The 72,089-nt window shown below is 38.0% G+C and overlaps 4 protein-coding genes across 5 annotated transcripts; 3 read left to right on the plus strand and 1 right to left on the minus strand.

Moving 5' to 3' along the window:
• Positions 1–6,173: 6,173 nt before the first annotated feature.
• On the plus strand, positions 6,174–9,695 carry LOC136210023 (transcription factor KUA1). Its single transcript, XM_066001702.1, has 3 exons — positions 6,174–6,649; positions 7,626–7,834; positions 8,949–9,695. The coding sequence occupies exons 1-3, from the start codon at positions 6,352–6,354 to the stop codon at positions 9,465–9,467; spliced, it is 1,026 nt and encodes a 341-aa protein (XP_065857774.1). The 5' UTR covers positions 6,174–6,351; the 3' UTR covers positions 9,468–9,695.
• A 10,671-nt stretch (positions 9,696–20,366) lies between these two features.
• LOC136210032 (O-fucosyltransferase 30) lies at positions 20,367–23,135 on the plus strand. 2 transcript variants are annotated; one of them, XM_066001716.1, is made up of 3 exons: positions 20,739–20,878; positions 21,645–21,698; positions 21,828–23,135. In XM_066001716.1, exons 2-3 carry the CDS (start codon positions 21,673–21,675, stop codon positions 22,759–22,761), a joined length of 960 nt encoding a protein of 319 aa, XP_065857788.1. In that variant the 5' UTR covers positions 20,739–20,878; positions 21,645–21,672; the 3' UTR covers positions 22,762–23,135. The 2 variants fall into 2 exon arrangements, with proteins under 2 accessions (XP_065857782.1, XP_065857788.1); XM_066001710.1 differs by lacking the exon at positions 21,645–21,698 and having other exon boundaries at positions 20,367–20,878; positions 21,699–23,135.
• Positions 23,136–31,798: 8,663 nt separating this feature from the next.
• Positions 31,799–39,660, plus strand: LOC136210049 (peroxisomal acyl-coenzyme A oxidase 1-like). The gene is made up of 14 exons (XM_066001721.1): positions 31,799–32,184; positions 34,018–34,126; positions 34,211–34,272; positions 34,355–34,564; positions 34,774–34,861; positions 34,944–35,106; positions 35,290–35,488; positions 35,635–35,832; positions 35,985–36,116; positions 36,808–36,928; positions 37,191–37,301; positions 37,675–37,744; positions 38,878–39,061; positions 39,150–39,660. The coding sequence occupies exons 1-14, from the start codon at positions 32,047–32,049 to the stop codon at positions 39,357–39,359; spliced, it is 1,995 nt and encodes a 664-aa protein (XP_065857793.1). The 5' UTR covers positions 31,799–32,046; the 3' UTR covers positions 39,360–39,660.
• A 1,165-nt stretch (positions 39,661–40,825) lies between these two features.
• On the minus strand, positions 40,826–43,184 carry LOC136210065 (alcohol dehydrogenase-like). The gene is made up of 9 exons (XM_066001722.1): positions 42,882–43,184; positions 42,634–42,770; positions 42,496–42,542; positions 42,083–42,408; positions 41,923–42,005; positions 41,754–41,829; positions 41,496–41,653; positions 41,244–41,405; positions 40,826–41,163 (listed from the first exon to the last, which is right to left on the minus strand). The coding sequence occupies exons 1-9, from the start codon at positions 42,916–42,918 to the stop codon at positions 41,047–41,049; spliced, it is 1,143 nt and encodes a 380-aa protein (XP_065857794.1). The 5' UTR covers positions 42,919–43,184; the 3' UTR covers positions 40,826–41,046.
• Between the last annotated feature and the right edge of the window lie 28,905 nt (positions 43,185–72,089).

Genomic DNA, 72,089 nt, shown 5'->3' on the forward strand with positions numbered 1-72,089 from the left:
GTTCACCATTAGTTTAGAATCGCTGTAGATCACGATCTGCTCCGGGGTGATTTCTTGAAGTAGACGTAAGCCCAATATCAGAGCTTCGTACTCAGCAGCGTTATTAGTAGCATGGAAATTTAACTTTGCTGCGTATCGCAGTCTTATGTAGTGGGGACCTTTGATCACAACTCCCACACCAGCTCCATCTGCGGCGGAAGCTCCATCTGTATACATTGACCATTCTTCTAATGGAGGCTTGGGATGAGATATCCCCTCGTCAGTGAATTCATTCACGAAGTCCGCCAGGACCTGACTTTTTAAAGATGACCTGCTCTCGTATCTTACATCAAATTCACCCAAGCGAATCGCCCATTCCATCAACCTTCCCGAAGTGTCCGGCTTCTGCAATACCTTTCTCATTGGTATATGGGTTCGAACTATCACGGTATGTGCCTGAAAGTATGGCCTAAGGCGGATTGCCGTGGTCACGACAGCCAGTGCCATTTTGTCCAACTTCGAATATCTGGTTTCAGCATCTTTCAAAACTTTGCTCACGTAATAAATGGGGAATTGTTGGCCATTTTCTTCTCGCACCATGACTGTGCATACGGCTTTATCCGTAACTGATACATACAGGTATAGATCCTCCCCCTTCATAGGTCGACTCATCATGGGTGGCTCTGTAAGGAACCGCTTGATTCCTTCGAATGCATTTTGGCAATCTTCATTCCACTCAAACGCCTTTTGTCCCTTGATAACTTCGAAAAAAGGCTGACATCTACGAGCTGAGCAAGAGATAAACCTGCCCAAGGCTATGATACGCCCATTGAGGCGTTGTACTTCTCTGATATTCCGAGGAGGTTTTATTTCTAGGACTGCTTTGACTTTGTCAGGATTTGGGCTAATTCCTCTTTCACTAATCATGAATCCTAGAAATTTGCCATATGTTGCCCCGAAAGTACATTTCTCTGGATTTAGCTTGATGTTGTGATGGCGAAGTATTTCCAGTACCTCCTTTACATCTTCTGCATGCTTTTCCGCAGTTGCGCTTTTAATGATCATATCATCTACATAGACAGAATAATTGTCATTCTTACTGTTCGAGAATATCTTGTTCATCATCCTCTGATAGGTAGCACCTGCGTTCTTGAGCCCGAAGGGCATAACTTTAAAACAATAAGTAGCTTGATGTGTCACGAACGAGGTCTTGATTCTATCTGAGGGCTCTATAGGGATTTGATGATAACTTGATTTTACGTCAGTAAAGGAATACATTGCATGACCGGCAGTTCCATCTACAAGCATGTCTATGCATGGCAAAGGATAGTTATCCTTGGGGCAAGCTTTATTAAGATCTGTGAAGTCAATGCACATGCGGTAGGATCCGCCAGCTTTCTTGACTAGCATGACGTTCGCCAACCACTGAGTATAAAGTACTTCCTCAATGGCATCCGCCTTCTGGAGCTTGGCAATTTCCTCCTCTATCACTTTTTGTCTTTCTGGACCATGATTCCTCCGCTTCTGGGCCACAGGAACCGCATCTTTATCAATGTTGAGTTTGTGGGTGATTATGTCCGGACTGATTCCAGGCAGAATTTCATCCTTCCATGCGAAGACATCTTCGGCCTCACATAGTACCTTGGAGATTGCATCTCTGATATTGCCCTGTAGTCCTTTAGCTATCCGTACCTGCTTTTCTTCTGCCATCAGGTACATTTCGGTTTCACCTAAGGCCATTGTGACACGTTCTTCTTCATCTTCCTCCTTAGATTGAGGGCGAATCATTAAGGAAGCCGAATATGTCTCTTGGGCTACTTTTTGACAACCCCTAACCATCACGCCCCCCTTGACCGTGGGGATGTAAAGCGTTAAATGGCGAATAGAGATAAGAGCTGCAGCTTCGGAGATGAAAGGTCGCCCGAGGATAATATTGTAGGCTAATTGTCCATCCAAGACCGAAAACTCCAAATCTCCTCGCCAAACTTGATCATCATCAGTAAGCTCGCAATTCAGAGTAACTTGGCCTTTCGTCTGGATGGTATGACCTGTCACTCCCAAAATGTCCACCACAGTTGGTTCTACCTGGACAGGATCAATCTTGAGTTTGGAGAATGCTCCTCGGGTAATGACATTACATGAACTTCCTGTATCAATCATTACCCTCTTCATCTCCCAACCCTCAACCATCATAGTGACGACCAATGCGTCCGCATGGGGTGGAATTTCAGGACCTGCGTCTGAGAAAGGGCGATTTAGTGATGTCCTGTCAAGGGTGGTCATCTTCGCCTTTTTCAATGTTGGCTGATAGCTAGGCCCACCTGCTATGACGTTGATGGTACCCTTTCCTTTCTTCTTCGGGTCCTCTTTGGATTTGTCATCTTCCTTTCCTTCCGTTTGGATGAACCGATCCAACTTTCCTCTCTCAATCAGTCGCTCAATTTCTCGAGCCAACTCCCAGCAAGCATCCGTATCATGACCATTCTTCCTGTGATACTTGCAATAATTTTTAGGATTCTTTCCTTTGTTGGTGTACTCTCCCCCTTTTGGCTCAGGGTATGAAATGCTCCGTTTGTGCTGGCTGTTCTCGATCCACATAAGAACTTCACTTTTAGAAGCATTGAGAGGTGTGAAGGAGGTGACAAACGTTGATTTGTTCCTAGAATCCCTTCGTTTGTTTCGAGAAGAAGAATCTTGACGTTTGTCTCTGTCCCGGTCCCGAGGGCGGGATTCGCCTCTATCCTTCTTTGGCGATGATGGGGTACCTCGGCGAATATCATCAACCTCTATAAAGTCTTTACAGCGCTCCATCAACTCTGCCATGCTGGTGGGCTTTTTACGAATGAGGTCCTCTTGCAGACTTTTACAAGTAGTGTTTCTTACAAAGCACTCCACAGCTACGGAGATATCTACATCAACGATTTGTATACACAACTGGTTGAAAGTGTCTACATAATCTCGAAGTGGTTCATTCGCCTTCTGTTTTAGCTCAAAAAGCTTTCCAGATTTCACCACTGCAGGGATGCAGCCAGCAAATTTTGCACAAAATTCCATGCTTAATTGATCGAAGCTATTTATAGAGCCTGGAGGTAGAGATTGGAACCATAAATAGGCTGGACCTCCCAAAGTGGTGACAAACATCTTGCAAAGTATAGGTTCGGTGGCTCGATTAAGTCTGGCCAATATTCTATATTTTCGAACATGAGCCTCCAGATTGTCTTTGCCTGTGTAAATTGCAAGATTAGGGATTTTAAACGCCCTTTCAGTTTCCTCTGCTTCGATCCAGGCCGCAAAAGGCGAATCTCTATTGGCGAATGGATTATGCCTAGCATTTTCCTCATTCATTTAGAGCACTAGGGCCCTTACTCTATCATCAAAATTCTCCGGATCTGCCCTGGGATGATCTCTTCGTGGCGATCTGCTTGGAGAGGAAGAAGAACTTGATTCTGACGATGAATCCGATGGCGAATGTCTACCTCGTCCGCCTCCCCTTCTTCCTCCGCCGCCTCCCCCTCCACTTCCTCTATTTGGAGGAATTGGACCGTTTCCTCCTTGCTGGCCTTCTGGCAGAGTGTGTCCAACAGTTCCTGAAGATGGATGGGGTGGTGGTCCACCTATATGAGACGTTTTTTCCGGTCTTTTGCTCCTTTTATGGCCAGTAGATGGAGCCGATCTGCCACGGCGTGGAGATTTCGTTCGCCTTGGCGAAGGAGATCTTGCCTGCTTATCTTTGTTCTTTTTACGCTTTTTACGAATGGGCTCTTTAAATCCGCCATGGGACGAATTCGTCCGCGGGCGCCTGGGTACATTCGGCCCATCACGATTAAACCTTGGAACTTCTGATCCGCCAGGAGGGACCGTATTGTTCCCGTGGCTTCCTTCACCAGGAAACAGCTCCTTGATAACCGGTCGCGCTCCACCCGGTGCCGTGGTAGTTACCGTAGAGTCAACGTTGTGAGCTTGAAGGAATGAAGAGTTACGAGCCCCAGGTCCCAGTCCGAAGTTTAACGGAGGTAGAGATGAGACAACTGATGTAGGTACCGTACTCCTATGAGGAGGAATAGTCATGAATGCCCGAAGGCGGTTTCCAATTTCAAGCCCATATCGCGCCTCGATATCCTGAGCACACATATCAAGGAAGGATGCTGTGGGCATATTTCCATCAATATTCATCGTAGGGGCGACTGTGCTTGTGCATCCAACGCTAGATGGTGTAATTATTGGCGATTCGATCCCTGAGGAGGGATTTTGTATTTCATCATTCATGATGTTTCAACGTGAACGAAAAATCCTTTATTTGGTCAAGGATTCCACCTTCACCGCACCAATTGATAACACTGGAGAAACTTCTTGATCGGATCCCGTCCCTGTGAGGCGCCGTTGGGATCGGCCGGGGACACTCCGATGCCAAAGTCAGTAGAATATATGAAGAGTAAATCGTATTGACAAAGCTTAGAGAATGTAAAAGTAAGTGTACCTTGATAGCCTAGAAAGGTAGGCTATATATAGTTGAGGAATTCGTAACCCCTAGGTAACTGGAAAGCCCCCATTAATGCTCATTTAATGGCGGTTACAAGTTACTCTTAATTTGGCGGTTTGAGACTATTAATGATTCATTTAATAATCATTTATGGCCGGGACGGCGGCCAGCCGTTATCTAGGTAAATGGAGAGGTTCGCCTAAGAGATCCGCCAGCGGATCTCTTAGAGCTGATCTAGGGTGATCCGCCAGGCGGCTTCCTTTGCTACGTGTCATATCTTAAGGTAATTATCTCTTTTGGTCCTTATGATAATATCCTAATGTTATTATACATGCATAGGGGCGGGGGTCAAAGGGGGCATTTGCCCCCCCCCCCACCCCCCTCATCCCATTAATTTTTTTTTAAAATTCAAAATTAAGGGTTAAAGTGCAAAAATACCCCTAATGTTTTGGGTCAGGAGCAATTTCATCCCTAACGTCTAAAATGGTATAATTTTATATCTAATGTTGGAAGTCAAGAACAATTTTACCCCTAACCTTGATAAATTGTGTCAATTTGAAAAATAATTCATCAAACTGTTTTCTCGGTCATGAATAATAGTGTCTGAAATTGATCCAATTTATCAACGTTAGAGGTAAAATTGGTGCAAAATTACAAAATTGATATGCAATTGGTGCAAAATAAAGAAAAAAATTACTGTATTTTATAATAGTGTCTGAAATTGATCCAATTTATCAACGTTAGGGATAAAATTGCTATTGGCTATAAACATTAGGGGTAAAATTGCACCATTTTAGATGTTAGGGATAAAATTGCACCTGACCCAAAATGTTAGAGATATTTGATGCGTAACAACCCGAGAATCCCGGAAATGGATGATTACGAGTCGGAAACATTATAATTTACTTTTTTTTATAAAAAAAATCATGAAAATAATGCATGACAATTGAACGATTTTCCATTTTTCGTCACAAAAAATTGTACAATTTTGCATTTTTTTGTCATAAATAATTGAACAATTTTACATTTTTTTTGTGTAAAATTTTTTTACATAGAATTTTGCCCCCCGCTCATTCAAATCCTGGATTCGCCACTGTACATGCATAATGTGTTTGTACGCATCTTCAAAAAATCAAACGACCAAGATCAGAGTATATGATTCTATTATCAGAAAGAACATATTTTACCGTTTGTTAATATTTTTTAATCTATTTTATGAATTATGTAATAACATTTTAAAACACGTGCAATATATTTTTTTTGCATATAATTTATTTCTTTACAACTGAATTTAACTATTTTTTAAGAAAGTTGAAGGCTTATTATAATATTTTAAACAAATTGGGGAACAAAGTGAGACACTTTAATAATTCCACACTATTTAGAATCTATAATAAATTTGATATCAGTGAAAAAATCTGTGATGAAATTATTTATCCACAACTTACACATGTAAATTTAGGGCTAACAATAATTCATCCGAAAACCTAGAAAAGTAGAAGTGCAAGTGCTTTATTATTTGGATAATACGCGTGTTTTTTTTAATTTCAATTAATGAGCTGTTCATTTATCCAATAACATTGGGTCAACCGCGGTCTTGTTATCATTGACTAGATCAGCGGCCAAAAACATAGGAACACGCTTCCGCGAAGCACCGAATAATACCCTTTTTATCCAAATATCATAACCTAAATGACGTACATTTGGATATAAGGATATTGTTTTTCATTTTTCTCCTGTCTATCTTTCTCTTCTCTCTCTAAAAGACCAGCTGAAGCCAGAGGTCTAGCAGGAAAAAAACGTAGCTAGCTTATCGGGCCATGTAATTCGGGTCCTATTAGATCCGGATCATATCATATTTCCCATCTGTTCGATCCGAACCCGAATCAGCCATGACTAGGAGGTGCTCTCATTGCAGCCACAACGGCCACAACTCGCGGACTTGCCCGAACCGCGGTGTGAAGCTCTTCGGGGTCCGATTGACCGACGGGTCGATCCGGAAAAGTGCTAGTATGGGCAATTTGAGCCATTACACTGGTTCTTCTAATCTTGCCGGGGCAATTACACCCGGTTCCAACAACCCGGGATCTCCTGGTGGTGGAGACACTCCTGATCACGGCAACGCAGCTGACGGCTACGCTTCTGAGGATTTCGTTGCCGGATCTTCTTCTAGCCGTGAACGAAAGAAAGGTTAGATAATTGTGTATTCTAGTTCTACTTTTTGTTGCTGAATTGATTTTTTACTTTGGATTGGATCATTGTCCTTTTCTGATTTTTTTATGCACAAGTGGACAATCCGGATTTTTTTGCTGTTCTTCAATGTTTTAAGTTTGGATTTGCACTAATAACTTAATTTCAATGGTGATGAATTAGAGCCAGTGATTGAGATTTCAGATAGATAATTAAATTATGTACTTCGAAATGGGTGTAATAAAACGTATATTTGAACTCGTTTTGGATTTAAATGTACTGTGATATGTATTTCAATGAGAAAACGAGAGGATATGTGTATGGACTATGAATCTTGTAAGTTTGTTGATCTATGCTTGTCCGACAATTGTCCTAGAAATTACCAACTGGTTAAAGTAATTGGAAAGATTTAAGCTTTACATTAAGTTGAGATGTAATTGTTAGGTGATTTAAGCAATCATAACATGTGCAAGTACCAGCAACCAATTTTTAAAGGCTTCTTTATGGACTCTATCAGAAAACCTTCCTAGTATAAGTAGATGAGTATGCAAGGTATTGAAACTCGAATTTGTTCCGCAAGTGATGTTTGTATGAGTGATTCAATTTCTACTTAGTCTTGGTAAAAAGTAGGGAAACAAAGAATGTTGAAATCTTGACAAATTGAATTCAATCATGGTTTTAAGAGAATATAATTTTGAGGCAAGAAGGAGATTTATCTTGATTAGATTTTAAAAATGGTAAATCTGGCTTTTCAAACAAGCCGTCAATATGACATTCTGCTTTTGTGGTAAAAGTGGTAACCCGATTCTAATATTTGGGTGATCCCTCATGGTTTGGGTTTATTGGGAATTGGTTTGTCCTGGCCTTATTTACGCATCAATCAATCTCAAATTACATCTTGGACTGTAGCCAGAGATTTTCTCTTAGCTTGTGCTGCATATGCTCCTACAATTGAATGATTTAAATTATTTTGCAGGTGTTCCATGGACTGAAGAGGAACACAGGATGTTTTTACTTGGTCTCCAGAAGCTTGGTAAAGGTGATTGGCGTGGAATTGCGCGCAACTATGTTATATCAAGGACACCTACTCAGGTAGCCAGTCATGCACAAAAATATTTCATCAGGCAAAGCAATGTCTCGAGGAGGAAAAGGCGATCTAGCTTGTTTGATATAATTGCTGATGAGGTAAGTACCATGCCTTCGCCTACCCTCAGGCTTCTTCTTACTTGAATCAGCTTATAATGCAAGTGCTAACATACTCATTCTGCACTCAACTTAAAAGCTACAGAATAAGCACACTTGAATCAACTTATAATGCAAGTGCTAACATACTCATACTGCACTCAACTTAAAAGCTACTGAATAAGCACATTAGCATGCGTCTGCACACATATATTAGAGTCTAATGAAAAGAAGAATCAATTGTTTTATGTGGTATAAGCAACTGACAAATCTGCCTATGTGCACGGACAGTGTGCTGCTCATTCACTGCATTAATAAAGAGAAAATCACTTCCTGATTTACAGAAGCACTTGATATTATTCCTTGCACTAACTGGATCCAGAAAAAACCGAATTACAGAATTGTTCCTTACTATTCCAAATTGTGTGTACCTCCTAGTGGAACCCATACACAGCTTTTAGTGAACATTATAAATTCTTCAATAATTACAGCCACAACTCAATATTTGTCTGAACCAGCATATATGAAATTGTTAGATACGTCCTTTTAATCTTCTTACAGAGTGATTTTCGAAGGTTTTCCTGATATTTGCCTATGATCAACCAAACTGTTTCGCTGCAGATAGACTGGAAACTTAGGCAATCCTTTCTTCGTTTGGTTCTTAATTTCTTATTCTTATGGAAGTTCTTTCTTGTGGAGATAATTAAACTTCCTGGCCTAAGCATTCATTGACAATTGAACTAACCTCTTCACTTAGGAACCTTAGATGCCTCTGAAAGTGTCATTACTTAGCTCTGTAATAATATGACCATATATGAAACAGTTGTATGTCTCCTTTTGATCTTAGAAAGGAGTTCTTTTGAAGAATTTGATAATGTTATAAATGGTCGACCATTCTATTTCCTTGGACACAGACCTGGAGACTTGAACAGTCCTATCTTGATTTGGTTAATTTTACTCTTCTGCGAATCATTCGGTCATTGTTGTGGGTAGATAATTTGAATTTCCCGTCATGTGGAAGCATTTATCATTCTTTGCTTGGGAACCTTTAGAACTTTGGTTGTCATAACGCTGTTTCGTTGTTGAAAAAAGCCACGTCATCTTGTTGTATTTGCAGGCAGGTGACACTCAAATGGAACAAGACTTCTTGTCTGGTGACCATCCACAGACTGATGCGCTAAACGATGATCCTAATCAATTGCCCACTCCTCCTCCTTTGGATGAAGAATGCGAATCAATGGATTCTACCAACTCCAACGAGGCAGCAGAGGCTGCTGCGCCTTCAAAGCCAGATAGTTCACAACCCTTTTACCCAGTCATGTATCCAGCTTATTACCCACAATTTTTCCCATTTTCTGTTCCAATGTGGCCGGGATACAGTGCAGAGCCAAGTAAAAAGGAGGAGACGCACGAGGTGCTGAAGCCAACGGCAGTACATTCAAAAAGCCCCATCAATGTGGACGAGCTAGTTGGCATGTCAAAACTGAGTTTAGGAGAAAGTATAGGTGGTGCTGGACCATCATCACTTTCTCTAAAATTGCTTGAAGGTTCATCAAGGCAATCTGCATTTCATGCTAATCCGGGCTCGGGTGGTTCTGGCATGAACCCAAACAGTAGCCCAATCCATGCTGTTTAAGGGCAGCTTTTGCAGACAGTAGATTATAGGGTCCATGGCAGGTTAATGTTTATACAAAGACAATAATGTGCAATCTGCTTTGGTTTCGATTATATATTAGTTTGTGGGGTTTTTTAAATATATTTTTTTAATGCTTTTTTTATAGTATTATTAGTTAGCTTGTTTTAGTTAGCTAGTAGCTTCTTATAGGGTGTAGCATCTTATTAGAAATTATTTGAATCTTTAGCATTTGTGTTGTTTTAACTTTATTTTCTGCTTTTCATACTTAATTAATTGAAGCTTTTAGGAAAGAAATACCCAACACTATAATTTCCCCTTCATTAAGAAACTTACTCTTTTCACAAAATTATGTTTTGCGTAATGTTTACTTTGTCAAAAACTAACAAAGTAACCATAATGCCTTCCTTGGTTTAATACTATTTTTTAAATATTATTATCATTTTTATTGCATTTATATATCATACATCATAATATAAAAATATATAAATCATATTAATACTGGATAACAAATCATCAAAAAGAATTTTGAAACTGAAGTTAATTATTAATATCAAATGGATATAAACTTGCCAAATAGTATTTTTGAAATCCGAACCATCACTCGAGAAAAGAGTATACATAGTTTTATTATTGCAAAACTGGTCTACGATTCAATAATTTATCATTGCAAAACTGGCCTACGATTCAATATTGAAGGTCTTGGCTTGAGAAGTCTCAAATGACAATGTTAAAGATTCACCTGTTACAACAATCACGTCTGATCCCATGAATGACGGACCTAGTGGATTTACATCTTAGTTTTGATTTACTGTTGTGTTCATCATCAAGTCTTATCTCAAACTGGCTTAGGCATAAGAGCGGGTTAGCCGGAAAACAACACCATTTTGATCATGTTTTTGTCCAATTGCAGGTTTACAAGTGGACTTACTATTCAACAATATCAAATTGGTGCGGTGAGCGTGGAATAAACAAAACAATGACTCGCTTAAGCAGTTCCATCCAACTCCCATCCTCCAGTCCACTCCTTGCGTCCGGAGTCCATATTGCGGCGGAAGAAGAAGCACAACGACAGTTTCAGGCTGACCACAACCTAACTCTGAAAATGGTGGAGGATAATGAAGCCTTAGACGTCTGATAGCAAAGGCTCTTAAGTGCAATCTCCTGATGACTACTAAAAAACATTGAATCTATCTATGACGTCGTCAGCGTTATGCGACATTAACACGCCATCCAAATGGCAAAAATTAAAGAGAAGTTGGAGATAGCAGAAAAAACTATCAAGTACATGAATAAACCTGAGAATACCAACTACTCAACGTGACACCACACAGTCCGAAAAATGTCATCGTCAGCGGGACGGATCACTAAGAGACCGGCTAAGTGATTTTGGCTCCCAGTCAAGCGGAAGTGAAGACTCCCTAATAAGACGCCACATATCTAGAACTCCCCTGACATGAAACACAAGGAAGCCAACAAGCAATCCCCCGAAAGATTGACCCATGTAAGAGAAGAAAAACGACCCTCCCCGAAGAGGAAAACTTTAGACTCAAATTGTAGGACTTGACACAGATCCGATTCCCGATCTGTTAGTCAGGAATAAGCACCCGAACCCAAAACTTGGGATCGATGAGTGCCCAAGGAAAAGAACCTCCCGTAAAAGGCGAGGATTCCGATGCCAAGTTTGATGCAATCCAAAAAGAATTAGATAAGCTCAAAAGCACAATCGTTGAAGCGGGGATAGACTCGAAGCATCCCGAACCAAGCCCATGCTGAGAGGGTTCAAATATCCGTTGATGAAAGAGTACAACAGGATGGGGGACCCTACTATTGGTCCATTGTGTTATAAGAATAAGTTCCTAAGAGGGGGGGGGGGGGATTAAAGGAACTATTTAAAATTTTAAGTATTTATCCTGACTTGTTCTAACTTGTGAAATATATTTTCTCACACAGTTTAATAGCACAAAGATACTATGTGCGGTCAGAGGCAACTTTAGTTGGTCAGCAACTAAAGTTGTTTCTGATGTTGATTCAGGAGATAGCACTTAGAAGTTTATTCTTGAACACAACACTTAATCTAGCAACTCAGCAGGCTTAAGTTAAACGATTACACAACAAAGATAAAAACAATCAAATACAGGAGATAAGGGATAGAAGATACTACTCAGCAATTTTATCTTGGTTCGGCCTCCTGCCTACATCCAGTCCTTGGAATTCCTCTTCCGAACTTTAATCCACCACTGAGCTCTTCCAGGTAGAGCACAAACCCTTTACAATAATCAGTGAGCAGTTACAGAGTACTGTTCTCTATATACCTACACTTAGCACTATCTGTCACGTCCGTGTCTAAAGTTCTAAAATTTATATTTTGATATTAGTATATATTATAATTATTAGGTGTGTGAAGTTAATTTGGTGCTATGGAAAAAGTTTGGAGTTAATTTGATGTTTTTATGTGTAAACTAAAAGTTAGGATCATTTTTAAAAGATTATATAAAGATGGAGGATCAAACGTGATATTTACCAAAATTTTCTCAAATCTTCCGGATGATATCGAAATGCTCCATCATCATTATCTCTTTGATTTTCAATTCTTTTTCTTTTTCTTTCATTCTTATAATCAGTTTTCTCTCAACCGTTTCTCCACCGTTTCTTTGATTTACGGAGATTCGACCATCCGAATCACTCGAAATTGTAATGTAATGGAGTTGATAAATATGTTGAGGTTCTTGAATGACTAATATAGTAAGGATATTGATTTATTTAGAATATATATCTAAGAGGAATACTTGAAAAGTTTGAAATTTATGATATTTGGATAATTTGGAGACTCCTAAGTATTGATTGTGATCTTTCTATTTCACGCTCAATGCCGATTGAGGCCGTCTAGGATCGGGTGTGACACTATCCAACTCTGATTGCTGAATACCGAGCAACTCAAAGTCTCCTAACTAACTTTAGTGATTGATAATGTTTTCTTCTAAACTAAGAACACTTTGATTGAACTATTCTATTGTTTACACAGAAAATAGGAGTTTGTGTAAGATTGCTTTTCTTTGCTTTTGGCTGGAACTTCAAAAATGAATTTGCTCAGAGCTTTCGCATATGTGAAGATCAAGTTGCAATGAAGCAAATGATATGCCTTTTATAGTGACACTTCAAGGCATCAATCATTTCGTATTTCGAAATAATTGTTGGAGGGAAACGGCTCTGCTGTCCCTTTCATCCTCAGCAGCCAGTGCTGCGGCCAATCACAACGAAGTCTTCTCTGTCGTTCTATTTCTTGTTCAGCAGTGCTTCAGTGCTTTACTCAGAACGCTTCAGATTGTCTCTCCATTTTTGGCAAAGACAATGCAGCGACAACTCGTTTGTTGCTTATGAATCTTTCATCAAATGGTTAAGCTTTGTCTACAAGTTAACGAGTCAACCTGTGCTTTGTCCGCTTCCTTCTTTGGTCTTCGAAGTCAGCAGCTTCGTGAAGAAGGCAAGAGTCTGTTCTTGATCCTTCCTCTTGCTGAGCTGAGTCAATTCACAAGCTTTGGATCCATTTGACTTTAACTCTTAGGCTTGGGTTTCATTTTACTTTCTTTATACTTATGATTTAATTCATCCAAACACTCAATAAACACATTGGTATAAAACAAATGAAAGTTTTAAATTTAATGTATTGGGAATTTTATTTAGGGATATAAATTCTAATTTATATATATTTGTCAAATCAAAATTAATATGAAAATTGTGTTTCAACACCTACTACTCATATCAAAAACTTCAGGTGGGGTATATATATTACCATGACAACTAACGATGTGATGTGCTACCTATTCTCCACTAGCTTAAAAGCTGATGCCTCCTATTAGTATGAGCAGCTCGGCACATAAATGATCACTAGGTTCGAGCAGATGTCAGGTCTCTTCACCGATCATTTCGTTACATCTATCCTCGAGAGAAAAACCATGCATGATTCCAACTATCTGGTCTAACATGAAAATGAAATTTTTAAGGATTATGTGGAAAAATTCCAGAAGCCATTCAGGATAAGGTACTGAATGTGGAAGGAACGGTTGGCATCATGGCTTCAACTTTCTCAATAAAGAGCTATCCCAAGAGCTAACCACCAACAGGCTCTGAATCTTCAAGGACCTAAATGGGAGGCCCACAAACTCAACCCTCTACTGAAAGATAAGGCTTTTTTTTTAAAGTCTTTTTCAGTTTGATTTTGATTAAAAAATTTAAATACTTTTAACTAGTTAATTGGATTAATCTAGAAAGGAATTACAAGATCACTATTTTTTAAATAGATAAGGGATTTTTACCTAAATGCTAGTAAAATAATAAAAAGAAAATCTATCCAAAATATTAAATACGACTAAGAGCATTTTCAAGAGACTCTTAGTGAGCTCTCTAAAAATAATATAAATAATTGGCTCTTAGTGATTTAAGAGTTGCTAAGATATATCATCTCCAACAATGCTCCTTATATTCACTCCTTATTTATTATTTTATTATTAAGATTATTCTTTATTGTTACATTACCAATAGTGTGAGGAGAGAGACACATCCATAATAAATTATTAATAAAAAATGAAGTTAGGAGTCACTAAGAGGTGGAGAGAGGCTCTCTATTAATAGAAATGATGGAGAGGCTCTTAGTGATTTGAGGAGCCACTAAGAGGCTGTTGGAGATGAATTTCCATTCTCACTCCTCAAATTTTAACTTAAGAGTCAACTTAAGAGGCTGTTGGAGATGCTCTAAAACAATTAAATACTAAAAAGTAAAATATATTCCTAAAAAAAGTCAGAATTTTCACATTTTTTACTAATATTATATAATAAAAAACAAACATTCCAAAAATATCAAAAACAAGAAAAACGTGTGTTTCCTTTCCTTTGCCACTTGTATTTCAGATTTTTCTTTTTTTAGTATTTTTGGAACTGCGCATGAAACGCATTTAAATTTTTTTTTTTACGGAAATTATGGTGTCTTCTATGCTTATTTTGTTTTTGATAAATTAAACTTTATTTTGTTTTTTCTACCATTAGATGAGCTTACTTTGTTAGAGTTCATCACCATCCAGTGATTAAAAAAACAAAGTAAGCATAACCTAACCCTGAAATTATATATGTTTCTTTTTTAAACTTTAATTTGTTTGTTAATGTTTTTTTTTAATCCATTTTCTTATTTTGTTGGATGATTTATCCACTTCTTCTTTTATTCTTATCAAGGCTAACGGTAGTGACTATTTCCGAGATGGCTTGCAATCTTCCGGTTACAAAATCTTTATAAGTTACAAACATTGCAATATTTATTTTAATACATAATAAAACTCATAAAAACGATATTTGAAAATTTATTTATTTTCGATGGATCAAATTTAAGAGTTTGGATGGTGTGGAGCGATGTTAGTGATAGAGCATATTCATCAAGTATAATTTAGTTTTTCTTATGGTTCAACTATAGACGATTATAAAAGTCTTATTTATAGTATTAATGACAATTCTGTCATGTTTTAGCTAGGTCTTCTCATTCCTTGTAATAACTTGTGGAGTGAGGTATTGTCCCTCCAGATTTTATTTTACATACTCCGTTTAATGAAACTTATAATTCTTCTTAAAAAAAGAGTAAACCAATATAATTCGGTACTAACAAAATTTAGAGAACAATAAAAAAAATGCTTGATCTAAAAAAACTCTTTCATCTCAGCCTAAATTCAATTGTCATTTTCAGGGTAAATTTCATCAATGGTGTACTCTGTCTCTTTTCACATTTTGGTGTACAACTTTCAATTTGTCTTACTAATACGTATGAACTTATAGGTGACCTCTCACTTTAGTGTACAACTGGTAAAAATGACCGGTCAACGCGCCATGTCAACAGTTTGAGTCTCTTTTCACATTTTGATGTACAACTTTCAATTTGTCTTACTAATACGTATGAACTTATATGTGACCTCTCACTTTAGTGTACAACTGGTAAAAATGACCGGTCAACGCGCCATGTCAACAGTTTGATCGGTCAAAAAATCAAAATTTTGACCAATTATTTTATATCCCTTCTTCCTCCTTTCCCATTTTCAATCTCGTTCTCTTTCTCTCTATCTCCTCTCTCTACCTTATTTCTCTTGTTTAAAATTCAATTTTTTTACAATATAAATAATTATCAAACAAGAAGTATCCTGAACAACCTCTAAAAAGCTAATTAAGAACATCGAGTAATCTATGTACTGAGAAAGATATCTCCATTTTCACATACTCTTGTTCTTTCAAGATATCTTCCCTCTGTTGTTTATCAAAAGCTCCAAATGAAAAGCTTAATAATAATTCACTAATTCGGATTTTTTGAACTCTTTTTCCACCATTATTCAAGTCAACTTGGCGAAATCCACCTTGTCAAAGTTCCCTTCTTTAATCATGTTGATGAGTGTCGAATTCACCAAAAATAAAATACTTACTCTTAGAACTAGAAAACTGTAGTAAATGTGGAGTAGGGTCGAATCCACAGAGACTGGTCGAATTATAACTTTTTGAAACTAACAATTAAAAGTAAAAGGGGGGGGGGGGGGTTTGGTTTGTGGAATGAATTGAATAAAATTAACTAGAAGTAATTAAGCAGTAAAAACAATTAAACAACAAGCAATGATTGAATTAATATGAGGCGATTCCAGCTAGAGGTTAAATTCAAGTCTTGAATTTAACTAATTGATCATCAATCACAGAAATTATAAGTTCCAACCCTTCAAATAAATTAGCTATGGTTATTAAAAAGCATTAACAACCTATCTCTTCTTACCGTTTAGATAATCAGGAAACGTTCACTAATTACCTCTAATCAATCAAACAGTTCTAAACAAGCTTTAGAATTTAATTTGATTGAAAGCATTAAATATAAAAGAGATGCTAAATCTACTCAACAATCACACAAGCGGGATTATTTAAAGCATATCAATCTCAATTCACAACATAGGTTAAAAGTTTGTCCACAATCAACTATGTTATTTGCTACTTGTATCAGATGGTTTAAACGATTACGTATTTAAACATCTAATTAGCAAAACGATTGCAAGTAAATAATTAAATCAATGATTCAATTAAATCATGCAATATGAATAAAAACAGAATAGAAATCAATTACTTGAAATAGATGAAAAAGATGAAGTACAGAATGATCTCACAATTCCATTGTTCAAGACCTAAATCCTCTAGCTAGAAATTGGAGTTTAGTTCCTCATGGAAGAGAGAATAAAACGCCAAAGATGAAGAAGCTTGAAGAAGAATGATGTTGCTGGAAGAAAAAGATGTCGATGATGAAAGATGATGATCCCCGATTCTCTGTTTGTCTTTTAAAACGTAAAATCCCCACTCTTCCCACTTTCCACGTTTTTCTAGCTGGAGAGAAACTAAATAACTCCCTCTAAAAATCTAATAATAAAATCCTATATAGAATTAAACTCCTACTAGGATTCTATATTATAAAATCCTAATAGAATTAAATCCTATAATAATGTCTTAACATATTTAAAACTAATAATAAAAGTTACAAAGAGTAAAAATCTTAAAATATAAGTCTTCTAAGAAAAACCCAACTTCCAAATTCGTACTGGTCCTTACCCATGGGCACGGGTTAGGACGAATCAGCTTTTTAGTGCATAATTTCATTCTTCAGCATGGCCTAAGCCATGGGCATGTCTTAGGACTTGACTGCTTTCTCTGGTTTCACTTTAGGCTCTATAGAATCAGCATTTTAATCTCCAATTTGAATTGAATCTCCAAAAACACCTATAAAATACAAAACAAGATAAATAAGCACTAATAAAGTAAAACTAACATTAAACTAAAGAGAATTAAGATATAAAGATGTACATAAATATGGACACATCACATGTTCATAGCAATGTTTATATCATCATGCAGCAACCATGGATCTTCTTCATGTAACAATAGGAAAGTTAATTGCAGAATAAGATCACAATGGAGTTTAAAATCGAAATCAAAGTGCGCAAAGTCCTATAATCCAAGAATTTCGAGCTTTTGCTGAGATTTTTTCTCCTGGGCAAAGTTTCACTTAATGCGTCTTCCATCTTTATTATTTATCTTTTTTTTTCTTTTCGGTTAACTTGTCTGAAATAGAGGACACAATTAAATAAAAATATCTAAAAATAATAAACATAATTTACCTAAAACTATGTGACAATGTTCAAAATGAATTATAATAAACAAAAATGTGTTTTTTTTTGTTTTGACTACCACACATGTGGTGTCTAGGCAGACCTTAGGCACCTATAGAGGGTCTCCAAGCAGCCCAAACATTAGGGATGTTCAACATTTTAACCAATCTATGGATTTAATCTAATCCAAAACCAAAATAATTAGTTTGTTGGTTTATTTATTCTATTGGATTGGTTATAATCAAAACAATACAATTTTAATACATGTTAAAATTATTTATCTGGTTAATTAATCAATCCACTAAAAAAACTTAATATTTGTGAAATATAAAACTAGACCACAATTAGTTTATAGAGTGAGAATTAGTTCGCATTCATAGCTATGGAAGAATATGATCAATGTTCCAAAATTCTAGAAATTTTGGAAAATCTAGGAATTTCAAAAACCCAAAATTTCAAAATTTTATAGAATTTTTAATTTTTTTTGGAATTTTAGAAAATTCTAGAATTTCAGAACTCTTTCTAGAATTCATTCGAGAATTCTTGAAATTCCATAAGTTCTGGCATTTCAGAAAATTCTCAAATTTCAGAAATCTTTTCAGAATTCGTTCGAAAATTCTCGAATTTCATAAATCTAGAATTTTAGAATTCTCGAATTTCAGAAATCTGGAATTTTAGAAATTTGGAAATTTTATAATTCCTGATTCCAGAGTTCGTTTCAGAATTCTTGAAATTCCAGAAAATTCTAGAATTTCAAAAATCTGGAATTCCTGAATTTTTTGGAATTTCAAAAATATGAAATTCCAGAAATTTCAGAATTTTGAATAAATCTTGGGTTCGAGATTCATTATAGAATTCTGGAATTTCCAAAAATTAGGAATTCCAGCAAAAAAAGAAGAAAAAGAAGAAAAAGAAGAAGAGGAGTAAAAAAACGTAAAAAAAAGAAATCAAATTTCCAAAAAATACCACTGCAGTTTAATGATGTTAAAGACTTTGCTTTTGATTATACTAACGACGCAAACCATAAGATTTGTCTCGCGGCAAAAAAGTAAAAAAGTAAAAAAAGAAAGAAAATAGAACAAGAAAAGTCAAAATGTAAAAAAAAATCCATTTTTTCCGAAAATACCACTGCAGCTTAATGGTGTTAAACACTTTGTCTTGATTATGCTAACGGCGCAAACCATTAGATTTGTTTCGGGGCAAAAAAAACTATAGATACCGATCTGTAAAAATGTGAAACCACGTGATTTTTTTAAAAAAATTAACTCTAAAATAAATTTAATTATTAGTTTAATCAAAATAATAATAGATATAAGTTTATGTGAAATTAATTAATGGATTGATTTTAATAACCAATCCAATCCAATTTTATGGAGTATTCATGGATTGTATAGGTTATTTACAACCAATCCATGAATCCCTTGATTGGTTGGATTGGATTGGTTTTTACATTTAATAACCATTGGATTGACCCATGAACACCTTCACTCGACACTATCTAAATGGGCAAAAAATGGCATGTGACCCAAAAAGGGCCCAAGGGGTCTAGGTCGGAAATATCATAATGAATTCTCGATTTTGAGCGTCTAGCCTAGACGTCCTTGGTTTTGGATACTGTTACATCATGATTCATGGCTCCCTGAAACTTCGCTTAAAAAACCAATTGATCACTTGAATTTACAGTGAGTGTTATCAGCTCCTTATACTTGTTTAAAGTGACATATTGATTACTTAAATTAATTTAAAATGACTTATCGAGTCCTAAAAATGGATCTAGAGAGGTGCAGGTAGAAGCTCGAGCAATCATTGGTTGCGGAAAAATATCGGAAAACTCCATGGAACTATGTACGAGTTTTATTTTTCTGCAATTGTTTTAAAAAAGATCAATCGAGCATCTATAAATAAGCAGAGAGCATCCCAAACATCCACTATCAATGATTTATAGATCTGTGACCGATCTCTCAACTTGTTTAAAATGATATATATTTTAATTTATCTAAATCTCTTTCTTGCTTCACCATATAGACTTATGGAGCTAATCATATCATTTCAAGTAAGTTTAAATTTCAGGCGCTAATCATATCATTTTAAATAAGTTTATTTCAAAAGCTAACGAGACACTCTTGAATTCATACTGTTTTTTCAGATGGGTTTTCAGACCAAGCCTTAGAAAAATAGTAATAAAGTACTATATAAAGGTGGCAAAAGTATACATGATCTGATTACACGATACGAAATCGACACGAAATTTCAGTGTTTGGGTTTAAGTTAGTAGGTAATGTGTCATTTTTGGATTGGTACGAAACTGACACGCAAATTTTTGAATTGGGTTAGGTTGATATACTAATCCGAAAACGACACGTATATTTAAAATTATTGTTATATTTTCTTATATTTTTATGTCACTTTATTAACATAGATAATAAAATTATAATTATTACTTGCAAATATGATTGGAACCTCTTAAAATTTTATAAACATATTATATGATCCCATAATATGATATTAACATACTGATATAAAAATGATATAAAATATTTAAAATTGTACCATATTTTTTTATATTTTTAAAAATTATTATAAAAATTACATGTAATCTAAAAACACAACATGAAATCGATAGTAACTAACATGTTAACACGATTGTAACACGAAAGTTTTGTGTTTGGATTTATTCTTTTCAACATCATAATTGGGTACTACATGGCAGTTTTGGTAATTAGTCGTCGGACAATGATTGAGGAGCAAATAGAACACAGAACATAGATCAGTTTTGCCCGAACCTGGGAAAGCGATGAATAGCATTCTGAATTTCCACAAAAACTCTACCAAATCCTGGGGCAAAAGGAAGTCATCCATTTTTTCCAGATCTCCACGCTTAATTTTACTCGTCTCTGTTTCCACCGTCTTCATTCTTCTACTCCTTTTCACGTCCTACACTAAAACCTCCAATTCTTTTTTGCACAAAGCCCTAAATCTCCAATTCTCACAATGCACCACCTTCCAGATCCTTACTGGAGGAGAGAAATTCCTTTTTTATGCACCACACAGTGGGTTCAGCAACCAGCTATCGGAGTTCAAGAATGCGATTCTACTCGCTGGGATTTTGAACAGAACGTTAATTGTGCCTCCGATTCTTGATCATCATGCTGTTGCTCTCGGTAGTTGCCCCAAATTTAGGGTTTTGGGACCCCAAGATATCAGGATTGCCGTTTTCAATCATTCAATTGAGCTTCTTCAGTCTAGAAGGTTGGTGGATTTTATCTCTATCTAGCATAAACACAGATGCAGGCATTGTTGTTTGTATCTATTCGCAATACTCGTTTATTTTATTCATTTTACAAGAAAGAAAAAAGGATTTGATTTTATGTTTTTGTGTTTGATAGGCTTCCTTCACTTTTAATGCTTCTGCCTAATATTCTGGGTAGAAGTGTGAGATCATAAATATTGAGGTCAATTTGGATTAGAATTGTTATTTGGTTTTCAGTTGAGTGGCAACCTATGTTGCACCGAAATGGAAACGGACACAGGGAAATGTTATTTCTAAGAAAATTTAGCTAGAAAACTATAATGGAAACTGAAAAGAAACGGACACGAAACAGAAACGCTAATGAAGCAGAGTTTTCATGCAACATAGGTGGCAACTGTTGTTTTGTAGAATCCAAATAAGGGTCTTGGTTTAAAACTAAGATCATTTTGTTTCTAGGTGAAGTAGGGATGTCAAAATGGGTTGTCTGTTATAATCGTTTTATGTGATCTATATATATATTCCACATGATTATATATCATATAAATGCAACAAAAACGAAAATCATGTCAAACGGCTGTGTCAAGCGGGTTGTGGTTGTAAATCATGTTGTTGTGTCAAAAGATGACAGTCCTAATGTAAGTCCATTTATAGTGGTTAGAGGTCTTTATAATGCTGCATTGGTAGGTTTTGGAGTATGTGTTCGTGTGCTTTTGCTTTCTTTCCCAATATTTGGATAATTGCTGAATGATGTTTTTCTTATTTCAGATGAATACTTGTATTATGCGTTTCTCACATGGCGTGTATGCCATGTCATTGCAGGTATGTTTCCATGGCTGACATCATTGATATTTCCTCACTGGTGCCTTCTTCCATTAGAGCCATAGATTTCAGGATTTTCGCTTCCTTATGGTGTAATGTGAATGAGGATTTCACTTGTATGAATGATAGGAATGCGGATGCCTCTTTGTTTAGTAGCCTTAGGCATTGCGGCTCTATGTTGTCTGGGCTTAACGGTAACATAGACAAGTGCTTATATGCTGTGGATGAAGATTGCAGAACCACAGTTTGGACTTACAAGAATGGTGAAGCAGATGGAATGTTAGATTCATTCCAACCTGATGAGCAACTTAAAAAGAAAAAGAACATTTCTTACATTAGGAGACACCGTGATGTATATAGTACCCTCGGACCTGGTTCTGAAGCTGAGTCAGCAACTGTTCTAGCATTCGGAAGCCTTTTTACATCCCCATACAAAGGTTCGGAGCTCTATATAAATATCCATGAAGCAAAGCGAGATCAGAGGATACAGTCTTTGATTGAGAAAAGTGAATTTCTTCCTTTTGCACCCGAAATCTTAAATGCAGGGAAGACTTTTGCTTTAGAGACAATAAAGACGCCTTTTCTTTGTGCGCAGCTGAGACTGTTAGATGGTCAGTTCAAGAACCACCGGAAAGCTACCTTTCTCAGCTTAAAACAAAAGTTAGAATCTTTACAGCAGACTACTCCTCAGCCTATTAATATTTTCGTAATGACTGATTTGCCTCGAGGTAATTGGACAGGAAGTTGTTTGGGAGACTTGGCTAGTGACTCTAAACATTTTAAGTTGTTCTTTCTAAGAGAAGAAGATGACTTGGTGATGCAAACAGCCAAGGAACTTGCAGCTGCAGGACATGGCTTGAGGCTCGGATCACTTCCAAGAAATCGTAACAGTATGAACAAGATGAAGATGCATTGTTCGTCTCAGCGATTGCTAGATATACTTCTATACATAGAGGAGAGTGTTTGTGCTTGTGCTTCACTCGGTTTTGTTGGGACGGCTGGATCAACTATTGCTGAAAGCATAGAGCTGATGAGGAAATTTGATGTATGTACGAAGTTATAGTCTTACTCCAACATGAAATTTGGCTATGGTCAATTCAACCGTTGGACTAGCTCGAAACAGTGTGGCTAAATGTTCCGATGATTCAGTTGTCAGTTTGTCCTGCAAGAATTGAACCTTTTGTGAAGAATTGAACGGTGAAACATCGATCCCAATGTTATTGATGTGTATAGAGGAAAATGTGATGGATCTTGAGATCACTTTACTGAAGAGAGATTTTTGGCTGATGAGATATTGACATACTTTTTTATGGTAATATTGCCTGACAGTTTTTATCTGATATAACATTGCAGTGCAATATTTAAAAGTTCTGCAGTGTAGGTTGATTTTTGTACATCTCATTTGCAACATTTTAATAGAAAAACTGATTTAAGAAAGGATGCTTTATTGATTATGGAATTCATACTCATGTAGTAGGGCTGGATATACATATTTAACTATCTTTTCTCTCCTTATTTTCCATATTCTGATACTAGTAACGTGGAACCTGATGGGGATTAGCTTAAGAGTTAGGTACTCTTCGAGGAAGAAGGCGTGTTGGATCAAACGGAGTCATACATCATCTAAGTGAGCATTGCAAGGGAGAGGCAGTTGGCTTGTAGATTAACTGGTCGGTCCAATCATCCAAGTATTGGCACAGCTCCGAGGAGGCATTAGTAAGGAGTAGTACAGGAAAGATATCTGGATCATTCGACGTAGAATCTCGGCGGCTAGTAAACATGTACTAGGCTTATGTGATTTATTAGCGTCCATTGGGAACTAGGAGGCGCACATCCGACATTAGAAAAGAACAGATGTCTCCATAGTGGACGCTTTTATTAGGGTCATTTGTCCATACTCTCAAAAGTATGACTTGACGGTACTGCACTTTACAGGGGAGAAATCCATTAATATTGATTAGCTCGCTAGAGATTTGGGTTCTCTCACGTAATCCAAGTCTTTCTCCCATAACACCCAGCTATCCAAATTTGCACTCCTACTTATAAAGAATTTTTTTGCAATGGTCTCGGACTACGTTGACATGAGACAATTAAGACTGATATATCAACATAATTATTAACGTGGTACAATTTTAACGGTCCTGGTCCTAGGCTAGTGTGGTCTGAGACCACAGTAACTGTCTCAATAAAAGTACTTCGGTTATAAATATTCATAGCTACATCTCTATTTTTTTTTTGGTATTTTAGGTGCTTTGCAAAACGCAAAGCAGGGAAAAAAGAAAAAAAAAAAAAACAACAACACAGGCCCTGGGAAAACAAACGAACCAGGACCAGCTACAAACTACTATATTGGGGCATTCACCCTTCTATTTTGAATAAATCCACGAAAGTCTTCCTCAATCAGCTGCATCAGATGCGAAGGAGGATCTATCAGTGTGTGCTTTCCCCAAGGAGCTTTCATAGCCTCTCTAGCCATCCAATCCGCACATCGATTCGCCTCTCTATAAATATGTTGGAATTTTATGTTCAAGTTTTTGTGGAAACTTGAAATGTTACTCAGGATGGCCTTCAAGGGGTGGATATCCAGTTTCTCGGACGTGCCGTTTAGCAGGGTAATCAACTCCGCGCAGTCCGACTCCACACAAATGAACTGAATTCCGAGATCCATAACCAGTTCCAAACCGGTCAATACCCCCCAACATTCAGCAAGGAAGCTATCCCCTTTGCCAATGTTATGGACGAAACCTTTTATCCATCTACCATTGGTGTCTCTTATTAATCCACCTACTCCGATGTTGTTCGTTCTCGAGCAGCTCGACCCATCTGTATTCAACGTAGACCAGGGGGGGTTAGGTTTAATCCAATTAATCATGATGTCGATTTGGGGCCTATCCTTGTTTTCTGGATCCGCTTCCTCAACTAGATTGGTGAAAGCTTGGATGCAACGGATTTTATCATCTGGTATGTCTCTTTTATTGTCAAAAATGAAGCAGTTCCGCCATTTCCAAAGAAACCATATACCTACAGCGAATATGGTGTTCCATTTGACCCCCCAAAACCCCCTGCTATCATCTTTTAAGTTTTCCAACATCCAGCTTCCAAAATCAAGGGAGAAAAAATTACCTAGCTCCAGGGATGGGTCAAGGTTCTTCCATGCACGGCTGCTTATTGTACAATCTCTAAGGACGTGGAGGGTTGATTCTTCCCCCAGATTACAGACTGGACACGAACCAGAATCCACCAGGTGACGTCTTTTCCGTTCGACATTGGTGAGAAGACGGTCATGTAAGGCTGTCCACATGAAGAATTTGATTCGGTGTGGAACTTTGAGCTTCTAGATAAAATGCCAATTCCAATTGCCAATATCCCAGCCTTCCTTGAGCACTATCTGATAGGCCGACTTGGGTGTGAAACGCCCGCTACTGGTTCCTTTCCAAATCAATTCATCTCTGTTTAAACCGGAGGTATCCATTCGGACAGCCGCCATCCGAAGGCGCAGCTCCAGGGGGATCCATCTTTCAACCATTGGCCAATTCCAAATGCCTTCCGAATTTGTATAGTCACTAACTCTGTAGTTGAGATGTGTTTCCGGAATAAGGTTCACACGGTCACACAACCGGAAATCCCCAAGCCACTTGTCATGCCAAAAATTGATGGTAGTCCCATCCCCGTCACTCCAAATCAACCCATTCTTGAAATCACCTATAATAGAAAGAATGCTTCTCCAAGTATGCGAACATTTGGACGTGCGATTGCTGGTATTAAAAAGATCCGAACTGGGAAAGTACTTTGCTTTTAGAACTTTGACCCAGAGTGTTTCAGGTTCTCGAATGATACGCCATGCCAGTTTCATCAATAAGGCTTTATTTTGGTCCTCTGTAGTCCTTAAGCCTATTCCCCCTTTCTCTTTTGGTTTACACACTTCCCCCCATGGAATTAGAGGAATTTTCCTTTTGTTATCTTTACTACCCCATAGGAAATTCCTATTTAGACTGTCAATTCTCCTAGCTGTGGACTTCGGGATGCGATTCGTGCACATTGTGTGCGTCGGGATGGCATTCAATACTGCTTGGATCAATGTCGCTCTCCCTGCTAGGGAGAGGGAGTCGGCTTTCCACCCTGCCAGACGCCCGTTTACATTATTGACCATAGTTTGGAAGTCGGAGATTGTAGTGCGTTTTTGAAGCAGGTTAACCCCAAGGTATTTACCAAGACAGGCCGTGAGGGGAAATTCGCTTTGCTGGCTGAGATTGCGAGCAATGGTGTAGGAGACATTTTTGGAAAAGCAGATTCTAGATTTTGCCAGGCTAATTTTTTGGCCAGACATCCTACAGAAATCATCCAGACAGCTGTTGATAAGATTCATTTGTGTAGAAGAGGATTCCGCAAACAAGAGGAGATCATCTGCAAAAAAAGATGGGTGAGTTTAGGACAATTTCTAGTAAACGAAAGCCCTTTCCAGCTGCCTTCGTTAACTTTGGCTTGTATCGTTTGGCTCAGTCGTTCCATACACAGTACAAAGAGGAAAGGGGATCACCCTGGCGGATACCCCGGGAAGGTTTAAAGCTGTCAGTGAGCTCTCCATTGAAAGCTACACGGATGGTTGAAGAGGAGACACATTGCATCACTAATGAGACCCAGTTCGGGGGCATTCCTGTGCTTTTTAGGGTGTCTGAGATGAAATCCCAACTCAACCTGTCATACACCTTTTCCAGGTCAATTTTAATTGCCATAAAGCCTTTCTTCCCCGATTTTATACGCATCGAGTGCACCGCTTCCTGGGCCAAGATAATGTTATCATGAAGTTGTCTCCCCTGTATGAAACTTGTCTGGCATTCATTAGTCAACGTGTGCATAATACATTTTAGGCGGTTTGTGATCAATTTGGTAACAGTTTTGTATATCACAGAGCAGAGGCTAATAGGTCGAAATTGGTGTAAATAATTAGGAGAATTAACTTTCGGAATGAGAACTAGCACGGTCTCATTAACAGAAGCAATGGAGGTCTCCCTTGAGAAGCATCCGAAGACAAATCTATATACACTTTCTGATACCACTTTCCAATGTCTTTGAAAGAAACCGGCAGTGAGGCCGTCGACTCCGGGGGCTTTATTGGCATCCATCTCAAACACAGCTTGTTTAATTTCTTCCTTGGTGATATGCTTGAAGGTACTTTGCAGCTTTTCTGTGGGGATTGCAGGAAATTTCGCTTGGGGAAGCCCAGTTGAGATGCAAACAGTTTCCTCAGTAAAAAGGTGACTGAAGAACTCCCGAGCCATAGCTTTCAGGGTGTTTTGGTCTTCTATATTTGTCCCTGACTCATCCTTTAGTGACACAATTCGGTTGCGATGACGCCTGATCATAGTCGCGATATGAAAATATCTCGTGTTTCGGTCTCCATCTTTAATCCATTGTTTGCGGGATTTCTGAAACCACAACAATTCCTCTTGTTTCATGATGCCCAATAGATCCATTTGTAGCGTTCTCTCCAGTTCATATAGATGTTGATTCCAGCCGTGGGATAGGATCTTTTGGATACCTTCTAATCTTCGAAGAGTACGTCTTTTCTTATGGAATATGTTCCCAAAGATCTCGCGGTTCCATGACTGAACATTGGTTTTGAAATTGGCTGCCGCGAGTTGGATGTTGTGTTTGGGGCTCCAGCTTTGTCTAACGAGTTCTGGGAAGGATTCGTGCATCTCCCAAGCGAGTTCATATCTGAAAGGTTTATTAAATCTGCCAGGGAGATTGAAACCCTTCAGGTTGCAAATAATAGGCGCATGATCGGAGCTCCTGAAGGCGAGAGTTTTAGTCCCAGCTTCGGGAAAAGCTAACCGCCCTGCAGCATTCATGTAAACTCTGTCTAGTCTTACCTGAAGGTTTTTTCTACGCCAAGAGAAGCTCATGCCTGTATTGCCCAGATCAATCAGACCGACCCTATCGATTTGTTTTTTTATGGATTTCACACCGTTTCAGATACATTTGAGAGCCCCCTTCTGATCTTCTATGTTGGCTATGTCATTGAAATCCCCAATTGTCACCCATGGGTCAGTAGGTTATTCTACATCTCTATCTCATTGCGTGTATAGCTTATTCTACATAAGTCGATGATATGTTATTGCACTTACATTTTACAAACCTTAAAACCTCCAAATAAAATATAAATTTCAAAATTAGGTGGAAGTGAGAAATTAAATTTTGAGTCAATTCTACAATATTGTGAAGTTTTGAGCCGCCTCTTTGTTGGTTGGACTAAATAAATGAAAATCGACAGATTGCTGTGAACAAGTATATGTTGACAGCTGACCCATAATAAAATGCTTTTATATATGTAAATTTTAAGAAAAAAAAAAAACTACTAAGTGAATATTAGGAAGCCATAATTTTTTTTTCTTGATCAAATATAGAAAAGGGTTCTCGTGAAGCCATCTAAGATACCAATCAGTTTTAATCTAATACTAGAATATGGTTCACTAGATAAAATGGATTTTACTATTAAAAATGAAATGTATTATAAAATGATTGGTTTAAAAAAGAAAAAAAAAATTATATAATTATTATCTTTTCATCTATAAAATTTAGGTAAAGGCTATGTAAGCCTTACTTTGTGTGTTTTTACCATTGGATTAATTTTATACTCCATCATCTAATGGTGAAAACACACCAAGTAATGGTACTTTGTCAAAAACAAAGTAACTATAGAAGGCACCTAAAATTTATTGTACTGGACTCAGACCATAGTAAAATTTCTTTCTAATCTATTTTTTTTCTTATAAAGTATAAAATTTATTTCAATTAAATAATTATTGGAAACTCAATTGTTAGAAATTATCCATATATATGATTATTATCCTGTATTTGAATTTAATAATAATCATATATAAAAAAAATACAGGTTTATAAAATAAAATTGAAAGTCGACAACAATAACACACATTGTATCTTTTCGTTAATTATTGTTTCTCAACAACAATATAACACAAAATGGCCTCCAAATTTATTTCACAACTTCTATATTAACAATAATCGATAACTTATAAATTTAGCTCTATAATTATTTGGGGAGAGCAAATTTAACATTCACGTACAAAACAATATATACCAAATAATGCAATTTCATGTCTCATTAGCGGAAGAAGACATTTTTTTTCTTTATTAACATAAGATGTGGTAGAGGTCGAAGGGTGATTAGAACATAAAATTACATGTGAAAAACTCCATCTTTTGTTAATGAGTTTAAACATTAGCTTAAGATTGCAGTGTCTTTTTACGTAGAGGCAAAATCTCTTCTTCTGCAATAACTATACGCTAAATCTGTATCTTATCCCATAATAATATCTAGTTATTAATTGTCGTGTTCTATGCATAGGGCATCTAAAGTACTGGAGCTACCCTTATTTATATATATATATATATATATATATATATATATATATATATATATATTTGTGTATTAAAGTCTTATATTATCCTTGCTCTTCGTTGTGTTTGGAATGGGATCAAAGAGGTCAGCTCCTTTAAGAAAATTTTAATTCAGGGAATTCTCAAGCTGTCTATTCGCACCATTTTTTTCCGTTGGTAGCCCCCACCTCGAACATGGTATAAGGCAAACACGGATATAAGGCTTTAGCTGGCAACGTTTTAGGGGGCCAGAGGTATTTTTCGTAATAGGCAGGAGAAGGCTTGCTCCAAGTACATCTTTGTGGTGGGATCCCTTCCTGAACCCTCGCTTAAGCGGAGACGCGTAGTGCACCAGACCGTCCTTTTTTTATAGGGGCTCCTATTTAGCTGTTTTTCGAGATGCATACTTTGCGAGATTCAATATGTGATTTTTTCTATTCAAAAAGCAGTTGAGAATAATTGGTTCCCTCTTTAGATGTAAAGAGACTCAATGTATGTGATGAGGGCATCTCCAACACGAGTCTGAAAGAATGAGCCAATTCTGCCAAAGTTAGCGGCACGTCCCAAAACATGCACAAGAGCTGTTGAATTTTAGCTCCACACGTTGTGTGACTTGGGGACACGTCGTGTGGAGCTCACCAAAATCGTCTGCCCCAGGCTTCGACTTTTACATGTCATGCAGCTGCAGCCTCCTCTCGCCACGCACCGTGTGGCTTCCCCACATGTCATGTGGCGAGCTGAACAGGAATTCGATCATTGAGGGACAAATCTTCTCTTTTCTATCCAAGACTGATAATTACTGTTCTATCACTGTTTTATTACCGTTTTCCATTCGGGGGTTAATAACCCAAATGCCATTTGATAACAGAATATCCTCAAAGTACTTGAATGTAGTTTCTAAAGACTTGTAAGACAAAACAGTTAGACAGGGGGCTGATAACCGACAAACCATCTTTGATGCTTAAATCAGTATGATAATACAGAGCTTGGAGAGAGTCAAATAGTATTGTAGTCTTAAGAATTGTGTCTCTTCCTTCTTGAACTTGGCTCCTATTTATAGATATTTGAACTTGAGCTCGGATACACTTATCACCACCATATTGGTTTGGAATCTAAATTCCTGCACCAAATGGCTTTGGCGCGTGTTTGAGGTCCAAGGCCTTTATCCATGCTGTTTCTGTCAAAAGCCTTTGGGACACTGAGTGAGCCGACCAAAAGTATGGACTAATGGGCTTTTGAGAACCATCCCTCTCTGATGCTTAAGTCAGTATGATAATACAGAGCTTAGATAGAGTCAAATAGTATTGTAGTCTTAAGAATTGTGTCCATTCCTTCTTGAACTTGGCTCATATTTTTAGATATTTGAACTTGAGCTTGGATACACGTGTCACCACCATATTGGTATAGAATCTAAATTCCCGCACCAAATGGCTTTGGCGCGTGTTTGAGATCCAAGGCCTTTATCCCTGCTGTTTTTGTCAAACGCTTTTGGGACCCTGAGTGGGCCGGCGAAAAGTATGGACTAATGGGCTTTTGAGAACCATCAAGGGCCCAACCTTCATTATACACCATATCACCATTGATCCTTTGTTTACTTTAATACCCTTATGTTTTGTTCTCTTGGTTGTAACCCTAGTGAGACCTTATTGTCTTTTGCTCTCTTTTGGATGAGGTATATAAACCTCTTATTTTGGAAGGAGCATAACTTTTATCAATCTAATAAAAAACCTAGTCTCCATTAGAACTATTGTTCTTATTACTTGAGATTCATTCGCAAAGGTTTGAGAAGAACTTTTTTGTGGATTTAACATTAAAATCCTTACTGGACTGTCGATCCGTATCAGTTGGTATCAGAGCCAAGTCATTTTCCTTCCTGGAGACTTCTTTTTTACTATGGTTCCACCACGTTTACAACAAGAAGCTATAGAATCCAATGATAAGAGGTTTGAAGAGATATAATCTTGTATGAAGGGATTTAGAGAAACTCTCATGAAATAGAATGAAAGACATGATGTAAGAATGAGAGAGTTGGCTCTCTATTGAGGAACTCCAGCTTGAGATCCGAAATCCTCACTCACAACTCGCTAGAGGTCCTCATCGAAGACAATAGGAGAGTATTTGACCTCAAGCACAACCACAATCGACTCCACCATAATCACCACCACCTAAGCAAAATCTTATACAACATCAAATGGATAAATATTTTTTTTTATGAAATTAATAATAAACCCAATATTGAATTAATTATTTATAAATATCTTTTTTATGTATACATGACAAATGAAAGTAATAAATATCTATTATTTCCATTAAACTTGATCTAATAATTAATATAATCAATTAATAATTAAATCCTAAATCTATTTGAGATTCGAAAGATTCGATTCTTCACTCCATCAAAATTTAATTATTAATAAATAATTTACAAATTCCACTTTAATTCTCTTCCATATGTATGATTTGATCCGCCGGTTATTAAACTCTAAATTCTATTTGTAAGGAAGTTCATAATGAAAGATGAATTAAATGAATTAAATGTAGAAATATATTCTATACTATTTAAGACGTTCATTGAACTCATATTATTAATATATGTTGAGACATCATAGACATCCATTTTAAACTTGTCGCACAACAAAAATGTGTGAAAGTGGAAATCGGTAATGAAAAGAATAACAATTTTTCAGATCATGACATTAATTGTTTATCCCTTTTTATTGAGGTTGTGTGGGAACCGAAACAGAATAGAAAAAGAAAGAAAGGGATTGGCCCACAACAACCAGAAGAGTGATTGAATTTGTCATTGGTAAACACAATTTAAGGATCAACAAGCAACCGATCTTATCGCCTAATTCATATACAAATTCTTACATTCTTCAATCTTGTACGGACATTACTACTAGTCTTTACTTTTCAATTTGCTGTTTTTCTGGTTTCGCTCGGAAAAATGGGGACTGTCGATCACTTGGCTCCTGAGAGGAACAAGGCTCAGTTTGATGTTGAGGAGATGAAGATCGTATGGGCTGGTTCCCGCCATGCCTTAGAAGTCTCAGATCGCATGGCTCGTCTTGTTGCTAGCGATCCGGTAATCTTCTTTTTTGCTTAGTTATTGATTCATTGACTCATCTTTTGTTTGCTACTGGAAAATCTTTTTAATTTTACCTCTGCCAAATCTAATTGATTGCATTAGATTCAGGCTTTTGATCATTGGTAATTTGATTCTATGTGAATTTGCGTTTGCGATGTTGACTTTTATTGTTATGATACTTATAGGTAATTGAGCATGAACTTATTAGTAGGAAAGATTATGTTAAACTACCAGCAGATCATAGAAGTTTAGGGTTTTCTTTTATTTTGTGCAATTTGTTAGTAATATTTGGATAGGGAGCCAGATTTGTGGTGCTGTTGCAATTACCTGTCAAAATTGAACTTTTTGATTCCATTACTCCTTAGATTGCTTATCTTGCTGAAGATTTTTCTTGTTAAGAGGAAATCTCGTGTTAATATAAAACCTGTTCCTGAATTTTTATTTCTCATTGCTTTGCACCTATGTTGCACGGAAATGGAAACGGACATAGACACCGAAACAGATGCCAGGAAATGTTATTTCTAAAATATATAGGAATCGTAAACGTGTAAATATTAAAAATATAGGGATATATTTATAAATATTAAAAGTAATATGATAAAAAAAAATTGGTATTTATAGTCTATAGATCATAGTTGTTAAATCGAGATTCGACTCGTGACTCGAAATTGTCATTTTGTGAATCGGGACTCGTGAATCGAACCGAATCGTAAGATTCGGATCAAATTCAAAATATTAACCATGTTTAAGTTTAAATATTAGTCTAAAAAATGCAACTTCAATATCCAAATAGAAATTATATCAAGTTATCAACCAAGTTTTCAAACCTAATTAGTTTTATTCCCTAATTAGTTTTACTCTTCAAATGTAATTAGTTTTACTCTTTAAACATGGTTTTACTCTTCAAACCTAATTAGTTTTATTCTTCATCATCTTCTTCCATAACCACGCTTTTAAATTCAAACAAAAAGAAAACAGAGACAGAAAGTTGAAGAGAACGAAAAGAATAGAGGACAGTTGAAAACAACGAAATAAATAGAAGAGAAAACAAAAAGAAACAGAAGGAAAGAAAGAGTTGGAATTTGTAAAGTCTAAAGAGTCTCCTACTTGTATTCCATAACTTCTTAATTAGTTTTAGTTCTGCACACAAGTTTTTTTTTTTCTAATGGAGTTCATGAATCGACCGAATCGGTGGACTCGACCGATTCATGTCCGATTCTTTATGATTTTGAGTCGTACCATATATATGACTCGAAATCAGACAGAATTGGATCAACTCGTACGATTCTAACAACTATGCTATAGATGATTACAACATTGAGCAGAAAATAGAAATAATTAGAAATTATGGAATATAAATTATCATCAATTAAGAAGTTCCGGATAAAGAGGAAGTTGCAATTAGGTATAATCATGGTCGGAATTGGAATTGGATTGTGTTTGTTGGAGGAAATGGTTTCCTTTTTTCAATATATCCAGAAACGTGCCTAGAAACATGTTATACTGGTTTCCCGGAGTTTCTATTTTCGAAACAGACGCAAAATGAGGAAACGCTACTGAAGAGGAGTTTCAATGCAACATAGCTTTGCACAATACTGTAAATCTCGGGCATGCAATGGTGCATCTTGAGAGAAGCTAAGGTTTAGGATATATTCTTTGTATTATTATTCTTGTTGTTATTATTCTATTCCAAATTCTCACTCCCTGGAATAGGACTTGGTAGGACCATATTAGTAATTACTCCGCATCACTTTCTGGGAGCAATCTTTTTTTGCATTGCATGCTTGTCCTAATAATGTCTCTTTGTCCTTGTCATGATTTTGTTTTCAGGCATTTCGTAAAGATAACAGACCTATGCTAGGCAGGAAAGAATTATTTAAAAACACTTTGAGGAAAGCAGCTCATGCATGGAAACGTATCATCGAGCTCCGCCTTTCTGGTGCGTTTATAATTTGGATCTCATTGTGTATATGTATTATGTGCTCTGCCTATTCATCTAATCATGAAAATTACATTATTGCAGAGGAGGAGGCTGGTAGATTAAGGTTCTACGTAGATGAAGCGGCATTTACAGATCTTCATTGGGTGAGTTCTATACGGTGTTGCATATTCTTGTTTCCATATGCATATTATTCGTATTCAATAATCTTTCTCACATGTTGGATAGGGAATGTTTATTCCAGCAATTAGAGGACAAGGCACTGAAGAGCAACAAAAGAAGTGGCTTCCTTTGGCACACAAGATGCAAATAATTGGCTGCTATGCACAAACTGAGCTAGGTCATGGCTCCAATGTTCAAGGGCTTGAAACCACTGCAACATTTGATCCAGAGACAGATGAATTTGTCATTCATAGTCCTACTTTGACTTCAAGCAAAGTGAGTAAACTGTTTAATTATATGAGCCCTATCAGATTACATTACTCAATATGGAATCACTATTGTTATGTATAATTTGTCATCTCAATATCATGGGTACGTTTATGTTTGATTGGTTGGTTGCACATGAATATGTTGCAAATGTGAAATATGAAACCGTCAATAAGTTAATTTCTAAATCTTAGTATAAATTTGTGCCCCTTTTGTAGTGGTGGCCTGGTGGATTGGGTAAAGTTTCTACACATGCTGTTGTTTATGCGCGTCTTATAACTGGTGGTAAAGAACACGGAGTGCATGGTTAGTATATACGATCAGTAAATGAAATTTATGCATTGAACTTGATTTACCGAATGTTTATGCGCTTAAATTTCAATTCCAGGCTTTATTGTCCAGCTCAGGAGTTTGGATGATCACATGCCTCTTCCAGGCATAACTGTTGGTGATATTGGAATGAAATTTGGTAATGGAGCATATAATACCATGGACAATGGTGTTTTAAGATTTGAGCATGTGCGCATCCCAAGGGATCAAATGTTGCAGAGGTCTGTTCTTGTTATCGGTCTTTTTCTCTTCACCTTAAGAGAGTTGATGTTTCCTAAGTTATCCATTGGCTTATGATGAGTTATCTTGAATAGCCCTTAATATGAGTTATACATGACTTAATGTATCTTATCAACATAAAATTCCATCCTTCTTTTTGGCCTGAAGTTTGTGTCATGTTGCAGAGTTTTGCAGGTTACTAGGGAAGGAAAATGTGTGGAATCTAATGTTCCACGCCAATTGATCTATGGCACTATGGTGTATGTACGGCAGACAATTGTAGCTGATGCCTCCTGTGCTTTATCACGGGCAGTTTGTATTGCTACAAGGTACAGTGCTGTTCGTAGACAATTTGGTGCTGATGGTGATGGTGTTGAAACCCAGGTATTTTTCTAAAACTAAACTCCCTTGTTGCAGTGGAAATCTTTCTTTACATGAATTTGATGAATTTTATCTTGTTATTGACTATTCAATATGGCATTAAAATTTTAAATGTACTAAATGTAATCTAAGAATCTACTCAATTTTAGGTGATTGATTACAAGACACAGCAAAATAGGCTCTTCCCTTTGCTGGCTTCTGCCTATGCTTTCCGATTTGTGGGTGAATGGTTGAATTGGCTTTACAGGGACGTGACCCAGAGGCTGCAAGCCAATGATTTCTCAACACTGCCTGAAGCTCATGCATGTACTGCTGGGTTGAAATCCTTGACAACTACTTTCACTGCTGTATGTCTTTATTACTGATACTCATCACCTTGCAATTCAAAAATAACTTTCCATTTTGTGCAATCTTTGGCCAAATCTTCACTTCTTCAACCCTCAGTTCTCATCTATGTGAAAAGAAATATTCAATTAACTAGAATTGATTTCAACTTCAGGATGCTATTGAAGAGTGTAGGAAGCTTTGTGGTGGACATGGTTATCTTTGTGCCAGTGGGCTTCCAGAGTTGTTTGCAGTTTATGTTCCAGCCTGTACATATGAGGGAGACAATGTTGTGCTACTTTTACAGGTACGTGGAGCATGAGTACGATTAAAGAGCAATGTGGGTTTTAATGTTGAAATAGAAACAAACAACATAAAATAAATAAATAAATTCAAAACATTTGTCTGTTCAGTCCTTATCATAAGAAACTAGTCTTATGATAGGCACAAACAGGAAACAAATTATGTAGACAACTGAAGATTCTTCAAGGCCAAAATTTCTTCTGGTGGGTCAGTTTCTTGGTTCAACCATACATGACTACTCTCATCCTTTTGGTTTTCTATTTTCATTGGATAAGATGGAAGGTGTAAATAAATATTATGATTTGACTAAAGATTCGACATGTCTTTCTGATTGTCTTCTTTGTGCATAGACTGTTAGGTTGTCCGATTAATTGCATTCCACCGATTAAATGCAATGTCCTTCATAGTGCATGGTTTATTGGTGTTTATCAAATGAAAATTTGAGATGAGAATGATCTATAGTCAGCTCATAACTGTATATTATGCTTCACGATGGTCTATCAAATATGCACTTTGTAGTTAATAGTTATTATTACAGTTAGCACTTGGATGCTTAAATCACTTTTCTGACATGTATAGCTGCGACAAACCTGTTTCAGGTATAAACCATGATATTAATGGGGTTGGTTACTGGTTCAATTTGGAGTTTTTATCTTAAACTTTTACCCATATTCTACTTTGAAATTCTCCCCCAGGTTGCGAGGTTTCTCATGAAGACTGTTTCACAACTGGGTTCTGGGAAGAAGCCTGTCGGAACAACAGCATACATGGCACGAGTTGAGGATCTTTTGCAGTGTCGTTGTAGTGTTACAAAGGGTATTCATTTTATTTTACTTTTTTGTTCTATGCTTTCTTCATGGCATCATTATATTAATCCGGGAATTTATTGTAGAAAGATGGTCAATGTATAGTACTGAATTACAGAATCTCAATTAAGTCTAGCAAAACTCAGCTTTTAGAAGGATTAAGCTTGTTGGTGAATATCGATTCACAAATAATGAAGACTATTGCGCTTATTTGTTTTTAACGTCATCCGACTTTCATACTAAGATTGGTATTCTTTTACCCATTATGGCAGCTGAGGATTGGCTAAAGCCTAACGTTGTGTTGGAGGCGTTTGAAGCCAGGTCTGCTAGGATGTGTGTTGCACGTGCGCAAAGCCTTAGCAAGTTTTCAAATCCTGAACAGGGTATGTCATCTTTGCCCTGATTTAGGTATATGCATGTCATATTGCTGTTTTCTTGCCTCATTCTTCTGTCAGACGAAGCAATTTAAATTCCTGGAGAAAGTATTGCTACTAATATTTATCTGAGACCAAAATTGGATGCTATGATCCTTTATAAAAAAATAAAAATCAGTTCACTGGCCAAATATTAATTTACATAAGCTGGAAAATTTGGTTTGATTTGCTTGTTTCAAACTTTTATTTCTCTTGCCCATGTGCTCCCTAATGCTGAAAAGGTCTTTTCCTTATTCTTGAGTCTCTTTTCAAGGTTGAAACATTCATTAGTGTTGTATCAATTTGATTATGAATGGCCATTGATTCTTCCTTTTTGATTCAGGTTTTGCTGAACTCTCAGCTAATCTAGTTGAAGCTTCAATCGCTCATTGCCAATTGATTGTTGTTTCCAAGTAAGCTTATTCCTCTTGATGCAGCCAGTTCATAATTACACCTGGACTTTTGCATCTATTGGTGTCTTTGACTGAATAATGCTCTGTTTTTTATCGCTGAAAAAAACTGAACTGAACTGAATGCCACTGAATTTAACTGAATGCTACTGAACTCAACCGAACTTAACAATAATGATGATATTAGACTTTAAAATAATTTTAATAATAATATTGGACATTAATAAGCTTATAATAATAATAATGGTTCTAATAATAATAATATCAATAATAAATATATTATTAAAGATAAAACTAAATTGAATACCAAATAAAAGCTCGGCTTGATAAAAACCTATGAAATTAAATAAAAATGAGTCTAATTTAAATTAAAAATACGAATCACATACAAACACAAATTTACATATAATTTAAAGGCTATGAAATTAAATACAAATTTTCATATGGATACAAACTCTTAACTTTTTATTACAATTACGGGGTAAGGTGCAAAAAATACCCCTAACGTTTTAGGTCGGGAGTAATTTTACCCATAACGTCTAAAATGGTGCAATTTTATCCCTAACATTGATAAATTGGGTAAATTTGAGAAATAATTCATCAAACTATCTTCTCGGTCAAGAATCTTGTCATCTACATTTCACACGCCCGTCATTTTTTTATTAAACGATGTATACTTAAATAAAGTACCATTTTTTGACTTTTATCTAATTTATAGATAATAAGTTGTAGATAAATAATAATAATAATAATAAATAATAAATAATGATAAATTATAGATAAATAATAATAATAATCATGATAATAAATTATAATAAATAATGACAAATTATTGAATGTTGAAATTGAATGCTGAATGCTGAACTGAACTGATTGTTACTGAAATTAAGTAATAAAAAACAAGGCCTAATTGGATATTAATGCATACAATCTTGATTCTCTGGGGTTTCTCTTCCTAGGATAGAGATGAATCTATGACTGTACCATGTGATTGCCTTAATTTTAATGTTAATCTGCTGTATTGAGACGTTTAGGTTCCTTGTCGGTAGAAAAAAGCACAAGAATGACCCTTGTGTTTTTGAATGGATTATGAAATCTATGGTCATGGTAACATCTATAAATATATTTTATTGCAGGTTCATCGAGAAACTACAACAAAATATACCAGGAAAAGGGGTGAAAGACCAGTTGCAGAATCTCTGCTACATTTATGCTTTAAACCTTGTTCAGAAGCATTTAGGTGATTTTCTCTCTACTGGGTGCATCACACCCAAGCAAGCTACACTTGCAAATGATCAGCTCCGATCTTTATATACTCAGGTTAGCCTCATGATGTGATTCGATTTGATTCTTTTAAATTACCCTATTGTTATTGTCATAAACAAATATGCTCGATTTCTCGGATTAGGTCCGTCCCAATGCAATAGCACTTGTCGATGCATTTAACTACACGGATCACTACCTTGGCTCCATCCTCGGGTGTTATGATGGAAATGTATATCAGAAACTGTATGATGGAGCATGGAAGGATCCTCTAAATGACTCTGTTGTGCCCGACGGCTACCATGAATTTGTTCGCCCAATGCTGAAGCAACAGCTACGCAATGCAAGACTGTAAAGGTTGTTGAAGACTATGCTGTTTGTTAGATCACAGTGCTACAAGGGTTTTGAGTAATAAACTGAAGGGTAATAAAGGAGCCCAAAAATCCACAAGTGAAAGGTCAGAATTTAGTTTGGTAGAAACTGTTCAAAGTGTAATTCAGTTGGAGTAAAGATGAGTTATTTTATGTGATCTTTCATAATATTTATAAAAAATCACCCGTTTTGCTTCAATTCCTTTCTTTTCCCTAATTCAGAAACTTCATACTGCTGTAATAATATCCTCCTTGTATTCAAATCCATCTAAAGGTTCCTGTGTTTATCTTTGTCCATTCAATCATCAAATTCGTTGGGGTAATCCGATATCCTTTGCATACCCATCACAGGTAATTTTTTGAATCACATACTTATCCCGTACCTTTTACCCTTTTATACAGGGTAATCCTATAAATATGTATCAGTTGCCATCCCTAATCAGAATGATTAGGGGGCTCAATAATGCTTTTTACCATAAATATACAACCAACCATAAATATACAACCAACCAAGCGAGGGAGGGAGGGAAAATTACAAGCAATATGGGGATTTCATACTAATGGAACTAGGGATAATGTATTTTTCATGCCTTACTCTTTTATTATTGGAACACTTGTGTTATCTCATTAACCTAATGTTTGAATCTCATTCCAGTCGCATTTAATTTTTGGGCACCCTCAAGAATGAGCAAATAAATAAAATAAATATTCTTTAAATTTAATAAATAAATTTAAGATTGGCGACACTTAAATAGTTTATTTTGATATTCTTCATTTTTTCTCTATATTTTATTTGTATGCATCAACCTTTAAAAGAGTAAAAGATGTAATCTTTTGATACGTGACGGGTAATAGATGCCCGGAGGGGTAATTTTTTTTTTCTGTCCCATACCCATCATGGGTACTTTTCCAAATCTCATTTTCATCCCAAGCACTTCACAAGATCCGAGTAATTCCATGAAATTGGATAGTAATCGGTACACATGAAACTCGTAACTGTTATTATCCTAAATGTTAACATGTTATGTTCAATCATCCAACTGAAACTTGGAAATTGAATCAATGATCTCCACAATATTCCAGTAATCTTAATTGGATTTTGTATCATCTATAGAATTAAATCCACCAACTACAACCTTGAGCTAAAATTATATTTTGAGTTCCAACACACACGAGTTCACATTGTTATTTTTTTAAAGGGGTTGCTGGCTGTACTTAAGGGCCAGCTGGAGATTTTGATGAAGGTCAAAACCCTTGGTACTTACAATGGTATATTTTTAGTAAACTCGATTACTCTATTGGAGACTATACATACACTCTTCCAGTTAAACGATTTGAAATCCTTCACTATCTAACCCAACCGATGACTTGAAATCCTTCACTATCTAACCCAACCGATTAATTGGTGGTACGAGATTATCTTCTTTAAGGTGTATAGGAGACAAAACAGTTAAAAAAATTAAATATAACTCTGTTTATTAATTAAGCAAAACACTGGACAGTACATACTAAATGGTTAATACAAGAACACGAGTTTCAAAATATTAAAAAAAAATGCCAATAAACAAACAAGTACTACTATCATATATAAACGGCAAAAGATAATAAAATTATTTTACATTATAAGGTTTCATGCTGTCATCAGATTCTTGAAAGGGGGTTCTCTCTGTTCTAATGGTCCATGCGAATAATACATCGAAGGCTTTCCCCTTTAAGCATGTAATCAAAGGCATCATTGATCTTGGAAAACGGTACTGAATGTGTTATGAACTTTTCCAATTCAATTTCCTGCAATCAATCAATATTCAATAATTTAACTACTGATCTGAAAACATTAAAATGCATCCAACATTGCCTTGATAGAATACCTTGTTCATGTATTTCTCCACAACTGAAGGAAGATCAGAGCGAGGTTTGTAGTTTCCAAAGAATGTTCCTTTGAGAGTCCTTTCATTCAATAGATTGACAGGATGAGTCTTGAACACTGCATCTTTATGCGGCACTCCCACTAGCACTGCTACTCCCCAACCCTACATCCATTCATTATCATCCAACTTCATTTGTTTCCCAATCAGATCAACAAAGACTAATTATGAAATTAAGAGAGTAAAAGCTCTTACATCATGAACGCATTCGAATGCAGAGATCATGGCATCGATGTTTCCTGTACATTCAACACTTCTATCCACTCCTCCCTCAGTCATCTCAGCAATCACCTCTTGCACTGGTTTCTTGTGGTCTTTTGGGTTCACAAATTCAGTCACTCCAAATTTCTTAGCTGTTTTTCAGATTAAAAAACCAACAAACTTATTAGCCAACTTCTCTAAGATTGATCCTCTTAATTTGAACAAACTAAATGTGATCTCATTCTCACTCACCTTCTTCAAATCTATTCGAGTTCAAATCGACACCTATTATCCTGGAAGCCCCTGCAATCCTAGCCCCTTCAGCAGCCTAATAATCACATTCAACCCAGAAGAACATATATAAATAACTAACTTCCATTGGAATGATAAGCAATTTGCAACAGAAGATTAAGATACTTACAGCAAGGCCTACAGCTCCCAGTCCAAAAACTGCCACAGATGAGCCCTTTGGGGGCTTTGCAACATTGAGGGTAGCACCAAGGCCTAAAGATCAAAACTTTTTAGCAATCTAATTCACACTTGTGGATATATAATATAGTGAATGATGGTAGGTTGTGTACCTGTGGAGATTCCACAGCTGAGAATGCATACTTTGTCCAGTGGAGCCAAAGGGTTTATCTTAGCAAGGCATCCAACATGAATCACAGTGTACTCACTGAAAGTAGAGGTCCCAACAAAGTGATAAATAGGGTTTCCATTGATTGAGAATCTTGAATTTCCATCATTAAGCATCACTCCTCTGTCAGTATTAATCCTGAGAAGAGTACACATGTTGCTTTCTTCAGATTTACAGTGAGCACATTCCTTGCATTCTCCAGTGAACACAGGCAGAACATGGTCCCCTGGTTGTAGATCTGTCACACCTTCACCAACACTCTCCACAATCCTGATTAAACAGAATTTCAGAAATTAAAACGAAAAGATCTTAACATTCTAGAAATTAAATTGATGAACATGGCAAGAGTGAACTTACCCTCCAGCCTCATGACCATAAATTCTAGGAAATAAAGGATTTTGTCCCTGAAACAGAAAAGGTTGAGCTTGAAATTTCATCATACAACAAATGTGCAATTAAGATGATATCCTAAATTGAAAAGGAAGAGTAAAGTACCTTGGCTTCCCAAAAGTAAACATCAGTATGACACAAAGCGGTGAAGAGGATCTTAACACGAACTTCATTAGCCTGTGGAGGAGCAACTTCAACTTCTTCAATCACAAGTGGCTTCCCTGCCTCCCATGCCACAGCAGCTACACATACACAATTCCATTAAAGATATCCCTAAATATTTTAACAAATAAAACAGAGATTCCTATAACAATCTTTGATCAGTAATCCCAATTGTAAATGTGAAAACATACCTTTGCATCGTATCACCTGGCCAGCAGTGCATGCCATCTTTGCTTCTTACAATCCAAAAACAAGAGAAAGGATTTGATTTTTACACAAAAAGAAAACAACTTTAGAAATGTTATTGAGTTTTAAGCTGTTGGTGGGAAATGATGCAACTATGACTAAGGTATTTATACCCATCATCACTGATTGAGTCTTTTTGGAGTTCTCTTTTTTCTTTAATATGATAAAAGATCAGTGGTTTTGTAATATCGGCAGGCAGCCGATTTCCGAAACCATTCCCGGATTTTAGTTCTTTGGTTTCTTTTCTTTTGTATTCTGGTCGCTGGTTTTGCCGTTGGGTTTATACTACTAGTGGATTTTTTTATGATTTTTTGTGTGTAGGGTAATTAATTTATTAGTTGTTATATTTTGACAAAACACACTGTTTAGTTTATGTGTTTTTAAAAAACACATGGTAAGGTCTCTAATTTTTTTTTGGTAAACTGTTTAGTCATTCTGTCTGTTTATTAGAATTTTTACCGTTTATGAATTCGGAAATGATTAAATTACCCTTTACTATTTACCTTCAAATTTCAGAAGATGAAATCCAATTTAGAAGAAGAAGTTATTTGTACGGAGAACAAGAAAAAGAATACAGACCCAATATTTACGAATTTGAACGATTAAGAAGAAAATCAAGAAGAAGAACACTCAAAATTTGATTTTAGATGCAATAGAGTCTAAAGGAAAAGAAAATAAAGGAAAGAAGAACGCAAAGATGAGAAACAATGAAGATAATAGTCTTATATAGTATTTGATTTTGTGGTAAATGGTAGTTAATGCTTTACATTTTTATTTTAAATAGATTTTGACTCAAATCCAAATTGACTAATAGAATCTTCATGAGAGTCTAACGACAGGGGATTAAACAGTTCACCGAAAAAAATGTTAGGGACTAAACAGTCATCGAGAAAAAAGTTAGAAACTTTACCGTTTTGTTTTAAAAAATATAAAGACTAAATAATATGTTTTATCAAAATCTAAGGACTAATAAATTAATTACCATTTTTTCTATTATATCTAATTGATAACTAAAACGGAAATCATAAAATATTAATAAAAATCAAATAAAAAATAAAAAATAATGGAATCAATGATAGTATCCCTTTTCCAAAGAGGTTAATATCATAGTCTGGTCTAGGATTGTAAATGAGCTCAACCGGTTATAAGCGGTTTGGTGGTTGGCTCGATAAAAACTCAATTTAATTTATAAACAAGTTGTTCACGAATACGATTTAAAGGCTTAATTTGTAAACGAGTCGTTTACGAATATGATTTAAAAGCTTGATTCGTAAACGAGCTGAGTTTGAGTATGACAAATCCAGACTCGGAAGATCGCGAGCAATCTCAGTTATAGACTCATGAATAAGTTCATGAAGTGGCTCAATATAACTTCGTGAATAAGCTCATTAATAATATCGAATATTATTTCCTCAAAAAAAAAAATCGAATATTATTTATATTTAGTAATTATAATTTGATATATTTTATTTAATATTATAGTGCTAAAATATGGGACAATTACAAAACTAGCACCTTTTAAGGTGTCCGTTTTCTTTTCTAACCCATTTTGAAAAACTAACCAAAACTAATGCATTTCATTAACTAAATTCCAACCTTGCCATCCTCTCTAACCTTTTATAACGTTGTCTTTCCCCCCATTTTCCTCTTTTTCTCGCGCGCTCGCTATCTCTCTCTCTCTCTCTCTCTAAAGAAGAAATCAATTTACAGACAACGATCTATAATCAATCCAACCCACAGTTTGTGCTTCAAAATTTTATACACAATCATGTAAGTTTTTCATTTATTTACAATATTTAAAGTTTCGTCCTATTCATGGTTAAGACGTAGCACTTTGTTTCTCTAAAATCCAATGTATATTGTTGCTGTTGCCTATACATGTTATTCCTGTTCGTGTGAATCCCTAAAAACAGTGACATTGTTATAGGAAGATGCATTTGGTTTGTAACTTGCGACTCTGCGATTTTTCCCGAAATCGTCGATATACGTCGATATCTTATGAATATCGACAGACATATCGGCGTCGATAGCTGATGAATATCGACGTATATCGACCTCGGTTAAATGTGATTTTCCATAATAAATCATAATATTCAAACACAAAACACATAAAACATAGATAAGAACAATATTTTTATATTATAATAAAGAAAAAAATACATAAACATCAAAAAACGAACAAAAACACAATAAAACATAAGAGACAAACACAAAACACATAAACAAAAGAGAAACAAACACAAAACACATAATAACAAAAGTACATAAACATTAAAAACAAAAAAATACATAAACTAAACATTCAGGTACTCAGGACCCAACAGGGCGTCAGCGTAGTCCATCTTGGACTTCTCCAACTGCCTTTTGAGGCGCCTGATTGTCCTCTTGAGCCGCCTGTTTTTTTCCTTAACTGACTCCAGATGGTCAGTCATGGCATCTGCAGCGAAAGACATGGTATGCGCCATGCCCCTCATGAAGCGGATAATTTCGTCCGTGTCCCCTTCACGGAACGAATCGCTGAACGAAGCTATTAGTGCTTCGAACTCAGGAAGAGTAGGTGGTGGTGGTGGCGCTTCCATTTTTGGATAAACTAGAGTGTTTAAGAGTTTACTAGAATGAATAAAGGGACAATAACTATGAACAGACAAAGCATCTATTTATAGGAGAAAGAACCGTAATGTTCATGGGGAATCTCAACAGACAAGTCTCATATTTAATGCTTAGAGTGATATTCGAAGAACAGTGAAAGTCAAAGTGATCATTACCTGCATTTAATGCTCATTAACATATCATTCTAGAAAAACGTCTTTTGATCTTCCGTCGATATCTGTCGATATATGATCAATATCGACAGCTATCACGAGAATGCATCGTAGATATATGTCAGATATCGACGGAGGAGTTAGTCGATATGTGCCGATAGGTGTCGATATTTTTGTTGTATCGACAAAAATCGACGTATCTTATAGTTTGAAATGTGTATACCATGATATGTTTCAGTAGCTTTCTTCGTTAAGTTACAAATAATATATAATTTACTTCTTTTTTTATGATAATGCAGAAATATGTCCACCCCGAATACTTGTCTGTGTATGCTTTCGTGGGATGGAGAATGGAAAAAAGAGGGGCCCATGGACACAATGATATACGTTGGTGGTCAATCGAAGATGCTCCATTTTTCAACGCCAACTGATTATCAAACTTTGAGAGATAGAATTCACGCTTCGTTGAACGTTGATGCAACCTGTTTTGACATACAAATGACAATGCACACAACATACGGTCCAAATAAACTTTTTTGGAAGATTAGCAGACATAGTGGATGACAGTGATATTGCTGGATTCGTTGAGTTTTGTCGATGGAATAAACCTGATGTGATGCTATTATATGTTTCTATGACTCCTCGAACAAGTGTTGTGGAAGTAAGACGACCAATTGTTGCTGAAGTACGGCGACCAAGTGTTGCGGAAGTGAGACGACCAATTGTTGCCGAAGTAAGACGACCAATTGTTGCTAAATTATGGCCACAAAATGTTGCTGAAGTAGAGGCAACCAGAATAAGTTCTTGTGTTCCCAACATAGCAATTGAGACTCGTGCTCCAGCAAAACATGTCATGAATCCATATACCCAATCTCCTCTTGGGCTAGACGATATTACATTGGATCACAATTATGGGTATGAGAATGTAGTGAACGGGGATGATCAAGGATATGGTAATGGCTGTGATAACGATGATCATGGATATGATAACGATTACAATGGATATGACAATGATGATCACGTATATGATAACAATGATCGCCAAAGATCCGTTTCAGAACCATCGATTGATAATGTTCAACCAAGTTTGAATGAGATTGATGATGAAGCAAGAATGAGAAGGAGAACGGATCCATTTCGGTATGTTCCACAAGTACCAGAGGAGGGAGACATTCTGATGAAAACTACAGAATCTTCGGGGGATGGTGGTTTGAAGGCGCACGATATGTTCAAAAGCAAACGAGAACTGCAAGATGCACTTGGGAGATATTCAATTGATAATATGTTCGAATGGAAGGTGCACAGATCAACTAAGTCTTTGTTTGAGGTCCGATGCAAACATGTTGACACATGCAAGTGGCGGGCTAGAGGTGGAGTCATACTAGGTTCAGATATGTTCATGCTCTGAAGAATTGATAGTATGGACAGTCACACTTGTGATAGGGGTGGACAACTATTGCCGCATCATAGGCAAGTGGGGAAACGAATCGCATGTATCATACTTAGTGAGAAGTTAGACATGGAGAATCGGGTGTACCGTCCAAGTCACATCATTTGGGAGATTCAAAAATTATTTTCAATCAACCTATCCTATATGCAAGCTTGAAGAGCAAGATGTTGGGCGGTAGATAGCACGAGTGGTTCACCTGAAGAATCATACATGTTGTTACCTGACTACTGTGAGACATTGAAATTTGTTAATCCAGGTATGGTGACACATATTGAAACTGACGATGAAGATCATTTTAAATTCTTCTTCATGGCTATGGGTGCTTCAATCCGGGGTTTTAACACACATATTTGCCTCGTTATATGTGTAGATGGAACACACTTAAAAGTTAAATATGGCGGAGTACTTTATGTTGCAGTTGGAAAGGATGGTAATAATCAAATTTATCCACTTGCATTCGGAATTGGTCCGAATGAATGTAATGAATCATGGGCTTATTTCTTCACCAGGTTGAAAGAATGTATTGGTGATGTTGAAGACCTAGTCATAATATCAGACAAGAATAAGAGCATTGATTATGTAGTCAATATGGTGTATCCAAATGCGGTACATGGAAGTTGTGCTCAACATTTAAAACAGAATGTGAAGGCTGAATTTGGGGGCGGAAAAAAGTTAGACATATCGTATTGGCAAGTTGTAAAAGCCTGGCGGACCTCTGATTTTTAGGAAAGATTCGCCAGACTTTGTAGTATATACCCGGGGGCAGCGGACTACCTAGAGGAAGCTCGAAGAAAGAAATGGACACGTACGTACTTTTACGCACGTTGGTATAACATTATGACGATAAACATATCAGAATCATTCAACGCTAGAATGGGAGATGGTAGACGTTTACCGATCACATTGTTGGTTGAGTATATAAGGACAATCCTCCAAGCATGGTTTCATGAGAGATGCACAAAAGCAGGTTTGATATTGGGACCTTATTCCTAGTAGGTCACGTCCCAGGCCAAAACACCCCACGACAACTCGTTAAACAATGTTGGAAATTCAGCAAGTTCCAAAACCCAAGGAAGAGCTTGTTTGTTGGCAGTGTTATCCAACACACAGCCAATGATAAAGTACAACATGGCAAATGAAACTGCATCCTGATCAGATTCATTGCTCCAAACAGTTTGCTGCATAATTGTGTCCACGTCTTTAAAGGTTGGTGTAGGGTTGCGTGAAAAAAACTTCTTCCTAAATCTGTCCGGTTTATTTAGCGCACTAAACCTTTCGGTAAATGCTTCCATGTCTCCAAACCGTAACCCACTTAGGAGTCCAAACTCCCAATCCCCAAATCTCAACTCAACACCTCTAACTTTGAAGCAAAGCTCCCTGAGTTTGAGGTCTTCACATATGATCTCCCTTGTTAAAAGGGTATGACAGAGGACTCCTGCAAATACTGTATTGGTCATCTCCAAATACTACCCGAAGCAACTCTTCCTAAATAGATTTACTTGGTTTGGTGTTAAAAGCTCCTTTATATGTTTTGCTGCTTCTAGGTTACACCTAACTGTGATGACGCTTTCCGTTCGAAATGCTTTTTTGTATTTATATTCAGATTTCTTCTTGGCTTTCTTCTTCGAAGAAGAGCCATACTCGTCTCTATTCCTCTTTTCTCCACGATCATGCTGGAATTTATTGCAGATATATCATCAGGTAACATACAATTTAGCTAATTATAACATATGCTAGAATGAGCTAACGTATGCTAAAATAAGAGAGTTATCGACAATTAGGTCGTCGGTATCTATGTTGTATCGACAATAGGTCGTCGATATGAATGTTCTATCGACCATTAGGTAGTCGATATGAATGTTCTATCGGCAATTAGGTCGTCAGTATCTATGTTCTATCGGCCATTAGGCTGGCTATATCTATGTATTATCTACAATTAGGTTGCCGATAGAACATACATATCGACACATTTCGACCAAACCGAATGACCTCCTAACACCAGACGAACCCAGATAAACCCTAACACCAGAAGAAGTAAACGAAATGAAATATTCCTTCTCAAACACAGCAAATGTACATACAATACAAGAGAGAATCACAAATGTAAAGTCAAGTTATTTACCCTCTTTTTCATCCTTCCTTCTGAATTCGATTCGTTGTCTAAGCTTCGTGTTCTCGCCATGTCCACTCGAAGTAACAGAGATTCGCCGGATGACATGTACAGAATCAGGTAATGAATCACCGGATCGTTAGAGAGAGGGATAGCGGGGTGTTAGGTTAGAGAGATGGAAGTTTGAATGTTAAAGAGCAGGGAGCGGAAGGTTAGAGAGGAGGGCAAGGTTGGAATTTAGTTAATGAAATGTGTTAGTTTTGGTTAGTTTTTCAAAAGGTGTTAGAAAAGAAAACTCAGCCCTTAAAAGGTGCTAGTTTTGTAATTGTCCCGCTAAAATATTATATTACAATATAAATTAGGAAGAATAGGGAATGAATTTGTTTTTTTTTTCTAAATGATCATGAGCTTCATAGCTTCATATCTTCATCGTATTCACTTCTCCTCCTTCCATTCCTCTTTTCATTTCCGCGTCCCTCCCCTCACAGTATTTTTTATTTATTGACTAAAAGTAGGTTTTTGATATTTATGCATGTAAAATTGTATTATTTCATTTGCTAAACATACTCTTATTTTATTTGATATTATTTCGTTCGTGAACAAAATATACAAGATGCTCGCTAGCAGGCTCATGAATAAAATAAATGAGCAGGTCACGAGCTAAGCTCGTGAACAAGATAAACAAGTTGGCTCATGAGTAGTTCGTGAACAAATGAGTTTCTAAACAAGTTGAGATCAAACACAAATTTAAGCTCGAACCAAGCTCGAAGCTCAGTGTGAGCGGCCGTGAAACCCAATTACCCTACTCTCGGAGGATTTCGCCAAATGGTATTTCTTTTTTACATAACACTGTCACTTACCGTTGTTAAGGACGACACTTGGCGTGTCCTTTCCGGTGTATGCAGTCAATTGACTATTTCTCTAACCCTTTATCATGTTTTGAGGTTAGATTAATTATTTCAGAGTCGTCGCTCGAGTTTTAATGTTCATGAACATATAAAAAGATTAGATGGCACATGTGCTCGCAACATGCCATCTCTTCAGAGTTAGGTTCGTGAATTAAACGATTAAAGGGTTTGATTAATAAATATGTAAATTTGACTTCTGTTAGAATATCATTTATACTCTAATTCATTTTCAGTTTATAACCATTCATCGCACGAAAGCAATAATTAAATACTGAATAATAAATTAAATTACATCACAATCAAATGGCACAAATAGCCATATACAACCGATTTAGCCCTATAAAATAAATCTATTAAACCTACAAAACAGATAAATATTAGCTGTGGGACATTGGGACCCATCTTTCAGATTTAACTACGAAGCCAGACTCGATCAATTAGGACTCATTTAGATCCTATTGTCTAATCACATCAGCATGCATTTAAGCCCGTGAACTAAATCTATATATCCTAACATATTTCATATTTATTCCAGAAATATCCACAAACCCGTAATTAATGACATTTTATGTGTTTGAGCGTTTATACGCCTAATTAAATATAAATTTACCGAAAATGGAAAATTACAGTTTAGTACCTAAACTTACTGAAAATTACAGATTAGTCCTTGAACTAAAAAGGAAATTATAGATTTTTGTAATTCTATGATAGTAACCGATCGGCTACTGTAGGTGGCCGATCAGCTACCAAACACAAAATTACAAAATCATGTAATCCAGACACTAGTAACTACAATGAAATAAATCGAAATAAAATCAATTAGCACAGTAAAAAGAAGGCTTTTAAACCATTCAGAGCGTTACCTTTGGCCCTATAATCTGATTTGGTGTAGAGGTAGACTCATGAACACATATGAACGAAATACCGACCGAAACTCGAGATCAAATTCCCAAAGTGGTGGAATTGGACCCGAACATAATTGAATTGATATTAATTGATTGAATTAATCCCTTTCCTTGCATATTGCAAGGATTAAAACATCAAATCGGGTGATTACCCGAAGAATCAGTGAAGAAAATGGTGGTTTTCACTCACTTTCACTTACTTTTAAGTGTTTCTCTCTCTAGAAACCTCTCTCTAAACTCTCAAATCTAATCTTAAATGATGTTTTAAGATGATTTGGAATGATTTGGAAGTGTTTTGGGTGATTTGAGTTTGAAGAAGATGAAGAACATAGAAGCTTTCTCACTCTTCTTTCTCTCTCTATGATTCTCACCTTTTTTTGTATCGTTTTTCTAAAAAAGGATCTTACCTCTCTGAAATGGTAGTTTGTAGCCCTTTTATCCCGAATTAGAGCAGTTTTGAAAACTGCTGCTGCATCCCGATGGTCCCCAATTGGGTACAAATGGTCCCTGATCAGCTACGTTGGTCCCCGATCGGATACGGGTCAATTAAGGATAGATTTGCCCCTAAGCCAACCCCATATCATTTTGATTTCTGAAAACAACCTTCTTGACCTCTGATTTTATCGATTCTTACACTATTAGATCCGTCTCGATGATACGTATATTTCATATTTTATAGTCGAAGGCTCAAAATGACCCGATAAAAAGATATGGCTCCAAGACCGTCTGGAGCGTCCGTTCAGAAAATGTCGAATGGTCATAACTTCTTCGAATTGAGCCCGAAAAAGTGCGTTAGGCTCAAAATGGGATATATATTACTTTAACTCTAAGATTGAGAAAATTGAGTTTGGGTTTTGGCCTTTGGCCTTTGATCCCATTCGGAGCGACGCGGGGCCCACTTATAACATACCGAGCACATGTAACCAGGGGCGGAGCCAGGGGGTAGGGGAGGGTCTCCCGACCCTTCGCCCCCCTCCCCCCGAAACCGCCACCAGGGGTGTTTTCCACCCCTGGTAAATAAGGGCTTTGGCCCCTCTTCTTCTTCTGTTCTTTTTTTTTTAAATTCTTTTAAGTTCAAAACGGCGTCGTTTTGGACTTAAATGAAACGACGTCGTTTCATTTAAGTCCAAAACGACGCCGTTTTGGACTTAAGTGAATCAAAAAAAAAAAATTAATAAAACATACCTACAGGCTACCGCCACTCCACTCCCTCTTCTTCTCTCTTGCGCGAATTTCTTGCGCCCCTTCTCTTCTCTTCTCTGCTTCTGTTTTTGTTTATTTTCTTTTCTCCTCCTTTTCTTTTCTTTTCTTTCTTTCCTTTCTCTTTTTCTTTGATTGAGCAACAAAATAGAACAAAGATCAACAAAAATTACATATACAAAGATTCAAATAAAGATTATCCAAGGTTAGTTTTGCAATTTAAATCCCTCATTTATAATTAGGGTTTCTTTAATTTAAATTTTATAAATTATTGATTTTGTGTTTAATTAAATGATTTTATGTTTAATTAAGTGATTTTGTGTTGATAAATTTTATTGATTATATGTTAGGGATATAATGCACAAATTTAGGGTTTAGGGATATACTGCTTTGATGATTTTGTGATTTTATGATTTTATTGATTTTGTGATTTTGCTTTGATGATTTTGTTGATATATATATTAGGGATATAATGCACAAATTTTATAAATCGTTTGATAAGGTTCAAAATGTTGAATCTTCATCAAATGACCCTAATCCTAGTGAAAAGAGACAATGTGTGGAATCCGATGATGATGTAATTGGTGATCTGGGGGAAAGGAAACCGATTATTATGTGTGATAATGCAATTCAAGATGAATTACGAAGGCGTTATTTGTTAAAAGACCCTTGTCAGCCAAAGGGTCATGTATTTCCTCGAACCCTTATTTCCGGACTTTACAGATGTTTTCAAGTTAAATGGTTTGATTCGTATCCATGGTTAGAGTATAGTGTATCTAAAGATGCGGAATTTTGTTTCTATTGTTATCTGTTTGCTAGAGGAAATAGGTCTGGTGATAAAGCTTTTATAGAAATTGGGTTTAGAAATTGGAAAAAGGCTTTAGAAAACTTTAAGGATCATGTATGAGGTATTAATAGTCCACATCATTATGCTACAGACCGAGTTTTTGGATTTCAAAAGGAAAGGCTTAATGTTGACTACTTGTTATCGAAATCAAAGGACAAAAATGAGGTTGCTTATCACACTCGAGTAACAACAGTTGTGAAATGTGTCTGATGGCTTTTAATGGAAGGCTTACCTTTTCGCGGACATGATGAAGCAGAAGAGTCATTAGAACGGGGCCACTTTCTTAGACTTTTGACATTTCTTTGCAATGAAAATGAAGAAGCGAATAAGGTTATGAACTTGAATGCTCCGAGAAATAATCAAATGACTTGCCACCAAATTCAGAAAGAAGTTATTAAAGCTTGTGCAGTTGAAACACTCAAAGTTATTTTAAAAGAGATTGATGGAAAGTTGTTTTCTTTGTTGGTTGATGAGTCTCGTGATTGTTGTTGGAGTTTAGTGTCCTAAAGACAATTGTTTTAGGATATAAATATTAATGAATAAATTGTTTATTTAGTCATTTGTTTAATCAGATATATAACATTAATATGTAACTATATATAAGGCACAAATCTTTCATAAAGAAAGTAATCCTAAGTTTGTTTAATAATTATAAAGTGTTCATACAAGCATGAAGTGAGACTGTACTTTATAACAAGATCAATAAACTTAAAATCAACCCAACTCAAGTGATATGTTATAGGGACTGGCATATCACTGTTGAGACTTGCATGTAATAGTGTTTTCTGTCGAGACAGAAAGCTGATCTCACAAGCTTTAGATATAGAGATATCTAGACAGTTACATGGATCCGGTGAAGGAGTTCATTAGGATTGGGACCCGACTTGAGATAACAGTATGGATTAATTTATCTAAATGTGTCAACTGTTCATCTCATTGGTATTAGTAGGTATAACTAATCCTCAAACTTAAACATTCATTAATTAGTGATTCTGGATCGTAAAGTGTGATACTTAGATTCTGTGCGAGCACGATCCATTACAGGTGGGAGCCTGGGGTGTGCAAGAGCAGGGTTGGGTATCACACAAAGTGGTTGCAGAATAGTTAATGTCAGATTAAGCATTCATCGCTCCTGATAAATGGGAGATGTATCCAAATGGCCGCTTGTGGTGAATTAACTGAAATTCTTTCAAGGTGATGGAGTTAAGAGTAGAAATAGAAATTTCACTTAACTTATCTTTCAGAGTGAATTCAACCTGTACAAGTAAAACAGACTCTTCGTTATATGTAACCTTGACACGTTCCATGGTTATAAGGAATTGACCAACAGGATATAGTTGATGAATGATCGTATTATACTGTACCTAATGTAGAAAGGTTAACGTCAGTTATCAACCTGACTTCTTAATTGCTCTGGGGGAATATCATAGGTTCTGCTAGTAACAGCTCGCGACGGTATTCCGTTATATATGTGTTGAAATAATCGTGATGATTTAATTTCAAAGGATATATACGGCTAGTAGCAATAAAGGACCTAATGGGCCGCATATGGGACTTGGAACTAGAGGACGAAAATGTAATTAGCCAAACAATGCACATGGGCCGAAATTTATATAGTAATTAGGGATAAGTTAATTTGATTAATAGTTATAATTGGATTATAGTTATAAATTAAAGGGTAAAGTTCAAATAAAACCTCTGTGGTTTCACTAATTTTGAGATAAAGGACTATGGTTTACTTTTTGTCAAAACGAGGACTGAGGTTTTCAACTTTAGCAAAATAATGACTTTTTCGATTGATACTATTAAAATCATCATTAACAACTTCAAAAATGACATATTTTAAGAACTACTAATATTCTAAGCAACTTTAATTCTTCAACTTTTTTATTTCGAGATTATTTAGATGATGTTTGGTAAAGAGAGAGAAAGTTAATGTTTAGAGAGAGAAAACTCCAAAAAAGACGATTTTCTAAAATCGAAAATGTAGTTCCATAGAAAATATGACATTGAACAACTTTAATTCTTGAAAATTTTCATTTTGAGGTCGTTAAAGATAGTTTTAATAGCATTATTAAAAGTGCGAAACCTCAGTCCTCGTTTTGACAAAAAATAAACCACAATCCTTTATCTGAAAATTAGTGAAACCACATGGGTTTTATTTGAACTTTCCCCTAAATTAAATTAATGGATTATGTGATAATGTTAAGTAGAGATTTTAATGGGAATGAAACTCTAATTAATTATCCCTAACAATAATTAGATTATTAATTTGATTAATAATATTATCTAGATATAATTAGTTATTATTTAGATAATAATGGAGTGTTTATTTAATTATCTAATTAGCAATCCTATTCCGAATGAGATTCTGATTATTTAATTATCTAACACAACTGGGATTAGGGTTTAGATAAGTCTATAAATAGACTCCTTAATCCCAGAATTTCGACACACACAATAGAAGAGGAAGAGGAATCGTTCCGTCTCCGTCTCGGCTAATTTACATTCTTTCTAACTCTCTCTTTGATCACGTATCGATTCCGTTAGAGATAATCATTGCGATTGTTTATTATTAAGGTTGATTACTAATCGGTTATTGTTTTCTGTGTTGAACAAACCATTCGTGGATCTCAGATTTGATAAAAGAAGTTGTGGGCAGATCGCTTGCAACTGTAGATAGAACTTCAGAAAAGGTATTTCCTTCTATCCCTCCTTATATGAAATAACGGTTAACAGATCTTGGAAAAGGGAAATAGATAAAATAGATAAAATTTTATTATTCCGCTATGCCTAGGCTTGTCTATTTTCCTACATTGGTATCAGAGCCAGGTTAATCTGTTATTTCATATATGAAAATAAAAGTGTTTCGGTCAAACTGAATAAATATTTATTATTATGTTAATTAATTAATTGGTTAGTTTAATTAATCTAAAGATAAATAAGTTTTGATTACTTGATAATTAAAACTGATTATGCATAGTTACTGATTATTTCGGTTGATAATCGTTTAAACTTAACTTAAAGGTTTTATAGTTAGATAATTAAAAGCTTTTGTTTTTACTAAATCTAAAAGATAAAACTAATTTCTGATATTCTGAAAATTGTTTTGAAATTGTTTTAAAACAATTATATGTATATTAGTATATATTTATTTATTTAAAAAAAATATACGAACAGCTGTTCGGGGTCGCTGCCGCGAGGCAGCAACCCCGAGCGGCTGGCGCAGTTGGTTGCTGCCTTGCGCAGCAACCAACAGCGGGGACGCCGCTGCTGTTACAGCAGCGGCTCCCTGCGTTTTGCTGCTGCCGCGAGGCAGTAGCTGTTACGACGGGTGGGCCGATTAAATCGGTCCGGTCCGATGGGTACCGTTTTAAAAGGCCCGGTTTTTTAATATACATATACATATATATATATATATATATATATATATATATATATATATATATATATATATATATACACGTTTCAGAATATTAAAAGTTTTGTTTTGATTATCAAAATGAATTTATTTAAAAGTTTGTTTTACCTAAATATTTGATATAAGTAATTCAAAGCGTTAAATGAATTATACGAATTAATTAGGACGTGCATAATGCTATTTTGTACATGTTATATTAATTTTTTTTTTTGGTAGAAAAGGAAAATAAAACAAACAAAACAAAACATCTCAACCCGGGATCAGTCTATGAAAACTGACCCCACCACATCCTCCAAGATCAAGGAAGAAATGAAGATCGGTGGAGAAGAAAAGGTAGAAAGGCCCAACAAACCAGAGTGCCCTTCCAACGCAAGACGGTCCGCGACACGGTTTTGCTCCCTATAAATATGAGTGAACTTAATAGACTCGAAGGAGGATCCAATCCTTTTAATGCCTTTAATAATATTCAAGCTATTCCGACAGACAGACTTGCCCTCAGAAATTATTTTAACCGCTTCTTGGTTATCAGACTCAACCAGAAGCTTCTTCACCCCTAGATCCTTAGCCATCTTCAGGCCAAAAAGAATCCCCCAAAGCTCAACAGAAAAGGAAGAACCAATCCCCAAATTCTGAGAGAAGCCAGACACCCACCTGCCTCCATCGTCTCTAAGAACCCCTCCTGCGGCGATTCTCCCGTCACTCAGACAAGAGCCATCAGTGTTAAGCTTAATCATACCTTCACTCGGCCTACACCAGCCTAAGAGATTGACCTCCTTCCTCTGAACCACCCTAGCTAAGGGGTCTTCCCCAAAGCTCTCAACCAAGGTACTGATCTTCTTAGAAAAGAAGTCAAGGACATTTGGCATAGAAACCACTCCACCTCCAAAGATCTCCTCATTCCGCCACCTCCAAATCTGATGGCACACTACCACAAAAAGAAGAACACCTTGATTCCCAGGCAAAAGAATCCCATTAATACCATCCACAAACCAATCATCTTCAGAATGGGCTAAAAAAGATGGGAGCACATCCCTAGGGAGGATTCTTCTCCAAACCTCTAAACTTTTCTCACAATCCCTGAGGGCATGGCATAACGTCTCCTCAAACCCTCTGCATCTGCCACATGCTCCAGAAACCACCAGGTGCCTCCTTTTCCGATCCGAATTAGTAAGCAACCTATTCTTGGCTCCAAGCCACAAGAAGCTCCTAATACGGTAAGGCACTTTTAAACCCCAAATTGTCTTCCACACCCCTGGGGAAGAAGAATCCAAATCCAGATGGAACGCCTGAAAAGCAGACTTACACGAATAGGCCCCATTATTTGTTAGCGCCCAACAGTAACTGTCCTTGTCCTCCAATTGATTACTAATATGGACACCTCTAATAGAAAGGAGCGATTCCAGACTGAGGTAAGATTCAAATTTATCCCAAATCCACTCACCCTCAGAATCCACAACATCAGCAATCCTCCAGTCCTGAGCGTCTAACGGAGGCAAGGAAGTACAAACTTCCAATGAAGGCTTCTTACCTACCCACCTATCCTTCCAGAAACTAATGGATCTGCAATTACCCACATTCCAACCAATCCCAATACAAAACTCAGCAAACACAACACTGATGCCTTTCCAAAGAAAGGAACAATTAACCACCCTCTCCTTAGGCCCCCAAACACCTTATCCTTCCGGTACTTCCCGCATAAGAGCTGGACCCACAGAGCAGAGGGACACTGCCACATTCGCCAAAGGAGTTTCATTAATAAAACTTTATTATTATCTTTAGCTTTCCTAATGCCCAGACCTCCAGAATCTTTAGGCTGACAAACCTCACTCCAAGGCACAAGATGGATCTTTCTCCCCTCCTCAGCTTCCCCCCATAGGAACCTACGGTTAATCTTATCAAGATCATTAAGCACAGGATCCGAAAGTTGGCAAGCCTGCATTATGTGATTGGGAGAAGCATAATTAACAAATTGAATTAACGTGAGGCGGCCAGCGAGAGAGAGAGTTTTGGCTTTCCACGTAGCACACTTCATATTAGCTTTATCCAAAGTATCTTTAAAGGACACTTTTGACACTCTCTCACTGTGGAGGGGAATACCCAGATACTTCCCTAGAGAATCAGTAAGAGGAATACCTGATAGATCACTTAACCTTTTATAGACTCTCGGGTTCATATTTTTTTAGCACATCATCCTAGATTTCTGGATATTAAGTTTCTGCCCAGAGGCCGAACAGAAACAATTAAGAATATCCATAATAATACTCAACTGCTCCTCATTACCTTCTAGAAAGATAAGGACATCGTCTGCAAAGAATAAGTGAGTCACCTGGGGACAGAAGCTATTGATAGCCACTAGGTGGAAACTTCCATTCTCGATTGCATCTTGAATCAGATGAGACAACCTCTCCATAGCAATAACGAAAAGGAAGGGGCTCATAGGATCACCTTGACGGATTCCCCGGCCCGGGGAGAACTCCTCCGACATATCCCCCATTAATCATACCTTGAAACACAAGAGAAGAGATACATACCTTAATTAACCTTCTCCAGCTGTCCGAGATCCTAGCTCTCTCCAGACTCTCCATTAGGAAATTCCAGTTGATGCGATCATATGCCTTCTCCAAATCCAACTTCAAACCCACAATGCCTTTCTTCCCCTTCCTGATCTTCATAGTGTGTACCATCTCTTGGGCAATCACCACATTATCCATCATCTGTCTGCCAGGCACAAAACTACCCTAATTCTAACAAATGATCTCAGGAAGAATGCCACGGATTCTATTAGCCACAATCTTTGTAACCGTCTTATAAATAACATTACAAAGACTGATAGGTCTCATATGTAAAAAGGAAGATGGCTTATCAATTTTAGGAATCAGAACCAGAAGGGTTCTATTCACCAGCTCAATATCCTGAGAACCATTAAAAATACCTATGATAAAATTATAGATACCTTCCTTCACCACCTCCCAGTGCTTATGGTAAAAACCAGCAGACAGACCATCAATCCCAGGAGCTTTAGAAGCCCCAATACTAAAAATGGCTTGGTCTATTTCCTTCAGGGAGATAAGGTGAAAGGCATCCTGAATGCTATCCTCATTTATCATAGGAAAGGTAGCAACAGAGTGAGCCCTCTCCAGATGAACAGGCTCCTCTTTAAACAGATCCTTATAGAACTCCAGGGCCAATTTCCGAATCTCCTTATCTTCATACACCCAATCACCATTAGAGTCCTTAATGGCATCAATTCTATTCCTCTGCCTTCTGATCATGGTAGAAAGATGGAAGTACATGGTATTACGATCCCCATCTCTAATCCAGGACTTTCTAGACTTTTGAAACCAGAGAAGCTCCTCCTGCCTGAGCACTGCTTCCAGCTCCTTCTGAAGGGTTCTGAGGAGGCCATCCAAACTGTGATCAAACCTCACCTCCAACCTACGCTGAATACCCTCCATCCTATTTAATAACTTATTCTTCCTTCTAATAATATGCCCAAAGACATTTCTATTCCATCCCAGCACATTATTCCTGAACCCTTCAGCACTTTGAAGGACATTCGAGTGAGGTTTCCAATTCTCATGGACAAAATCCTTAAACTTAGGATGAGACTCCTAAGCCAACTGATACCGGAACGGTCTTTCACCCCTAGGACGATTACCTCTCAACAGCCTAAATAAAATAGGATAGTGATCCGAATGACGGAATGGGAGATTTAACACAGAACTCTCAGGGAAAGAAGTCTGAGCTAAAACATTAGTGTAGACCTTATCCAAATGAACAAAGGTACTGTTGCGTTTCCAAGTGAATTTATGACCAGAAGCCCCAAGATCAGAAAGCCCACATAAATCCATACTATTCTTATGGTGAAGGCAGCAGTTAACATAATGATGCGAACCCCCTCTCTGATCACTCATAAAAGCAATATCATTAAAGTCACCCGCCACGAACCAGGGCTCAGAAATGCTAACACTCATAGAGTAAAGAACCTCCCAAAGCCGTTTCCGATTTGCTAAAATAGGGTCAGCATACACCAGGGTAATTAAAAAAGGAATATTACCGGAAACACTCACTCTACAGTGAATAAACTGCTTATCCATGCTAATAATATCAAAATGAACCCGATCTGGCTTCCAGAAAAGCCAAATCCCACCAGCCCATCCAGTTGCCTCCGATCTAACACAATTCCAGTTCCTAAACTTTTTAACCACCTCATCTGCTTTATCTCCACTAATCTTAGTTTCCATTAAAGCAAAACAAGATGGGTTAAATTATTTAATAAGATCATTAATATGGATACGGGTAGCCTTGCTAGCCGCACCCCTAACATTCCAACACAACAAATCCATAGAAAGGAGGAAGACTGACCGCAACAACACACCTAAGCCAGGTATTTATTAGGGGCTCCTGAGAGCCTCGCCGAGGTACCTGCAGGCCCTCTCTTCTCTGGTAAAAGCAAAGTATTCTGGATACTTTTCTGTTTACCTTTTAGCTTTTTCAAACTAGTTTTATTAACTCCCATCGACTTCCCATTCCCAGGATCACCACAAAGAATAGGAATACTAACCTCATTTATCTTCTTCATCCTACGAGCAGCCAGGGCCAGGGTCCCCCCCCCCCCCCCCCCCGGGCTTCATCTTTTGAAACAAAAAGGGGATTAACAGATTCAACCACCTTCTCATATGGTTCAATAGACTCCAAACCCGGCATGCTTTGAACAATATGAGCATCCCCCTGGTCAGGATCATGAACTTCCTCAATCGTCAGGGCCCCAAATCTAGATCCTGACGTGAAAGCTGAAACGGCTCCGGGCTCCTCCCTAGCTTTAGGGATAGGCTTCTCCTTGATACTGGGAAGAGCAATAGGCTTAGAAATGGAAGACTTCAAATTAATGATAATATCAGGAGGGCGATTCTGCCCAAATGAAGGTTGTGTTCTTCGTCTAGCAGTCCTTTTTTCCACCATCCATGGCCAAAAATTCCCTCCATTCCCCTGGCTCACTTCAGTTCTACCCACACCATCCACCACAATCTCTTTTATAACCTTATCCCTTTTCGAGCATCCCTCTTGAGAATTGCCATACATGCCACAATCATAACAAATGTTATGTAACCCTTCATACTCAATAAAGAACACCTTGTTTTGAACACAGAATTTTGACAACAAAGGTTTAGCAAGATCAACATCAACACAAACCCTAGCAAACTTGCCCCTAATAGCTCCAATTGTAGTTTTGTCCACATGGTGGACCTTCCCAACCAGACCTCCAATTTTGCTGAGGAACTTTTCGCTATAATACTCAATGGGAAGGCCCGGGAACCTAACCCAAGTCAAAATCATGTTAACAGAACAATCGTGAGGATTAAAATTAGGGATCCAATGCCGTAAGGCCAAAACATGGTTGGAGATAATATATGGGCCCCCTTGATCACAGCATTATAATCGTCAACCCGGGTAAATTTAATGACATAGTAGTCATTTTCCAGGTCAGTAATACTGACTTTCCCTTTCCTTGCCCATTAAGCTTGGATCCTTTGGGCAAAATAGTTAAAGCTAATTCGCTTCCCAAGCACAGTAACAATTAAAGACACCTTCCATTTCTCTTTGAGCTCCCTTTTCTCAGCTGAAGAGAGTCTAATCACAGGACAAAGAGGATCATCTTGGACACCCTCCTCATCATCAGAATCAGAGTACAAATCATCAGACTCCCCCACCATCAACACTTCCTCCATACAAGGCTCCTCCTCTACCACCCCCATAACCGTATCTTTCCAAGAATTTCTCCCAATTTCATTAACACTAACCCTAGACCTGGGAGAAACCGCGTTCCCCTGACCCGAGGCATCCTGCCCCCCTGCCGCCGCCCTAGCCTGCCCGTCACTGCCCGGGGATCTGCTCCTAGTGCCTACCCCAGCGCCTGCACCCCGACCAGCAAAACTTCCGGCGCCACCAGCACACTGCCCGGTGCTCCCTGCGCCTTGCCCAGCGCCATTGGCGCTCCACCCGGCACCAGGAACCACCCGCCTTGCACTCTCGGCGCTCCACCCGGTGCCAGGCATCACCCGCACCGCCTCGCCCCCTGCGAGTGGAGGCGCCTTGCCCCCTGCATCCGCAACAGGCGCCAAACCTGCTGCCCTAGCCGCCCAGACCTCCCTCTCGATTTCCCCCTGTCGCAGCACCCCTTCAAGCGCCGCCCCCTTCGCCTCCCACTCGTCCCCCTTTCCCTCGCCCTAGATCTCCCCTGCCGCGCCGCCCAATTGCCCCCCCAATTCCAACTCCTTCGAGCGCCCTCCCCCCTCCATCCCTACCTCGCCCATCACACACCTCCCATCTAGGCCGCCCCGCCCATCCCCGCCAAGCTCCCCATCCAGATCCGCCCAAGCCCTAGCCGTCACCACACCCTCGCCGCCACCAGCCGCCCCCTCTCCCTAGACCCGTCCCTCACCCGCTTCACCATAAAACCCTAGCAGAGAGAGAGAGAGAAAGAGAGAGAATTCTAATTTTTTAATTGACAAATATAATTTTGTACACATGTTATATTAATCTAATATGTACTTGCTACAATTTGATTATATTGAATATAAAGGGTGCAAAATTGATAAGAATAAAATTGGATGTAAATTAATTTAAGTTGTTAATTCGATTAACTCAAATATTACATAAATAGTTTGTGTAATCAACCAATTAAATTTAATTTAATTGAGTCTTTGCATGTTTGGCGTTATGGACATATTAGACCCTCTATAATAGTTATTTAGTCTTTTGGTAATTTTTGAAATAGGGCCTGCGAGTCCTGCCTCTCTTACTCTCTATTGTATTTCTTTTCTCATCCAAATCCCTTCAAGTAATTTGAAGTTTCTTAGAAATTGAATATTGTTGTAATTCGAGGCGCCAATGAGAAGACGGAGGACCCAAGAGAAACATGTGATAGTTAATATTTAAAGGGAGTGAACTTGTTTGAGTCATTCAAGGTAAGCTTCACAAGATAGGATCCTAGCTCACTAAGGAATTTATATTAGATTCTTCGAATTAATATGGAGGGTTATTAATTTGGTAAAATAGTGGGAGCAATTGAAAATCAATAAAGTCCTACTACTTAAATTGTATAAGAATTAAACAAATGAATAACATTCGTCACCTTTTCTCACTCTCAGGTTATAAATCAAAATCTTACTCTAAACAATCATGTCGAAAACCGATTTAAGAAATATCCTTACCGATAACAAACTAAATGGTTCAAACTTCACCGACTGGTTTCGTAACCTCAAAATCGTTTTGAAGTTCGAAAAGACTGGGTATGTATTGGATACGTCGATACCCGAGGCTCCGGCTGATGATGCACCCATTAAAGAGATAGATGTTTATCAGAAGCATCGATCTGATGATGAGCATGCAGGATGCATCATACTTGCATCGATGACACCAGAATTACAAAGGCAACATGAGGAGATGGATGCCTATTCTATAGTCATGCACTTGAAAGAGCTGTTCGGGAAACAGACTCGTTGTGAACGTTTTGAGATATCAAAATTGTTGTTTCGTTGCAGGATGCAAGAGGGTACATCTATTATGACACACTGTGTCAAACTAATTGGCTACATTACCAAACTTTCTAGTATTGGCTTTGCGATGGATCATGAACTAAGTGTCGACTGACTTCTCGCATCCATCCCAGAAAATTATTCTTAGTTCGTGATGAATTATCAGATGAATGACTTATAGACCTCTCTTGAAGAGCTCGCCAGTATGCTCAAGACTGTTGAGCCCAATATGAAGAAAGATAAGGGAATTTCCGCACTTGTCATCGAGGGGTCAAAGAAGAGGAAAGGGAATTTTCCCAATCCTAAATATCCCAAGAAGAACAAGGGAGCCAAGTCAGCCCAAGCCAAAGGGAAGCAAGTTAAGAAGCACAAAAGGGGAATGCCACTTCTGTGGTAAAGACGGGCATTAGAGGAGGAACTACAAGGAGTACCTAGCTTCTCTCAAGAAGGGAAAGAATGGTGCTTCAACTTCTGGTATGTTCTATATTGAAATTAATTCAATTTGACAGTCTGAATCTTGGGTATTGGATACCGGATGTGGATCTCATATTTGTACGAATATGCAGGGACTAAAACAGACTAAGGACTTGAAGAAAGGAGACATAAATCTGCGAGTTGGAAATGGAGCAAGGGTTGCCGCACTCGCAATTGGAAATTATGTTTTGCGTTTACCATCAGGACTTGTAATAGAATTAAGGAACTGTTTGTATGTTCCAGAGATGTCTCGTAACATTATTTCTATTAGTTGTCTAGTTAATGATGGTTTTCATATTTCAATTAAGAACAATAATTGCGAATTTTATAGAAATAATGTCACGAGACATCTAATACGGACTAAGGACTTGAAGAAAGGAGACATAAATCTGCGAGTTGGAAATGGAGCAAGGGTTGCCGGACTCGCAATTGGAAATTATGTTTTGCGTTTACCATCAGGACTTGTAATAGAATTAAGGAACTGTTTGTATGTTCCAGAGATGTCTCGTAACATTATTTCTATTAGTTGTCTAGTTAATGATGGTTTTCATATTTCTATTAAGAACAATAATTGCGAATTTTATAGAAACAATGATAACAAGCAGAGAAATTCTGATCAACTTCCGTCCCTGTGGGGGCGTCGTTGGGTTCGACGGGGGGAAGCTCCGATGCCAAAGTCAGTAAGGTGAATCAAGGGAACAAACTGAATTGACAAAGGATGTGAGAATGTGTACCTTGATAGCCTAGGGATGTAGGCTATATATAGCTAGGAAGTCGTAACCTTCAGCAACTAGAAAGTCTCCATTAATGCTCCATTAATGGCGGTTATAGGTTATCTTTAACCTGGCGGTTAGCTAATTGATAGCTCATTAATGGTCTTTATAGCCGAGTCGGCGTTCAGCCGTTACAGTGACGAATCAGGTGAATGAGGAGATTCGCCTCCTAGGTTCGCCAGCGGATCCCTTCAAACTGGATTAAGGAGATCCGCCCATCGGATCTTCTTTGGGGATCTGTACACGGCGTTTGTCCAGGTGAATATCCCTTTCGGTCCTTGGGATAATATCTCAATGTTATCAGAAGCCCCCCCAAAAGTCCCTTAAAGTCCTTTAGGGCTTTTGAGCTTCCGCACGCCGTCATGAACACCTGTATTAATGCGCACTCTGTTCGATGCCAATCGAGGAGTGACACATGTAACGGGCGCACTGTCCTAGGAAAGAGAAGACGTCCTTCTTTCTCCCTTGCTTTCTCTCTCTTCTCCATTTCGTCTTCACTTTCTTCTTTACTGCTCGAAGCTTTTCCTGGGAATTTCAGAGTTCAAAGCTTTTCGATTTCATGTAAGTTCATCTTTTCTTACTTGATTTGTTCTGAATGTTTAAGAGTTCTTCTTCATCTTCTAGATCAACTTCGGAGCTTTTTAATTCGACCCCTTCCCCTGAAATAATAGTTGATTTTAGTTGGACCACTTCGTCATCGGAGAACTCATCTTCCTCCGAGGACTCCATTAGCTCTGAGTTAGCTGGGTTTTATAACTCGGCGTGTAATCGCTACCAAACTCGTTCCACCAGGAATCAAGTTCTTTCTACTTCTGTCTCCGGTACCGCTCCGGCCGCTAAGTCCAGGTGTTTTCCGTGGACAATGGCCTCTTCTTCAATCCAACCTAGGAAAAAGAACCCTCGAGTGGAGACTACTCCGTCGCGTATGAGTGCCGCGGATCTAATGGATCTGGCGAATCGCTTCCATTGGATCAATAATTATGAGACTCAGTTAGCCGCAGCCCATCAACGACCCTCCTGTCCGCCTAGCGGTTTTCTAACAGTATATTGCAGTCATGTGGAGAGAGGGTTCCGACTTCCTCTCCCAAAGATGATGGCGGACATCCTCTCCTACTTTGATATTACGGCTAGCCAACTGCATCCCAACGGTTGGTTGGATATTGCTTTAGACTGCTACCTCGCCTCAAATTTAGGAGTGGTATATACGGGTCGTATCTTTAGAGCTTTCCATAAACCCTCGAAACGGAAGTACGAATCTTATCTCACTTTCGCCAAATTCGGAGTATATTCGCCATTCAGTGACAAAATGTCCAATGTCCATTGTTGGGATGAGAAATTCTTCTATGTGAAGATATAAGAGGGCGAATCACTGGGATTTCCCTCGTTTTGGAATCCCAAGCCTTTACACATGGCGGGCGATATGCGAATATTGACCGATAGTGATGAAGAGGTGGCGGAGCTCATGAAGAAGATCAAGGCGGATGCATGGACATACGCAGACGCTTTAGCCTTCATGATGAGCGATATTCCGTTGATTCGCCGAGAGGGGGAACAGTTTATTTACTCGAAGATTACGCAATTTGATCAAGGTAACCTTTATTTCGTCTTGAACCTTGATTACTTTACTATTTTCTTTGGCAGGGGTTTATCTAAGGCCAATCACGCTATTACAGAGAAACGTAGGAAGTTCCTAGAGGCTGAGGCGCGTAGGAAAGATCAAGTGGCAAATCCTCAAAAGGATACTGGAAAACGCCCTGCAGAAACAGTGGTTGAGCCGCCACTAAAACGCCATGACGGTAAGGGAGATGGAACAGGTAAGTTGCCTTTTATTTTTATCTGTTATCAAGTTTTGGACTTGAGTTTTGACCCTTGAATGTTTGTGCAGATGGCGAAGCCTGATATGGGCGGATACTGGTCCGCTAAATATGGCGCTCAAGGATCTTTTGAGAATGAATCCATCATAAACGACTTGGATGAGGCCCTGGGTCAGGTGGGCGAAGTGCAAAGGAATCAGAACCAAATTCCTGGTTCCATTCATGCGCAAAAGGGGAAAACGGAGCTCCTTATGGTGAGTCCCCTAGAAAGGATTTCTTTTTGTAGAGAAAGTTGTTCCTTTGCTCTTTTCTTTCAACGAAACTGTTTGTTTTTGACAGATGTATACCCGCATACGTGCCATGGAGGCCGAGCTCCTTCAAGGTGTGGCGGATAAGGCAACCATTGAAAAATTGGAGAAAGAGGTAGCGGATGCCAATGCGAACATTGCTTCTGCTAATGCGAACCTTGCCTCTGCCACAGCCGCCTTAGTCCTTAGAGACGCGGAGATCGAGAAGCTAAAGGAAAAGATTGTGACAGACGCCAAGAACCATGAGGACGCCCTAGGAGAAGCTGAATATACGGCGGGTGAGCAAGCCTTCTATTATGGCGAACTGCTCATGGCGTACTTTTCCCTGGCGCATCCTGAGATTGATTTTATAGATCCGCAGTTCGCCGTCCCCGAACCAGAAGACGTAGCCAAATATGACAAAATGTCAGACGCTAAGGAATACCTCCGCGAATATGTTCGGAGATGGATGAAGGGACCCATGGAAGAAAGCAAACCTTCCACTAATGTCACACTAGTGGAGCTTGAGGAAGTGCCCCCCAAGGCGGGTGAAGAACCGATCACTGATAACGCCCTTCCTCTTGGTCCCACATCTTCCGTGGAAAAGGAGGTACCTTTGGTTGGCGTATCTGAGGCTGTGGAGAGGAGGCTTCCCAGGCAAGCACCGTAAGCAAGGATAGTGTAAAGGAGGATGCTCCCATTATTACTTAGTTGTTTACTTGTGATTTGTAAAAAATCGTTAAGTACAATTTGTTTTAATCCTTTATGGCAGCTATTTATTTTACTATTACGTTTGCGTAAGTAAATATATAGGCATGTAGGATTTATTTTGGAGTAGGTGGCCAGCCATACTCCATTGCATGGACCTTTGTGAAGGTTAGAAGCTGTTTTATTCCATTGAAGGAAGTAAAGCTGCCTAGGGGATCAATTTGCTACCTGTCTTTGAGGTGAAGTGATCCGCCCGTAGGACTTGTGAATCCTTTTTTAGGAAGGATATGTAAGAGAGTGTAAAGACCTTGCGTCCAAGGATCGTTTTAACTCTATCGGAGATTGGGATCCTCTCAGAGATGGATCCGCCCATAAGATAGATTCTCTTATGTCTAAGGAGAAAAAGTAGCTATGAGATAGCGATACTTTGTTAATGCGGAGACCGTTGGATGTCCCCCTTCTTTTTAAGACTGGAATATTGATATTGCTGCAATAAACTTTAAAAAGAACACAGATAATAGAACAAATGATGTTTATTAATGGGAGAAGTGCTTTATTACAGCAAGCAGGTCTTATAGGTGAGCCTCGTTAAAACCTTTAGTAAGAAAAACCACATGGGAAAAAGCTTACTAAAGGAAAAAGAGTACTCAAGACTATGTGTACACCTCATTTTCTGACAAAATATTTGCGGAGATTTTGGAGGTTCCATATGCGCGGCAATGTGTTGCCCTCCATGTCCTGAATTTTAAATGTGGTGGATCCAATCTTATCCACTATCTGATACGGACCCGTCCAGTTGAGCCCTAACTTGCCCTTGCCTTCTCGAGACTGGATTTTGTCGGCCTTTCGGAGCACAAGATCACCCACATTTAGATCCACAAGCTTGGCATTTTTATCATGGTAAGCGGCGATCCATTGTTTATACGCCGCCATGCGTACATAGGCTTGGTCTCTTCGATCTCCTACCTGATCCAGACTTTCCCTTAGCCTTTTGTCGTTGTCCTCCTCACAATAAAAGGCCACTCTATCGCTTGGGACCTGTATTTCGACTGGGATCACAGCCTCTACACCATGAGAGAGGGCGAATGGTGTTTCTCTTGTGGCCGTCCTAGGAGTGGTGCGATAAGCCCATAAAACGCTCGTCAGCTGATCCGCCCACTTCTTATCATGCTCTCCCAATCTCTTCTTTATCCCTTTTACGATCGTCCGGTTCGTGACTTCGGTCATTCCGTTGGACTGGGGATAATAAACGGAGGCAAATCTGTTCAGAATGCCCAACTCTTCACAGAAAGTTTTGAACTCGCTACAGTTGAACTGTGTTCCATTATCGGTGATAATGGTATGCGGAACACCGTATCTTCCTACGATGTTGTCCTTGACGAATTCCACCATTCGTTCTGCAGTGATGGAGGAGACAGCTTCGGCTTCTACCCACTTGGTGAAATGATCCACTCCCACTACCACATACTTCCTCTGTCGGCGAGTTGGAGGGAATGGTCCGACGATGTCTATTCCCCAGAGGGCGAATGGCCGTCCTTCTACGATGGGCCTCTGGAGATGTTTGGCAGTATGTGATTCATTCTCATGAATCTGGCAATTATAACAAGATTCTACCAATTTTTGTGCATCCAGTTCGGCCGTGGGCCAGTAGAAACCTGCTAACCTGGATTTCTTCAAAATGGTGGCGGATGCTTCATGGGCCCCACATGATCCCTCATGTAGCTCCTTGAGGACTTGTTGTCCCTCTTCCGGCAGAATGCACTTTAACCAAGGGTGGCTAAAAGATTTTCTATAAAGGCCATCGTTGATCATGGAGAAATAAGCCGCTCTTCTAACTATCCATCGTGCCTCTTCCTTATCCTCAGGTAAAGTTCCACATAGCAGATATTGGCGAATGGCCGATCTCCAATCATCTTCTACTGTTGTGAGTAGGGATACTTCCTCTGAAGCGAAGGCTGTAGCTATTTTAACTTCGAAGGGACATTGTGGATCTGTCCAGTTCTCCTCACTAGAGGCCATTTTGGCTAAATGATCTGCCTCAGTGTTGGACCCCCGGGGTACATGAATCAGTTCCCATTTGGTTTCTTTTGCCTCAAGGTGATCTAGCAATTTTTTGACTTCTGCTACGTATTTGGCCAAAACATCATCTTTTACCTCGTAATTCTTGATTACTTGATTGACCATTAGTTTGGAGTCGCTATAGATCACAATCCGCTCGGGAGTGATTTCTTTGAGTAGGCGTAATCCCAATACCAGAGCTTCATATTCAGCATCATTATTAGTTGCATGAAAATTCAATTTTGCTGCGTACCGTAACTTTATGTATTGGGGACCCTTAATCACAACGCCTATGCCCGCTCCATTCGCCGAAGAGGCACCGTCGGTGTACATTGTCCACTCTTCCATTAGAGGCTTGGGATGATCTATCCCCTCTTCAGTGAATTCATTCACAAAGTCTGCCAAGACCTGACTCTTCAAAGCTGACCTGCTTTCATATCTCACATCGAATTCACCAAGGCGGATTGCCCATTCCATCAACCTTCCAGAAGTGTCCGGCTTCTGTAACACCTTTCTCATCGGTATATTCGTTCGAACCACCATAGTATGAGCCTGAAAATATGGCCTAAGGCGGATTGCTGTGGTGACAACAGCCAGCGCCATTTTATCAAGCTTAGAATATCTGGTTTCGGCATCTTTCAGAACCTTGCTCACATAATAAATCGGAAACTGCTGGCCATCCTCCTCTCGTATCATGACCGTGCACACGGCTTTATCCGTAACCGATACGTACATGTAGAGATCCTCTCCTTTCACCGGCCGACTCATCATGGGCGGTTCCGTAAGAAACCGTTTGATCCCCTCAAAGGCCTTTTCACAATCCTCGTTCCATTCGAACGCCTTTTGTTTCTTGATAACCTCATAAAAGGGCTGACATCTGCGCGCTGAACAAGAGATAAACCTGCCCAAGGCTACGATCCGCCCGTTAAGGCGTTGCACTTCTCTGATGTTCCGTGGTGCTTACATTTCTAGGACAGCCTTAACCTTGTCAGGATTTGGGCTAACTCCTTTTTCGCTGATCATGAACCCTAAGAATTTTCCATACGTCGCACCAAAAGTACACTTCTCCGGGTTCAGCTTAATATTGTGGCGTCGGAGTATGTCCAATACCTCCTTTACATCATTTGCATGCTTTTCCACGGTTGTGCTTTTAATGATCATGTCATCCATATAGACAGAATAGTTATCACCTTTACTATCTGCGAATATCTTGTTCATCATCCTCTGATAAGTGGCACCCGCGTTCTTAAGCCCAAAGGGCATGACTTTGAAGCAATAAGTGGCCTTGACTTCACATCCGTAAAGGAGTACATGGCGTGACCGGCGGTTCCGTCCACGAGCATGTCAATACATGGCAGAGGATAGTTGTCTTTGGGACAAGCTTTATTGAGATCCGTAAAGTCAATACACATGCGGTAAGATCCGCCCGCCTTCTTTACCAGAACGACGTTCGCTAGCCATTGAGTATAAAGCACCTCCTCAATGGCATCCGCCCGTTGGAGCTTGGTGACCTCTTCTTCTATCACCTTCTGCCTTTCGAGGCCATGGTTTCTCCGCTTCTGAGCTACAGGAATTGCATTTTTATCAATGTTGAGCTTGTGAGTGATCACGTCTGGACTAATTCCGGGGAGAATCTCATCCTTCCATGCGAAGACATCCTCCGCTTCACGGAGTACCTTGGTGATTGCGTCTTTAATTTCGCCCTTGAACCCTTTAGCCATTCGCACCTGCTTTTCATCCGACATAAGGTACATTTCTGTCTCGCCCAAGGCCATTGTGACGAGCTCCTCTTCATCCTCCTCTTTAGATTGGGGGCGAATCATTAGTGATGCCGAATATGTCTCCTGGGCCACCTTTTGGCTACCTCTAATCATTACACCTCCCTTGGCCGTGGGGAT

Source organism: Euphorbia lathyris, chromosome 1 (assembly GCF_963576675.1).
Source record: "Euphorbia lathyris chromosome 1, ddEupLath1.1, whole genome shotgun sequence".
Taxonomy (NCBI): Eukaryota; Viridiplantae; Streptophyta; class Magnoliopsida; order Malpighiales; family Euphorbiaceae; genus Euphorbia; species Euphorbia lathyris.

Bases quoted from the DNA above. Each gene is read 5' to 3' on its own strand.
- LOC136210049 (XM_066001721.1), top strand. From the start codon at position 32,047: ATGGGGACTGTCGATCACTTGGCTCCTGAGAGGAACAAGGCTCAGTTT. The intron at 34,565-34,773 runs GTGAGTAAACTG...CCCCTTTTGTAG, and splicing joins CTACTTTGACTTCAAGCAAA to TGGTGGCCTGGTGGATTGGG. The intron at 35,833-35,984 runs GTATGTCTTTAT...TTTCAACTTCAG, and splicing joins TGACAACTACTTTCACTGCT to GATGCTATTGAAGAGTGTAG.
- LOC136210032 (XM_066001710.1), top strand. From the start codon at position 20,424: ATGAATAGCATTCTGAATTTCCACAAAAACTCTACCAAATCCTGGGGC. The intron at 20,879-21,698 runs GTTGGTGGATTT...ATGTCATTGCAG, and splicing joins GAGCTTCTTCAGTCTAGAAG to GTATGTTTCCATGGCTGACA.
- LOC136210065 (XM_066001722.1), bottom strand. From the start codon at position 42,918: ATGGCATGCACTGCTGGCCAGGTGATACGATGCAAAG. The intron at 42,409-42,495 runs GTAAGTTCACTC...CTGTTTAATCAG, and splicing joins TATGGTCATGAGGCTGGAGG to GATTGTGGAGAGTGTTGGTG. The intron at 41,406-41,495 runs GTAAGAGCTTTT...GAATGGATGTAG, and splicing joins CATTCGAATGCGTTCATGAT to GGTTGGGGAGTAGCAGTGCT.
- LOC136210023 (XM_066001702.1), top strand. From the start codon at position 6,352: ATGACTAGGAGGTGCTCTCATTGCAGCCACAACGGCCACAACTCGCGG. The intron at 6,650-7,625 runs GTTAGATAATTG...ATTATTTTGCAG, and splicing joins TAGCCGTGAACGAAAGAAAG to GTGTTCCATGGACTGAAGAG. The intron at 7,835-8,948 runs GTAAGTACCATG...TTGTATTTGCAG, and splicing joins TTGATATAATTGCTGATGAG to GCAGGTGACACTCAAATGGA.